Source organism: Meleagris gallopavo, chromosome 2 (genome assembly GCF_905368555.1).
Source record: "Meleagris gallopavo chromosome 2, MGAL_WU_HG_1.1, whole genome shotgun sequence".
NCBI classification, from domain to species: domain Eukaryota; kingdom Metazoa; phylum Chordata; class Aves; order Galliformes; family Phasianidae; genus Meleagris; species Meleagris gallopavo.
In genome coordinates this window covers 39,221,151-39,285,000 of record NC_139405.1, presented here as the reverse complement: position 1 = coordinate 39,285,000, position 63,850 = coordinate 39,221,151, and the positions used below count along the sequence as shown (strand labels likewise).

General features: G+C 42.6%; 3 protein-coding genes across 7 annotated transcripts in view; 2 read left to right on the top strand and 1 right to left on the bottom strand.

The window, feature by feature from the left end:
- Positions 1-171, top strand: part of ACTA1 (actin alpha 1, skeletal muscle) — a 2,407-nt gene extending 2,236 nt beyond the window's left edge. For both annotated transcript variants that reach the window (XM_085219758.1, XM_085219759.1), the window contains exon 7: positions 1-171. This exon is cut by the window's left edge and continues 247 nt beyond it. The gene's annotated coding sequence lies outside the window, so the exon portion shown is untranslated.
- Positions 172-11,024: 10,853 nt separating this feature from the next.
- Positions 11,025-22,984, top strand: CCSAP (centriole, cilia and spindle associated protein). The gene is made up of 3 exons (XM_085219756.1): positions 11,025-11,422; positions 16,328-16,635; positions 19,022-22,984. Exons 1-3 carry the CDS (start codon positions 11,143-11,145, stop codon positions 19,193-19,195), a joined length of 762 nt encoding a protein of 253 aa, XP_085075882.1. The 5' UTR covers positions 11,025-11,142; the 3' UTR covers positions 19,196-22,984.
- An 819-nt stretch (positions 22,985-23,803) lies between these two features.
- Positions 23,804-44,591, bottom strand: RAB4A (RAB4A, member RAS oncogene family). Of its 4 annotated transcripts, none has more exons than XM_010707014.4 (9): positions 44,424-44,591; positions 38,555-38,578; positions 36,011-36,091; positions 35,362-35,476; positions 34,348-34,410; positions 32,140-32,294; positions 31,097-31,192; positions 28,552-28,712; positions 23,804-27,221 (listed from the first exon to the last, which is right to left on the bottom strand). In XM_010707014.4, exons 1-8 carry the CDS (start codon positions 44,452-44,454, stop codon positions 28,597-28,599), a joined length of 681 nt encoding a protein of 226 aa, XP_010705316.1. In that variant the 5' UTR covers positions 44,455-44,591; the 3' UTR covers positions 23,804-27,221; positions 28,552-28,596. The 4 variants fall into 4 exon arrangements, with proteins under 4 accessions (XP_010705316.1, XP_019468373.1, XP_010705317.1 ...); XM_019612828.3 differs by having other exon boundaries at positions 23,804-27,142; XM_010707015.4 differs by lacking the exon at positions 38,555-38,578.
- Positions 44,592-63,850: the final 19,259 nt, after the last annotated feature.

Below are 63,850 nucleotides of genomic sequence, written 5' to 3'. Positions count from 1 at the left end.
CAATTTCTGGTTACTGTTGCTGCAAAGCTCCATGTGACACAGTGTATGTAAAGTGTACATAAATTAATTTATTTTACCTCGTTTTGTTTGTTTTTAAAACCAATGCCCTGTGGAAGGAAACATAAAACTTCAAGAAGCATTAAATCATCAGTCATTCTGTCACACCCCTAATGCAGTTGTTTCTGTCGTTATTTCCCTGGGCTCTTCCATCTTTCGCTGACCTGGGTCTGGGTGCTGGGGTTGGGAGTAAGGGTTGAGGCTCTCCAGGGAGAGATGGCATGGGGAGGGTGATGGGATTCTGGTTGGGGTGCCTAGCCCTGCTGTGGGCTGCAGGAAGCTTAATGGTGCAGAGAGTAGCCTGGGTTGCCCATGACACGAATGCCCACTGCACTGTGTTTCTCCCATGCCCAGTAGGGAAAGGGTTACGAGCGTTGCTCATTCTCAGCTTGCGAAGGATTCTGTTGGGCTCAGCCTGCCAGAGCAGTGGCCAGGCATGCCTGTGCAGCTCTGAGCTGAGATGGACAGAGGCAAGGCCAAAGCTGAGGCCAGGTGGTGGGCATAGGTTAAATTAAGAGCTTTCCACTCCACTTATGGAAAGCCCTCCTGCACTCACCCTGTGCCCGGGGCTGGGGGCAGCCAGGGCCACTTCCTCACCCCACCTGACACGCAGGGCTTTGCCTGCACAGCCAGGACCTCCTGTGGCCACAGGTTCATGTGGATTCCCTGTGCCCTGGGAGCCCAGGGGGCTTTCCCTGCCTGCCCTTCTGCCCCCAAGGACACTGTGGGAGCTGCCTTACCTATCTGCCACCTCTTAAATGGCCCTGGCAGGAAGGCTGCACTTGGTTTGGGGCTGTTGTTCCACATTATTGCTGCAGTGGGGACAACACTGCTGGAAGAAAAGATAATTTTCAGCTGAACTTCCAATCCAGGGAGGTTATTGCTCTACTGTGATGATGCTAAGAGTGTGTTCTTTCTCATTGTGATGATTTTGCCCTCATGCGTGAATACACTTTCTAATAACAGCCCAGTCTCCAAAGAAAATTTCTGCAGGAAGAGACGGTACCTGGTGTGCGAAACCCCTGTGCAGCCCTACATGTTTCAAGCTGAATGGCTGGGACTGGATGGGAGAGCAGGGTCACATCCTTTCTTAAAAAGACAGACAGAAGTTTGCTCATGGCCTTGCTGTATTTACTATTTTCGCATTGTTGTTCAGTGGTACATACCTCAACAGGGCTACATACCTCAACAGGGAGAACTACTTACCCAACCCTCTCTACTGAACCCCTGATCTGAGGTTTTCCTGTAACTTAAATGGTGCTAAGTTCTTAAGTGGTCATAGAATCAGTAAGGCTGGAAAAGACCACAGATTGTTAAGTCCAACTTACAGCCCCTCCCCACCATGCCCACTAACCATGTCAGTCAGTGCCACATCCACACATCTTTTGAACACCTCCAGGGACGGTGACTCCACCAGTCACCAACTGTGCTTCAGAGCAGGCAGGGTGACACTCTCAGTGTCAATTGCATCCTGTTGAAGAGCTTATCAGTGCAATTTAACAATGGACTGATTTGTTGATTTGGTTGCTGAATGAATACGTTGAGATGCCGCTAAACTTTTTGGAGATTAATTTCAGGACTGAACACATTCTTAACCCTGAAACCAGCCTTTGATTTGGACTTGGCATTTGCAGGAAAAAGATTGCTTGGAAACAGATGAAGAGAATTTTCAGCAAAGGGAAAATTAACACATCAGTTTGAGTCTGGTCTTCGCTGACCAATTTCTTAAGAATTTCATCATCCTTCCTGCTCTTGGGCCAGTGCTGCTGACGGGAGGGAGAGAATCATCAGGGGCAGCATCCTCAGCATCTAGGAATGTGTGCTATGAGTAACAGTGACACTTTAGAGAACTGCTTTGTTTCCCCAGGGTTTTCCCTCTTCTCCATGTAGAGCTCACTATCAGCCCCGAAAGTCCAACTTTCTGGACTTCCAGCACTGTCTGCTCCCGGTGGGTTATCCCATAGTGCCCACAGGGACTGTAGCCAGGCACAACCTTTTCCTAGTCATACTCTGAAGCCACCTCTGTTGGCTGGGAGGCAGCTCTGGCCCTGGGGTGCTGCAGTCATCCAGGAAACAAGCCTATGCTATAACCCCACCTCACAGGGCTGCTTATATATAGATTCCTGTAAGCAGCTTTCTTCCTTGGCATATCCCTCCAGCCCATTATGCCCTCTCAGCCCTAGCTGCTCTCTGCTCACCCTCTCTTAGCTTCCAGCAGATTCTCCCTGCTCCAGGGAAAACAAGATTCTGACGATCAGAGGAAAGTATGATGGCCTTATAGAAGAGCTCTCGTGTGCTCAGGGTGAGCAGATTAAAGCCAGTGGCATCATGTGCCCTTGCAGCCCAGAAAGCCAGCTGTATCCTGGGCTGCATCAAAAGAAGCATGGCCAGCAGGATAATGGAAGGGATCTTGCCCCTCTACTCTGCACTGGTGAGACCTCACATGTAGTACTGCATCCAGATGTGGAATCCTCAGTACAGGAGAGATGTGGACCTGCTGGAGAGCATCCAGAGGGGGGTTGCAAAAATGATCCAAGGGATGGAACATCTCTCCTATGAAGACAGGCTGAGAGAGCTGGGGCTGTTCAGCCTAAAGAAAAGAAGGCTCCAGGGAGACCTGAGAGTGGCCTTCCAGTATCTAAAAAGTGGCTGCAAGAGAGAAGGGGACAGACTTTTTAGCAGGGTCTGTTGTGATAAGACAAGGGGAAAAGGTTTCAAACTGAAAGAGGGGAGATTTAGATTGGATATAAGGAAGAAGTTTTTTTACAATAAGGGTAATGAAGCACTGGAACAGGTTGCCCAGAGACGTGGTGGATGCCCTGTCCCTGCAGACACTCAAGATCAGGCTGGACTAGTCTCTGAGCAACCTGATCTAGCTGTAGGTGCCCCTGTTCTCTACAGGGGAGTTGAACTAGCTGGCCTTTAAAGGTCCCTTCCAACTCAAATGATTCTATGAGACCTATGATTCTATGACACTATGTTTGTTCCTGAGCACCTAGTCCTGCTCATGGAGACATAGCCCCATCTGCCTTGATTTCAGTGCAGTGTGGCAGATCTCTCCCCTGAGGACTGAGCTGTATTTGCAGAGGTGGCTGTGCCCGCTTGGCCCTTTGAACAAGTCAGCTTTTGGTTATGTTGCCCAAAGCAGAACCCTCTGCATTCTACTCCAGGTGAATGTGTGTTAAGTGATGCACCTCTGTCTTTCCCCAGGGAAAGGAGGCTGCAGGAGTTGGTGACCTTTCATCCGACTCCTCCTGAACCACTTTTCCACTGGGAAAGAGACACCAGAATTTTGCATCTGATTCAGATGGGACTGGTGCAGTCAGTGCTTTCTCTGAAGGAGTCGGGATTCCCCTGAACTGCTGCCAGTCCATGAAGTAAGCAGGTGCCACTGGGCTGCTTGCCCACGGCACTTTTTGGGCAGGGTTTTCCAAGAGTTTGCTGTGCTGTCATGGGGTCTGGAGCAGTCACTGGGTGGAGGAAGGGCTGATGGCCACCAGTGCTGCCCCAGGTGATGCACCATGTTTCCATGACAACAGGACAGAAGTGTATTGGTTTTATCTCCTTTTTACTCTTTCCCATCCCAAGGTCATCATGGTTTTCCCCCTGACCATGAACAAGTCAACACTCCCTGCGCTCTGTTTGTTACCAGCAAAATGGCTTTTCTGTTTTCTGTCTCGAAGGAAGATAACGAGGAACAGCTAATGTTCATGGAAGATTCTGAGATGTCGTCATGAAGGTGTTTGGGGAACGGGAAATACTTGCCATCCTAAATTTAGCCCTGAAAGTCATGCAGTCCAGTTTCCTGGCACAAATACCAGGGAAAGTCTAGAAATCTGAATGTCTTCCAAGCACGGCCATGACCCAGGGGCTGCCATGGCCACCAGCTGGGCTGGGACATTCCCATACTAGCTGTGGGGTCTCCTCCTTAGAAATCTCCAAAAGCCACCTGGACATGGCCCTGGGCACCCTAATCCAGTGGCCCTGCTTGAGTAGAGGGTGAAGCAGTTGGACCCAGAGGCTCCCTCCAGCCTCAGCCATGCTGTGACCCTGTGATAACTCCTGTAAATCTTGGCCAGGGCCCAGCGACCAGGTGCAGTTTGCCCAGATTGGTGATGGTTCTTCATAGCCTACGACTTGCCTGGGCAAAGGCTGAAAATGGGCTGTGGGCAGCCCATGGGGTACACCAACTGGGTGTGCATCACTATTTAAAACTAAAAGGGGCAGGATGATGTGAAGCAGTGAGCAAAGAATAACATAGAAAACACTACATGGCCAGCACGCGGCAGGGACTGGGAGATAGAGGAAATGGGGTCTGGGGCGATCTGCAGCACATTACTGATGTTCTCCCGGGTTCATACTGATAGAGGCTCCCCAGAGGCTCTGTATTGATATTTCACTTAGTATTAATTGTTGCCATTTGTGCAGGTGAAGTTTGGCTGATCACACCTTCCAGCAGTTTCATCCCATTTATGGAGTCTCAGACAGGCAGCGCATGAGACAACCTGGGGTTCATCTCCCTGCAGATGTGCTGAGTCCTGTGAGTGGTCCTCACTGAAGCCACCAGAGGACAACAAATCTGGTTAGTGTCCAAGTGTTTGCACAGTTAGGGCCTGGATTATGAAACACAGCCAGAAATAAAAACAATATTAACATCTTAGGAGGAAAGGCCTTCTGACATAACCACAGGGGCTGCTGCCTTCTTCAGTGGCAGTGGCTGCACTGGTGGCATGCGGGTAAGCTGCAGCCTGGGAGCTCTGCCCTCTGCAATCCTAGGCTGTGTGCAACCAGCAGGACAGTAAGCGGCCTCCCAGCACTTTTGGAGAAATCACCATCGATGTGCTGACCACATATGGGCATGGTGTTTTTATACGGTAAGTGTAACCGTGAGCAGGCATTGGTATTGCTAAATGAATATTTAAAGCAAATGTCTGATAAGTTCCTCACAGGCAGTTTGACTTGTGAGTCACGTTGCAGAGTCCCCAACCTTGCCCCTCTCTATTTATAAGTTCATGCCTTGCTATATCTGACTTGCTAAATAAGCCTTCCAAACTGCAGCAGGGATTCTGAGGGTGTATTATGGGACATGGGGAGTGATTTAGAAGAGCGAGGGGAGCTGGGGAGGGCACTGCAAATCTCGGTGTGTCCGCTGCCTTCTGAAGAGCAGAACTCCCTGCCCTCGGTCTGACCCGCACAACTCCAATCTACTGGCACTGGGTGAGGGGAGCTCATGGCTGTGCTTGTAACAGGCAGGCAAGAACTGCAGTGAGGTTACTCCAGGGAATACCCATATCAGCACCCTCTGGAGGGCAATGTTCTTTCTGGTTTTACATTCTCCCTGTGGGACCTCCAGCATTACAGCGCTGCGAGCATCAGAGTGGCATTTACCCAGAAGGAAGGACGGACCTCCAGGTATTCCTTTAAGGGCTTCACCAAAGGCAGCTCACTCCCAGGTCCTGCCTAGATTTTGGAAATGCTGCACTTCTTAATGTAGCAGACACTTTCTTCCCAATTTCTCTGATTCTATCTTACACAGCACAGGGAGAGATGGTATTGGCTCTAGAAGGGAAAGTGGCCACAGCCTTAAAACATAACCAGTGTAACTGACTTAAAGATACAGAGTTGAAAGGGAAAATAGGACTGAAAGGATGAAAAAATGGTGGGGAAAAAATTGATTTTCCAGAAAGATTTTTTGATTAAAAAGACAAAATAAATTAAGTACTTGAGATGGCATGTCTATGTCTCAATAGAGATTTACTTATTTTTAGATTAGCTTTCATAGATAAAGATATAAAGGTTTTATGGTTGTCCTCCCACAGCAGATTTCCAGACCATTGCCTGTTGTTTGGCTCAGTACACAGTGTGTTTATTTAAACAGTGTCACGTTTTTCTTGGCAGGAACTCCTGATGAGAGTATAGGAGAATATATCTTCTTCAGGAGGGAGAGCTTAGCAGCATGTTGAAGGAATAAAGGCTTGTTCTCTGTGGCATTGGCCAGATGCCTATTGTAGTTTCTCCACCAGAAACCAAGAACACATTTCCAGCCCACCAGGATGCAGAAGAAGGATCCTGACCCGTCCTGCTTGCCTCCCCTCCCTAGGTAAAGGGCAGATACACTTAAGGAGCTCTTTAAGATTGTTTTGGATGACTGCATGACCACCTTTTCCCCTGTTGGCTACCTCTAAGTGTTGGCCTTCTACTCTGCAAAAGGTCTAGCAAGCAAGAGACCTTCAGAATGTCACCTGGAGCTGAGAGCTTTTTGGTGAATGTTCATTACTCAAGGTCTTCACAGGAAGGATTTTACAGCTGAGCAAGGCTGCTCCTTTTGGGAGCAGTGGGTCCTGCATGCAGAGCACAGTCTGCACAGGGTTTGGTGTGCTGGCAGCCTGGGCTGGACACAAACCAGCGAGCTCAGGAGATGAAAGTTAGCCTGAGAACACTCTGTGGAGCCAACAGGTTGCCTGTGCCGAGGAGATAATCCATTATAAACAATAAACACAGATGTCAGCACTCTCTAAGGAGGCACTTACAACTGGTGTTCATTTATTTTCAAGGATGCCCATTTGCCAGATCTGTTCTGGAAATAATCTGTGATGCTCCAATGGATGTTTTCTTAAAACATGGGCTTCTTTCATTGGGCACACGATTGTGCTTGGTCCCCTTCCTCTGAAAAACACAATCCTGGCACCAACCCAGGTGACTGCGTGTTTGAAATGTCCTTTTTGTAAGGGTGCTGTTGTGTCTGGAGATGCTGTGTGTGAGTGACTGCCCTTTTTGTGTCCATCTTTGGAAGGAGGCTACTGTGCTGGTGAATTTTAGGATGGAGAGCACTGGCAAGGACCAACAGGTGTGCAGAGAGAAACATTTAAGCTGGAGAGACTCTTTGTAACATTTGCTTTTTGGTACTGAAAACAGGCACTTTGGATTGCTGAGCAGCAGTTTCCTCCTAGAAGTCTTTAGAACCCAACTGAAAATCTCCAACCAAATGCTGCTGGTGGCTTCATCCCATCCCACTCCGCTGGCACAGCTTGGAGCTGGAGAGCTTGGCCATGCTCGGCCAAAGCTGCAAAGCTGGTGTGCGGTTGGCAGTGCTTAGCGCGTGTGTGCATTCAGGCTGCTGGCTGGGATTGCTAGGAAGCCAAAGGAAGAGGCAGCCTAAGACTTTAATCCCCCTCCTATCTGGAGGCTAAGTTAACCCCAGCTACACTGACATTTTCCAGCCTGAAGCCAAGTGGCCGATTACGTGCCTCTTGCTAGCGGCAGAAACCTGCACAGATGGAACTTACACATTTGCAAGCCCCAGGGGGTTAAAAATAAACCCCACCCCACCGGTGGCTGTTTCATGTCCATTTAGAGGTGTGCCATGCTTTTCATGCATTTCCATTCTAATAATCCTCTGTGAGACCTGAGAAAATGCCTTGGTGGCATTTTGACGTTTTGTTCAAGGCACTTTTTTTTTAACTGCTGCTATCTGGGCTAGCTCCCCTCCACAGAATTATTTCACCAGAAGTACATTTGCCATCTATGTGCCTTGTTCTAAACTGGGAGCTACAACATGTTTACTAGCACGTTTATGGCTCTCTCTGCCACTGCTGTGCAGTCAGCAGGAAATGACTGAGTGTTTCTCAGCAAGGCAGGGACTTGTTCTCTGGAATGGGTAAAACATTTTTACTTCTTTGCCTTTTTTTTTTTTCTTTCTTTTTTTTCTTTTCATGCCCCAGTGCAGGGAAGCTTTTTTCAGAAGAGCACCATCTGAGCAGACTCATTTGTGTCATCCCTGCGGAGTGGTGTCACTCCTTTTGGTGTGGGTGTCCCAGCAGGTCCCTGGCTCGGGCATTACTCTGAGCACCTGGGGTGTCCTCAGGACCGTGTCCTTTGCAGGAGGAGCCATGCATGTACCCTGGAGAGCAGCAGAGCAGAGCAGCTGGGCCCAGACCCACAGCTTCTTGGGCTGTTTGAGATGTGGGTGGGATAATGTAACATGTGGTGAAGGCATTTCATCATTTGGGTGAAAAGCAGAAAAAAGAAAGGTGAAGGCAGAAAAAGGAAAAGACAGGTATAGCCTTTGTGGGTCCTGGAATGGAGGGGAGAAGCCGTGGTTGCTGAAGGAAGGGGCTGACAAGGTTGCACTGCTCTGTGTTTTGGAGGAGGGATAGGTGAGTCACTGGGTATGGAGAGCAGAGGAGAGCAGCAAATTCAAAGAGCCCCTTCCCCACCACAGGGAAGGGGACAAAGCTCCTTACTTGAATGCTCACCTTGGAAAGACAGGGACTTTGTGAAGGGCTTCTTTTCCTCTGAGTGGAAGGAATGGAGGAAGACAGGAACTGGAACTAGAACAAAGCTGGGAGATGTAAAAGAGTGAAGTTTGAGCAAAGCAGCAGTATGAGCAGGTCATAGCTATGCAGCTGGTGCAGCTGTACTGGAGCATGCCTTGCCACTGCTGCAGCTGGAGCAGAGCAGGGAGCTCAGGACAGGGGCTGGGTGTTAGCAGGTAACCCCCAAGAGCAAAGCTGCATGAAGATGGGCTCTCTCTGCCAGTGTCCACTGCATCCCAGTCGCTGTTGGTTGTACCCAGCCACTGCATGCTGCTTGAAACCCAAGAGAGCCTGGACAGCCTCCAGGAGGCAGGCACAATTCCCATATTGAGCCAGTCTCGCTCTTTCCCTGCTAGCACCCAGCATGGTTTGCCTTCGTGGGGGCTTTTATACAGGGCTGCATTCCTGCAGCAGGAGCCCCCAGCCAGTCAGCGCAGCCGAGGCCATATTAGGGATGCTGCTCACCAAACCATGGCTGCATGCTCTCTGCACCTCCCCAGCAGGGCTCTCTGTAGGGAGGAGGAAGGTGGGCAGGTGGGAAGTCTCTCCTGCTTGCCCTGCCTCTCTCCTGGCTGGGTGTAGGCCTAGGTTGTATCAGGCTCAGTGGGCAGACTGAAGAGGTGCTGCTGGGGCTAACACTCTGGCCATCACCCTGCTTCTGGCTCTAAGGTCTATTCCTTGCAGGGACCTCCTTGAATTGGCAGCAATATAGCAGATGTATAGCGCTGTAGTGCTTGAGGAGCAGAAAAGTGGGAAAAAACAGCTGATACCAGTAAAAAGGAGAAAATACGGGCAAGTCTACTGATCCTCCTCTAGCATCCATTGCTACAGAGCATGGAGGAAGGCTGGGCTGTGGGGTCTGATGCCAGCTCTGTCCATGTGGAGCTCCTGACTCACCTGGCCTGCCACCTGCAAGAAGTCAATGATGGGGACTAGAGGCAGAACTAAGGCCCTCCAGGGAAAAGGGCTTTAAAAGCAAAAAGCATGTCTAGAATTCATGTTCAGGTTCAAATGATGTCTTCAGATTTTTAATGAAAGAAAATAACAGCAAAATACGTGAGGGAGGAAATTCTTATAAACACTGTAGTTCTTCATTCAGGCATCTGTGGAGCTGAAGCTACTTAATAACTGGCTACTCTCAGCCTGTGTATGTAGATCTCTGCCATGAGGCACTGAAGCCAAAGCTCTTTAGGATTAAAGAAGTAAATGTTTACATAGCTACACTGAGCACATCCAGAGCTGCTGTGCTGAGGAGCTGGAGCAATCTGTGCATGTGTGCATGGAGCTGTGCTAAGAGGCTCTCACAGGAGTTGCCTTTCATCTCTGTCATCTGGCTCAGTGTTATCCCCCAGAGCCAGAACAATGCCTCAGGGCTGGGTAGGGGTGATGGCTGGCCTGAGGCATGTTGGGCACTGCTGACTGGCCTTAGGGGCCCCGTTCCACAACACCTTAGGACTGATTGTGGTGGCCCGTGAGGAATGCGTGTGGGTAAGTTGTGGCTGTTGGCATAGGCACAGCTGGGCATCTCCACAGGCTTCTATGACAGGCCTTGTTACACAAATTGTCCCTAGTTAGTTCCTAAGTGCCTGCTGCCAATCTGCCCATCACCGGGGGATGTGTTGCAAGAGACCCAGGACAAACTGGAGTGTATGGACAGCTGGGCGCTTGCTTTCATGGCAGCGAGGAAAAATGGCCCTCAAAAAGACTGGCACAACGAAGGTGAGGGCTCATAACAGCAATCAGGTGCTGTTTGCAAAGTGCTGACATCCTGTGGTCTGCCCTGAGTGAAAATGATGGAGGTGGAGCTGGCAGCGCGCCAGCCTGCTGTTGTGGTTCTGGCATCCCCCTGTGAAGGCTGAAGCATGAGTTAATGGCTGTGAGGAGATCCGAGGGCATTGGGGTGTCCGTGTTCCCCGTGTATGGCCATGTCCGCCTCAGCAGAGGGTTCTTTCCCTGAGGAGAGGCCGCACACAGGAGGAGAGGAGCTGGTGCTCCAGCAGCCAGCTCACAATCCCAGCTGCCCAGCCAGTGCTTTGCAGGGTGGTTCAGAATGCCATTTAGCACACAATTACAGCTTCTGGACAGAAGGCAGATGATGCGAACCCAGACCTGTTATCTGCCATAAATGTCATCTGCCCATACATCCCTGGTTTATTGGGGAGCGATCTATACTCCTCCCTGGCCTAGGCGGCCGCGTCAGCCCCGCAGCTGGGCGAGGGCACAGCTGGGCGGTGGCGGTGGGTGGCAGAGACACAACTGGCGGCCACTAGAGCCCGGGGGGATGACGGGCACGTGTTAAATGGGAAGCCGTGCGGTTTGCTTGCGCCAGGGCGACACGGATCGACCGGCGAGAGGATTGTGTATCTCGGGTCTCTCTGCCGGCTCCAGCGGTCTAATTTACGCTGGTTCGGGCGAGCCGGTCTTCACCGTAGCAAGGCGAGAGGAGAACGACGTTTGGCCGCTGTTTAAAAGTCGGAGAGCCTCCCGCCGCGCTCCTGAAAGCCGTCAGTGCCCCCCTGTGTCGGAGCAGGGCGCTGTTCAGTCTCACCGCAAGGCTCGGCGCACACCCCGCCGCTGGGTGGCGCTGTCGCCAGGCGACGCGAGGAGGCTCCGGGGGGGTAGTCGGCGGAGTCGCGCCGCGATTGGCGCGGCGGGAGGGGCGGTGCCGGGCGCCGCTGTTTGGATTTAAACGTTGCAGCGGGAGGGGCGGGCTCGGCCTGCGGCGCAGCGCTACGCGGCGTTCCGTGGCTGTTTTGCTCCCGGCCCCGCCATGGTGGTGCCGGCGCGACGCGTGAAGACGGAGTACATGAAGCGCTTCAAGGAGCCCAAGTGGGAGTCGTGCGGCGCCTGCTACCTGGAGCTGCTGCGCTACCGCCTCAGCCGCCGCCTCCTAGAGCAGGCGCACCGGCCCTGGTTGTGGGACGGCTGGGAGCAGGACAGCGTCGGCGGCAGCGGCAGCAGCACCGCCGGGTCCCCCTCGCCGCCGGGAGCGGGCAGCCCTCCGCCCGCGCAGGAGGAGGAAGCGGCGGAGGCGGGACGGGCCGGCCCCGGTAGGAGCGGGAAGATGGCGGGGGTGGGTGGCGGGGATGGTGTGTGCCTCCCTGGGAAGGGGCGGCCGGGTCAGGTGCGTGGCCGTGGGTGGTGGGGGAGGCCCGGCCCGACCCTGGCGGTGCCGCAGTGTGGGCGAGCAGCTTGGAGACTGGCGTGCAGCGAATAGGGCGAGAGTATTGCGCGCCCTGCTCTGTGAGCTGTAGAGAAATCGGGGCCGGGAATTGCTCAGGGAGAAGCCTATCCGTTAGCTGCGGCTGTGGTACCTCAGGGACCCGCAACGCTGAGAAGCGGGGCGTCCCTTTAAAGAAGCGCGTTGTGGTAACTCATCCTGACTCACAGCCGCTTATGTAAACGGTTGCCATGGGAACAGCGCATCCCTGCAATTATATAAGCAGGTTCTCTGGCGAAAGCGGCAGCACCAAGCTAGGCTGTGTGCCAGTGACTGGCACGTAATGTTACCGCTTCCCTGGACCTGCGTGTGACATTCTTTTGTCTTGGCTGAACATTGGGTCCCTGCTGGTACCTGAGCTCTGTGGTCTTGGTTTTGCAGCGAGTCAGTAGCCCTGAGCGAGTGAGTGTAGAGCTGCAGTCCTCACAGCAGCGTGGGCCTGTGTGCCACCCAGCTGTCATATGCCTGCTAAAATGCTGTTGAGCTGAAACTCAGCTCCTCGGGGTTGGGAGAAAATGCCAAGATGACAGGAGTGGTTAGGGATGCTCTTAAGAACAAGGTCTGTTTGAGTTGAAGGAGCTGGAGGTACACACAGATGCTGGCTGCCAGGGTAAAACACTCCATCCTTCTAAAGCCATGCAGTGATGGCAGCAGCTCACTAGGATGAGACCAGGCCGGAGTTCCTTGGTAGCTTGATTCCAGTTAAGTCTGCTTTAGCAGCAGGTAAGAACTTGTTAGTTGCAGATGTGCTCATATAGGCATATTCTGTAGTCAGTAATGGTGTGTGTGGTCTGGTTCTGGTATGCGTGGTTGTCTCTTCACCATAGCTTATCTTAGCCAGCAGTACTGACCTGAGCAACTCAGAGGCTTTAGGCAGCAATAGTAAGGTTCGTGGCTTCTGTGAGAGTACCTGATCCTCTCTGAGGTTCTTCCCATTTAGCATGGGAGGGAAAAATCTGTATCTGATCTTCACGTCTTTGCAGACTGACTTTCTGGCAGGCATTTTAAAAGCTTTAGCAGAAGGTCTAAAAGCAATTCAGCTTTGGCAGCTGGATTAAATGGAAATTTATTGTATATTCATGTACAGCTTACTGTACAAGAAAGCAAGCAACTCAGTGTTAAGCAATTATGAAGGTGCTATTTTCTTTTGTTTAGTGACTTCCTAATTAAAAAGCACAGAGGATGTAACATACAAACCACCACCCCATGAATCTTTCATTATTTGACTGCATTTTTTCTGAAAGGACTTAATTACACTGAAATGCTGTGGGAGCAGTGAGTGTGCTAATGTCAGTGATGTTTTTTTGTCTTCTGAATCTGACATCCACCCACATGCTGCAGCATCCTGGTTGGGTTGTTACCTGGCTACTGATGCTTCTCTCTCTGCTGGAGGGAACCAGGTTTCTGCTAAGTTTGTGGCTGAGTATGCTTGGCCAGCAGTAATGTTGCTGAAACCACACATGCAGTGTTTTTCTTCTAAAGAAACAATCACCTTTTTTTTTTTTTTACTTAGTTCTGACCCGTGAAGGAGCACTGACAGCAGTTTTTGAAAGCTGTTATGCATGTACAAAACTGGTTTTATTATTTTGCAGCTTAACTTTGAGGCTTAGTGGTGTTGCTTTAAATTACTACCAGCATGAACCCCTGAGATGGCAAATAGATACAGCAAGGAAATGCAGTCATCCTAATGTTTAAGCTGTATCTGAAAGATATTAAGGTACACTGAATGGCAACTTTGGAGTTGTTTTTTTTTTTTTTAATTCCTTCTTGCTCTTTACAGTGTTGGGGGGACTGCTCTGTAGAATGCATTTGGGCCTGGACATGATCCAATAAAATCCTGACTAAAATGAACTGGTCTGGTTGACACATACTCAAAGCTGTCAACCCCATGGTCTGGTAAGTGAATGACAGGAGCTCTTGGCAGCAGTACTGCAAGCAAACCTGTTTCTTGTGAAATGATACTGTTGCACACGCATCCAGGATTAGGCCATCTTTCCAGCCTTATTATGACTATTTTGCCTTCATAGCACTTTTATACAGAGGTTTTAAATGACAGCAGTGACAACTTCGTGTCAAAACAGTTGCCACACAATAGACTGGATTAGTGCATCTGGGTAGAAGACCCAGTTTCAAACTTGTTCCCTGATCTGTCATGATGCTGTAGGAATGTTTGCTGACCCAGCTGCCCAGGGAGGAGTGGCTGATGGTGGAGAAAAAGACTAACAGTGTCAGTTAGTCTTTTTCTACAGTGATCCAAGGATACTTCAGTGTCTTTTGGGTTCAAACAAGCTTTGCTGTCAAGTCAAGCTAGGTACAACTTTCTTCAGCGGGTGAATCTAATGAACTCAACTGCTGTGTTGCTGGTCACTCAAATATTGTGCCAATGCCTCATGTGAGACTGATCTTGAAGCAATGCTGCTGCAGATTGTTTTAGCTGTAGTAAATAGTATTTTCTGCCCAGCTGTAGTCAGTTAATGTCCCTCTTCAGGCCTTGAAGACCTGCACAGTTGGGAGAAGCTGGTGCTTACGCTATCGTGATATGTAGGAGATCGCTTGTATGGTACCTGTTCTGGGAGCTGGTGTGTTTGAACATGGTAGCTCTCAAGATGACCTAGTGTTTCCTGCTTTATTACAAAATGCTTCTGAACCTGACGTAGCAAGGGGCAAGCACCTCTATGTAAAGATAGTAGCGCTGACCTCTCAGACTTGTGCATCTGACCAGAAGGTTGTTGGTACCTCCAGCGAGTCAGTAGAGCCTTTGATGTGGGGGTCTCATCAGCCTGGTAGAACATGCACAGCTTTAGAAGGGGGAAAAGCACTATCAGCTCCTCTTCAAGCCACTGGAGGTGAGCTGTTATGTAAATTGGGTGATGCAGGAGGACTGAAGTGACCTCTTCTGGGCAGGCGATTGCTACTGCCATGCTGGGTGGGCCTGGCAGCCTAGTTTCTGCTGCTAAGCACTTAATCTCCTCCTGTCCAGTGTGCTCTGTTTAGCATCCATGATGTGGTTTTTAAATGTTCCTAGCTTTTTCCCTGTGCTGGCTAATCCCTGTAATGCCCCAGCCAGTCAGTCGAGTTTCCTATTCTATTTGCAGCATGCATTTAGCAGTGCCTGCTTGAGCTGGCACACTGTGGGGGAAGGAGATAGTAGGTGTTACTGATAGTTGGGCTTCCTGAGTAGCTGCGTTTGGTTCCTTCCTTGCTATCAACTGCTGCTTTTCTCCTTGCTGCAAGGAGTGCCTAACAAAATAGCTTGGATATAAAATGTAAATGCTGTTTAAAGCATCCACCTTGTACCTTCTGAGTTTTATATATGTGAACTGTGGGAGTGAGCTCATTAAAATACCTGCTGTAATAGCAGGTGCACATAAGGTGCCAAAGTATACTCTGGTATACAGCATTTACTGCAAGATTGTGCAAGATTCTGCATGCCACTTAGTCATATGCTTTTATAGCTATTTTGGGACAAGTTGGCTTCATCATTTCTGCACCAGCTGGGACTGTATCTGAGCGAGCTGCATCCAGGCTTGTCTGTTGCCTTGAAGTAATAACTTAAAGCTATGCTACCAATGCAGTCGAGGAGACTTCCCACTTTTCTTTAATTTGAAGGCTTTAAATGCCATCTCTGTTCTGTGAACAACTCCAGCATTGCTCTGTTCTGCTGTAGAGATGGAAGGTGCAATTCTTCCTTGAAGGCAAGATTTGACATACCAAAATAAAAGCACTCTTATCAGATTCAACAACACTATGCCCCCCCCTTCAGTGTCTTACTTTCTGAAATATCACTGCTCAAAACAGTGCCTCCTTCTGATATGGTCTGATATGCAGAAGGAGGACCTAGCCAGTTCCCTCTTAGGAGTGGCAGTGTAGAGAAACTTGTGGGTAATATGGTTTTGCAAGGGAATACCTCTGTGCTGTAAGGATCAAAAGCGCTACTGGATTGGTAATCAGTGTGCTAGATAGGTTACATCTGTTCTGGCAAAGCTGGGTGGATGCTGTAATGAAACTAAAGCAGTGTCAGATTGCTCATGCATGAAGGTGATTTGCTAAATCAAAGCAATTAGCATGAATGATCCTTGTTGTGTCGTAGGGATGGGCAAATCCTTCTGCTTTTAATGACAGTACTTAAGTAAAATTTGTTATTGCAGCGTTGACCACAAACAACAATATATAAGCTAGCCTTAAACTAGATTATTTCATTCAACACCATTGGAGGAATCTTTCCATAACCAGTAGCATCATACTCCCCTTTCCTCTGCACGAAGAATCGACGTCTGTATGAATAATCAGGCAGTTTGAAAAGGAATCACTCTCTTCTTTCAGTCAAAGCTTATAGTATGAGGTATTTGTTCTCTGGCTGGCAGCATCTACCTGCTACTCAGCAGTCCATCTGCTTGCTGTCTGAAAGATGGAAGGATGAAACAGTGAAGACAGGAGAGCACTGGAAACAATCTTACTGCATGTACAGCACTGCTTGGAGCTATTAGGCATCTGTAGCCTCACTAGTGAAAGGTGTGTTTTAAATGTGGCAGCTGATGCATAGAGGGACAGGCTTGAAAATACTCAACACTAAAGAGTGAAAGCATTTAAGCAAGGCATGCCTCTAATGCTTAGGAATTAGTGACTTCTTAAAAAAAAAAAAAGCACAGGTTTCTTGATGCACTGAGAGAGGCAGTGTAGATCAAACAATATCATGTTGTCATTGAAACTTAAAGCAGAACTTAATTTTTTTCAGAAAAAGAAAGACAAGATCAAGAAAAGCATCAGAAAGAAGAGCAAGAGAAAACTGTAGAACATACTTCCACAAAGGAAGCAGATAAAACTTCCACGAAGGATGCAGATAAAACCAGCCGTACAGGACGACGTCCAAGCCAAAGTGCCTTGTCCAGTCGTAATGATCGAAGATCAACCAGAAGTCCTCCAAAGACAGACGGACCAAAGGAGAATAAACATCCATTTGCTCTCTACGGGTGGGGAGAAAGACAGACAGATACTGGAAGCCAGAAAACTCACAATGTCTGTGCTTCTGCTTCAGTGAATGAAGTAAGTAAAAGCTTCTGTTTAAGTGAGAGAACTGACTTAGTGCCTAGAAAAGACATTGCTAATATCTAGATAAAACTTTTCAGAGGTGCTTTTATTTGTGATCACATGGGGAATTGTAAAGACTTCAACAGCCTCTGTGTTTTGCTGTAGTGATAGTGTCTTAAAATACTAGCTTGCAGTTGTGCCAGAATGAAGTTAGGGGCATTCCACTCAGTTCCTTTTGAACTGGTGTCATTCCTACAGGTTTGGTTGTGATTGAGACTGTACATTAATTCCTTCAGACAGCCCTTCTAGGCTTGTGGTGTTTTTGTGTGTGAAAAGGCCTTCAAAGTATCAAAACCCACATCTGGATGCCTAGTTCTGGGTGCTGCAGAATCTTCCTATGTGTTGCTGAAGTGTTTTCCAGAGGCAGGCAGTTTTCCACCATATCCAGTTGGGTCTGTAACAGAGCGTTGTCTTGGAAATACCAGCAAACGAGTTGTTTTGAAGAGACAGAAGTGGCTTTTCTTTCTCCTCGTCAAAATGAAATAGTAGTTGCCACATTAAAGGCCTACAGGTACAAGAATACAGTGGAGGACTGAATGCACAGAACTTCCAGGATGCATAAAACCCTTCTACCTCTAGGAAATTGAGGTTTCATCAGGCAGGAACATGTTTGCCCACAGCTGTGATAAACAGTGCCATAAGAAAAGGATAGTATGGGATGAAAGGTGATTGATGCAACTTCTAGGTTGAGTACTGGTTATGTGCATTCATACTGGTCACAACAGGTATCAGCATTTTCTAGTAGAGCGTGCTTCAGGGGTAGAGCTGTGACCTGTGGTCCTTGCTAATGCAGCTGTCACTGAAGTTCACATCTTCGTATGGCAGTCAAGAACTTGGGTTACGTATGGAGGGAGAAGCAGAGGAAAGCAGAGAAGTATACTTCAGCTGTTGATAGATCTGGCAGTACAGTACTCTCATTAGGTTTATTGCTGTAGCTTTTCATTTAATACTAAAGATGCTTGGCATGTCCAACTTGAGTAACTTTTAATTGTTTATTTGTCTTGAACTCTCTGCATCTTACTAATACTTAAAAAATCTGATTAATGCTTGGCTATCTTGTTTCTGGCGATTTCAGTGCTGCCAGCAAAACTGCAAAACTGGCAGTTCAAAGCGTATTTCTGCATTCTGAACAAGAGAAAAGCAGCAGGCAGTTAGCACCAAGCATCCCAAAACAGGCAGGTAGCTAAACATGGGTATAGTGCTGGGCTGTGAATGAGCAACTCTTCCTGCAGCAATCTTCAGGAATAGGAGCCCCAGTGCTTTGCTGCTAAGTTGTCCAGCAGGCTGTTTCAGCATGTTGCCAGTGGGGAGCTTTGGCAGCAGAATAGGCTGTCAGTATCTGATGGACTGCAGGGTTGATGTAAATATTAGCACAACAACACACGTAAAATTAACGTGGCCATGGACAACAAAAGAATTAGGCTGTAAAATGTTGTTTCCTGACTTACAAGAAATGATAAGTTTGGAGTGCTAAAACTGATCTTTTCAATTCTAAAACTCAATAAGCTTAGGTCAGTGGTGGTAATGGCTGACTGATGCTTTGCTGAAGCCTCATATATGCTGATGTGTAACTTGAGCATCAACTGATGCTTTGAAAGACTTTTACAATTGTAGTAGAAAGAAGGTTATAGAACTCTAAAGATCAGGTCTCTGGATTGCAGTGAATGGAACGACTCCTCTGAAACACTTCCAATTATTTAAGCCATGCAGGCAGCACTGCTACTAGCAATGCTTCTGTAAAGAGGGTCTACTTACTGCCTGGTTAGGTCACTTTTCCTGAATGTTTCCAAGTTGTTACTCTTATCTGACAGGGGAGATTTTAAAATCTTGTGATGAAAATCAACAAGCATAGAAGAGACCATAGTTGAGACCATAGTTGGGGAAATCGTTATTTCTTAATACAAAAACATGTATTTCTGCGGCATGTTCTGAAGATCAAAAAGCTCTTAAGTGCCCTATAAGGAGTCTATAACAACTGATCATAGTACTGAGCTTAGATTTTAAGGGTTGCTTGGGTGTACTGAAGGATAATTAAGAACTCTAAACAGTAGAAAGATGAGAAAGGAGGTTTATTGAATGTCAGAGTAAGATTAAGACAAACATTTTGAATGTTTAGATACTTAGCAGCACAGAATTGGAAAAATGCAGAATAGAATTTGAGGCATTTCTTTAATGGAAATGCACATAACTTTTAGGTAGCGGTGCAAATTCCAGAGGTAGGTGTTTTGCTAGCAAACTGTTTCTTCACAATGGAGGTAAGGATGAAGCAAAGTGACCTTTGACTTTGCTGTGGGGTTCCTAGTCCATTTTCCTGCTTGTAATGCTAACTCTGATCTTCTAGATTCATGAATCTGCTCTACGAGCAAAGAACAGGAGACAAGTGGAGAAAAGGAAGCTGTCACAGAGGCGAGTACGATCAGCAGAAGCAGAGAAAGCTTGGCGGATAAAGCCTTCCCCACCAGATAACCCCTGGATGACAGAGTATATGAGATGCTACTCGGCAAGAGCTCGGTGAATTTGGATTCAACTTAGGCATCTTCACAAGAAGATATGCATATCAGGACACTGGTGCAAGGAACCAAACTACTTATGCAAGGTTTTTATAGGGAGTTTCCAGCTGTTGAAATATTTGTTAAAGTATTTTTATCTCGGCTACCTACCTCACAGTGGGGTGTCTAGTTGGAGCCATAACATTTGAAGAGGCTTTTAAATATAGTTACCCAAATTTTTAAACAATTCCCCTTTTGGGAATCTTTCTAATGAGTTTCAATTGACTTGTTTTGAGGGGGGGAGGGGGGCTTTGCATACTGGCAATCAAAACAAACTCTTATTTTTTTTGATCTTGGTTATGAATAATCTGTTGCCCCTTACTTTAAAAGATCAAGTCCTCCAAACCACAAGGAGGTGGTGTTGGGGTGGGGGGGAGGGGAAAGGAAGGGGGAACTTGAAAGGTGTGATGGAGGTGCCTTTGCATTTATGTTACTATTAAGTCAATACTTCTACCAAAATAAACATATTAAAACGGGCAACAGGAAGGCAAGTGGGTGTGATAAGCAGCATATTGGGTGTGGATGCTTCAGACAGACAAATGCCAAGTATTGTCTGTATACAGAAGCTTTCAAAAAAAGATTAGTAAATCTGCTGATTCTCAATTTTCATTGCTGCTTGCAAGGTTATCTGTAATAAAATACTAACTTTCAGAGCAAGAAACAGCTGCAGAATTATTGTACTGTTGCTGTGCCTGTTGCACTGAATAACTGATAAAGACAATCACCATCTGATAGCTGCTGCTCAAAAAGCAGCTGCTTGTTCTACGAGTATCAACTTGGCACCACTGTACTGAGCTTGTGGTCACACTTATTCTGTGCTTAATCATGTAAACGCTGGTTTATCAGAGCAGGCTGGCTTCTGTTTAGTGAAGTCTATTTTTTATTACTTATGAATATCTATCTATGCTCAGTGGGGTTAAACTGCAATATGTATTCCATTTGGTGGTATTGTATGAGTGTACTAAATTACAGGTTTTTAACTTAAACCATTTTTGAAAAAATTTAGATGAAGCAGAGGAGCCTTAGCCTTCTGCCTCAAGGTTGGTGCATAACTCCTCATAAGGGAGGTGAGAGCTAGGGGAGGAAGGAGAGGGTATCTTTCAGTAGAGTACATAATGGAGTTTGGATGCTTTCACTCTGTAGGTCTTTCTTTTACATACACTGTCTGTCAAATCCAGAGTTTGTTTTTTTTTTAAACTCAAGCTGCTGTGAATGATTTGTCTGAAAATTAAGCTTTAGGCAGGTGACTATGGTTATGAGCTTCAAAGTTTTGTTCAGATGTGCTGTGTTAGTTATATATGTTGTTTACCATACTTTAACAGTTTTGAAGCTTGCTTTTTACAGACTAGACAATTTCTCACAGGAAGCGCACTTACACTGCTGCAGCAGAAGCCTGTGCTAGTCTGTGCTTCGCTACACAATCTCACTGAGTAAGCAGGACTAGAACTGCTGCTGCAACAGGGACAGCTAAAATGCTTAGTGAAGTCTGATTGTAGATCTTCAAGTAATTGTGGGAAGACCAAGTATTGTTGCCTTCTAATCTTATTATATCAGTAAGATTGAAATTAAGATTAATGAAACCTTTACTAAGAAGTTTTAGAGTCTGTGAAATTATAACCTGATTTTCAAGTATATAACTTACTTTAAAAATCCAAACAGCTCACATTCAGAACTGCCTACCAGAGATCTCGCACTTCTAAATCTCAGAAAGTACGGTTGTCTTATCCATGAAGAATGACTATTCCAACTTCTCAGCAAACCACAGTTTAGAACTTCGTAAAATTTCAAAACAGCATCCCAAATTGAGGTGAAATTATCCAACAGGATATTCTTATTCTGCATGAGATCTTATTTCTTTGTATACAATTTTTCCTATTTAAATGTATTTACAGCAGCTATTTAAGCTGCTTTGATGCTATTTTAGTTCAGAAATCCATCCTAGCTTTGAACAACAGTATCAAAGCACTCAGTAGTACCTAACAGCCTTGTTGTTGTGCAGAACACCACATACATACACACCTCTGTCTTTGTGGACTTCATGTAACTGGCAGATGAACTATGTGCCCTCAGTGCATTTTGTTGCATTAAGCAGGTTCCTTGGTGGAACTTGTCTTGCCATGCTTTCCATGCCAGTTTCTACAGTTCCCACTGAGAATGGAGGGAGCCAAGAATCCTGCCTTAAATACTCATTCTTGGATAAGCTGCATTTCCTATCAGACACAAGGTTTTTACTGTTTTCTGCCTTGGATACTGGTTACCTAGGTTGAGAAGTCTCCAACTTGGTCATGGTCTGCAGAACATCAGAACTATTCAACAGCATCTGGACAGCTATGTACTGAGGGAATACTCTTGTTTGAATACTCTTGTTTTTATCTTGTCTAGACAAGAGCTGTTCCCCAGCAAAAAAAATAAATTGTTAGACAGTAGTGGCACTAATTGGGTTATGTGACTCACTTATGCTTTTTCAAATGGTCTATAGCTGAAAATAATCTTGATTGCTATGTTGGTACTATCTTTATTAAGAAACATAATGCCTAAAGTGAGGGGCAAATTATTCTGATTAGGTAGCTTTCTTACATTTGGGTATTTGACATTTTTTAAAGAAAAAAAACTAGGAGGCTTGCTTAGACTGTGTGAAACAGTATAGTCCTAATCATTCCAAGTTGTGTGTGCAGAGTATTTGATGTGCCAGGCCAAAGTCTGGAAAGCCATTTTTGTGTTTTGAGATGAAATTTGATGGAAAGTCTTTTTAAAACACAGAAGCTGTAGCTGCATTTCATAGATTGATAGAATAGGCTGTTTTGCATTAAATTTAACTTGCTCAAAAGTGGAAAACTTAGTGAATGTTTACAATAGCAATTAAGAAAGTTCCAGCTTGTCTTGCAATAGACTGTTGAATTCAGTCGAGTGACGAAAACTTCTCACGCCTGTTTTAGAAGTAAAACTTTGTAAAAACACAGTTAATACTCAGTTGTCCTGTCTTCATGAAAGTTTACTCCTTTCAGTTTCTGAAAGCACTTAGCTAAGTGAAATAAGACCTGCACAATGCGTAATGCTGCAATTTAACTGTAGTGTTGTATAGATTAGTGTTTACAATGTGAAATGTTGCAATGAAAACTGCATATGAGTGTCCCTGTGAAGTACAGTAGCATGCATGTTCAGTCACTGCTGTCACATCTTTGCAGCTATGAACTCCAGATTTCTTTACTGGAAGTCTGAAATGGTCAGGGTGATATTTAATTTAGAGCCAAACTTAACTGTTAGGAACAAACCTGAACTTCTGGTAAAGAATTCCATCAAGGTAGCCAATGCATATTAATCAAATTTTACCATGTGGGGGAAATACATCTGCCCTTCTAATTTTTTAACTTGCAACTGAATTATAGAGGTCTTTTTTTTTTTTTTAACCATGAGGACCAAAAGCTAGCAATCTGAGGAGCAGTCCAGTAAACCTGCACGTGCCAACTTACTTTCCAGCTCAGTTTCTGCACTCAGCAGCAAAGCCATATGTAGAGCCTGACTTAACACCTTGACAACAGCACCTATAAAATTAGGGATAGAAGAGAACGGGAAGCTGCCTCAGCTCCTGTTAGCACTGGATTCACTTTAAAAAATTATAGGGGAAATAGCATCTAAGCTTGAAGCAATATGTGTTTTTTAAGGTTTTTAATAGTACTTGTTTTTAATGCTTCTGTATTGTCTATATTTAATAGTGTGGTGTCAATTTGTATATGTGAATAAAATGAGTGACAGTGTTTTGGCTGCTTATACCATTATTTTTTGGCTCTCAGCTTTTCTGTTACAGGGTTCTTACAGACTCTGCAGAAACTAGGGTTTCTGTTTCTATGTCCTCCCCCTTTCAAAGAGTAAATGAGAAAAGTAACTAATGCAACCCTTTACCCAACACCATTCTTTATAAGTATGTCAATCTGAGAGCTGAATTTGTATTTGCCTTTTTGTCATGCTCAAATTCTTAATACCTTTTCCTTACAGGGGTCAACTGTGCTCTCGAGTTGCCTGTTAGTGTGGAAAAGTTCTAAGATGTTTATACAACTTGAATCCTGTATTTGCTCTTCTCATAGCTTTTAAAAAAGCAGTTCTCAATTCTGAACCAAGATATTCCAGGAGCTCTAGACACATCACTGAAGTGATCTCAAACAGGAAGACAGACAAGGAAGCTAAGTACCAGGTAACTGCATGTAGCTTCATAGCCCTGACCTCTTTCAGGATGTGCTATAGTGAAGGAGATTCCCTACTGAAAACAGACCTTGCAGTTGCTTCTCTCTAAAATGGGGTGGAAGCAGCAGGGTGCCAGGGTGGGGGCCTTCCTGTGCAGTGGGAGGCCCAGGGGAAGCTGCTGCCAGCAGGGACAGTGACGGCCTTGCTCTCTGTTGCTGTGAAATGCACTGCAGCAGTGCTCCAGTCTCCTACCTGCTCATACTTTTCCAGCCAAACACCAACTCCACTATAAATTTGTCTGAAATATTCTTTTCCTGACTATCTAACAGTTTGTCTTGGGGACTTCATTTAGCATGTAACTGCAGTACAAATAAATAGAATATTCTGTACCACCCTAGAAAAATCAAGAAAGATTCTTTATTTCTTGTTAGATACAAGCATGAAATGTAATATAAGCCAGTAGCCTCACTGAAAGGCAAAACAGATTTTAATAAGACATTTAGATCTTCTAAAGGACTGGAAGAGTTGAAGCTCTACATTCAGTAAATCCTAGGATGTGGCTGCCTGGGATTAGTTCACATAAAATTAAGCCATTTTGCTTTGGTAAGTTAATTTTGCATTAAAAGTCATCTGCAGTTTAACATATTTATCACTTAATATTTTCATGAGCTAGGTTTGTTAAAGCTTGAAATTGATTCCACAGCTGTTATGGGCATAACATTTATTTTTAGAAACAAATACTCAGGAAAACTAGTAAACACTGTTGCTTATAGTATTGCTTCCCAGAATATTGCCTTCTGGAGTTGCCATTTTAGAAGGTATCTTTTTAAAATGTCAGTGAGATGCAGCATGGGGATGCAAGACTACAAAAACATAAATCTGGTTAAGTTGCACTAAGATAGTAGGAACATATATTTATAGAAATAGTAAAAACATGTTAACTCTGATTATAAGGCAAGTATTTTTTCCTTCCTCCTGGGAAGGAGACAGCATAAGACAAGTTGTTACCAAACAATGAAACTGCTTACTGCTGCTTAACCAGAGAACTTGTGCACATGTGAACCAGTATAAAACAGAGGTCCAATTTGTATATAAAGGAAAAAAGAAATAGAAAATGTATTTTTAAAAAAGTCAGGAAAAACCAACCACACTTCAAAGTCCCTACATTTCTTTCATTAGTGGCCTATTTGGAAGCAACAGAACTAAATAACTCCTCTTATTCTTCAAACTGCTAGCATAATAATAAAAGTAAGTTTTAATCAAGTGCCAACCCCCCCTCAACCATTTTAAGTGGCAGAGGGGGAGACCTTCAGCTTTGTGCTATGTCACAACTGGTCAGTGCTCAGCTTTCACTTTATCAGTGTACCAAGAAATCTGATTAGATGAAGGGGAAATGGATTCCTCTGTTATTTTTTCCAGCATTTCAGTAGTGGTTTGGTGTTTCAGAACTGACACATTCCCCTTCACTCTGCCATCATCCAGAACTCTGGCAAAAATGCAAAACAGTTGAACAACAGGCCATTTGCACTGGTAGAGGAGCTAACTGCATCCAACCTCTACTTCAAGGGACTGCTTTTGGTACCTCCATCTGGTTTTGGATTAGTGGAAGCCAAATTAAGTTGTTATGGCTGACAGGTAAGGTCTATTTGGAGTTCTTTCTTTTATGTTCCTGTAAATGCAGAATTAAGATGCCTCAAAAAAAAAAATTGAATTTTATCAGTGAGAGAGTATGCCTTAGGAAGAATTATTATTAGTTATGCAACAAATCTAAATCCTAAGTAACACAGGACACAGCCAAGAGCTGTAACAAGACTTTGGACTCTACAGTCTTTTAAAAACTTACTGTGTACTGGAAGAGTCTAGGGTTAATTTAATTATTTTGTATTTTTATTTCAGAGATGGCCAATGTATATAGTTTTAAGACAAACAGCCATTTGAAACAAAAATGTCAGGACAATTATTTTTTCCACACAATTCTAATTCTATGAAAGATGGAATACTGCCGTCTCTGTAGCATCCTTGGTTTGCTTGTGTGCTTTAACTGCCCTCTGAATCACAGCAGCAGTTCAGTTTTCTGATTTAGTTTTTAAATATGCACCTGACAAGTATTCCTTAAATAAAAAATATTCATATATAGAAAATAAAGCATGTTTTTCCTTGGAATTTTCATACTGTGTTCTGATGAGATAAACTATTTTCTGTGTTCACTTGCATTTCCAAAAAGACTTCCAATTTCTAATTACATAAGGAACTAAGTAAAAACATCACTAGCAATTTATATCCATACAAGTGAACTATCATTTCCCTTGTGGCAACAGTTTTAGTTCAGATACCTCCAGCAACACTTCCCACAGCTCCTTATCTGACAACATGAAAGCCGTCTCTCTTACCTGATCAGTTGTCATGATGTTGTAAAAGTGATACATACTGCTTCTGTCCTCACACTTAAGCCCTCTGCCAGTCTATTCTGTCTCCAGCTGAGCAATGACAACAGAGCTCCTACCCCCTCACCCCATACCTCCTTCTTGCCATATAAGAAGGCAGAAGGGAAGTATTAATTGCTTGAATGAGAAATGAAGTCAGCACTAAGGCTGATGTTTCCCCGATGAGTTTCATAGGAAGAATGAACTACATCAGCAGCATTTATTTCTTTCTTCCCTTATATGAGTCTCCTGGAAGCAATGTTGACAGTGTTACATACCATATTTTCCCCAGAAGTTCAAAAGGTAGGGCTCCAGCAAGACAGACTCTTCAGTTCCTGATTTTGAAGTCTAACTTCACCATCCAAGTTCTTAATTGTATTTTATAAATGATTAAGATACCAGTATTCTAAATCATACATTCGGGTTACTTTAGAAGAATCAACCTGGGTTCGGTTTGTACCTCACAAGGTATGCTTCAGCAGAAATCATTTTTTCTACGGTGATTGCTTAGTTAGCATTCAGAGGTTAATAAAACTCCTACTGTGACAGGTTTCCAGAAGCCCATGCCCAACACTAGAATTACGAAACACACAGAAGATGCACAATTCTGTTCACATATAAATACTATCTTCATGACACCAGTGCTATACAAAACATCAGAACCAAGAAAACAAAAATTCTGAAATCCACATCAGTTAACAGCCATTTGAGAGATTAAAATGTTTTCCTGAACTTTTAAAGTTTGATAAAAGAGCTTCAAAAGATGATATATAAGAATTGTAATAAAACAGGTGAACTTCAATAAAAACGTCTTTTCCAACTTCATGTATTACCCAAACCAAGCAACCAAAACTAACCCCATATTGAGAACCAGTCAGAACGTGGCAAAAGAAATGGGGGAAGTAGGGGGGGGAGAAAAACCACCATCCCTCACTGACACCGCCAGTGGTTTTATAATTCATGGCATAAACTATTATGTAACAAACATAACAAAGCCTACTTCAGTTAACTTTTAGTTTCTACAATAAAAAAATAAAATATTAAACAGTTGTAGTGCAATGTTCTATCATCATATATATATATATATATATATATCATGCTTTGTAAATTTACTGTTACATTATTTACAGTATATAGTAACGCTTTCAACTAAAGGTGAAATAAAAATAGGAAATGGAAAACGTTTACATACAGGTATCACTGTAACACTTCCCACTGAGTTAGCAGGTTCGCTTTACAGGCTTGTGCCACATGAACATTCCTGCTCCACACCACACGATGCACCTCCCTGTCAGCAGTGGTCTGCTCTGGCTGTACACAGAGGAAAGATGGTTTTCAAAACTGCACAGCTTTCAAGCTTTATTTCTTCAAACACCATTTGTATGGACAGCTGAAAAATACACAAGAACTCCATTGTTTATTTACATCTGATCAATCTTGGAAACTCAACTGCTGAAATAAAAATCAGTAGACAGCTGTAGAGCCATATATAATTGGACTAAATGAACGCCCTTTTATAGCAGTTTCTCAGTTGAAGAAAGCTGCTGTATGGGGAGAAAAAAAAAAAGGGAGGAAAGCAGTTCAAGGATTCTTATGCATTATTTAAAATTCTGAGATTTAATTGGGAGCTAAGCTCTTGGAACAGAGAACAAAATATGAGAACATATAATTTAATGCTGCTTTATTTAACATTCTGTAAAGCTTCTGCTGGCAGTTTGAATAATGCTGGTGGACACCGTCCAAACTGATAAAAATGAAACAGGAAAGAAATATGTAGTAACTATACTTCCAGTAATAGTTTCATTTGATACTGCAGCCCTCAAGTTAGGAAAGTAAGACTGAATGATGTTAGAATAACTTAATTACACAACAATTTCTTAATTACCTTCCTTAGTGACTGAGGGGGGCAGGGCTGTCCTAACAGCCCTTAATAATATCCCCGAATATTGAAACATATCTAAGACAACTCTTTATAAGAAAGGCTAACCATCAAGCTCTTTCTGGGATCAGGCTTTACAACTTTCAGCCCTCTTCCCCTATTATGCTGAAGTGAGGAATGGATTATTTCTTTCCTTTGTTCAGCATCTTTAGGACACTACACCTAGTCCATAAGCTGCAGTAGCCCAAGAAGAGATGCTGTAGATACTAACACTGCCTAAGCAGCAAATATTGCTGTTCTGCAGTTGATATTTCTGCTTGAGGTACACAGGAATCAGAATCATTCTGGGCTGGTTTTAGGCCCAGATGTCAGTGGAAGTCTGAAATCCAGTATTTCATTTTCCAGTCTCAATGTTTAAACATTAAAAAAAAAAAAAAAGTGCTATATAAGAGTTTTGGACAAGATAGTGCCCCCTACACTTTATAAATTCTTGTTTCTAGTAACACTTGTTCATTATACTATGGAAATGATCCATTTTTCCCTATAGTGCATTAGGTAACTATTTAAACTCTAATGCATTTCAGAGATACAGAATTCCAAAGTGTTATCCACAGTATTACCCAGCAAAAATTCATCAGTGCTTCAGCAGAAGCACTGTTTGTGCTTTGATGGACAGACAGTAGAAGTACAAAAACAAACAACAAAGAAATTAATTCTACTGTGCATTATTTCACTAGATTCCACAGTGCTTTGCAGGTTGTGAAAAAGCCAAGCACTTGATATGGCATATTTCTCAAGTATGGTTAACTTAGGAAACACTCAAAGATTTCTGTAATCTTACTTTCTGTATCTAAAGTGAGTATTTTGGATTTTGTGTTTTGCTTCTTTAACATCCACATTCCTGAGCACTTTGTGCCTGTGCTCTTCGTGGTGATCTCAGCTGTCTCAAGGCAGCATCTCCATACTGAATACCCGAGCCCATTCTTTCTGGATCTAATTCTCCTGAAAAGAAACAAAATGGTCACAGGAGATAGATTACTTACAAATAATACATTCCAATTTAAATGACAATATCAGAAACAAATATGTAATGACACTCTGCTCTGATTATGGAGAGATCTATTGCAATTCTGTTTATTTTTAGGCAACTCCAAAACTGTACCATTTTATCCTGTAATTTCAGCTGTGGGTCCTTCATGATAATGATGAAGCGGCTCATTGCTGAGCTAGGCTGCAACAGTAAGTGCTTTTCCACTAACTACTTCTTAAAAAGGAAATGACTAAAACGTGTTCTGCAAATACTGTTTCATGTTAAGAGACATACGCTTTCAGATTCTACTATGTAAGGAAAGAAGCACTGTAAATACACCAAGCCAAAGAAAAATGGATCAATCTCAGAGTCCACAAAGCACTGCCCAAGAAGAAATGGCTTCAGCCTTCCCTGCTTTTGCTGTCTACTGCTGTAACTGGTTTACTCCACACCCTGTGCCTTCAGAAATTTCCTTACAGATCCATGGAGAGCTGGCCAAAATTAGAAACAACTAGTTAAAATAAAAAATACCCCTGAATAATTCAGATCAGTTCTTCAGGTTCACTGCATATATCTACTCCCCCTGTGAGTGAGGAGATGACACCATGGTGAGCGTGACACCAGCTTGAGGGTAGGGCTACTATTCAGAAAATACCATGAATGAGCTGGAGGAGCAGGACAGCAGGAATCTTGTGGAATTCAACAACTACACACACAGAGCCTTTTATCTGTGACAAAACAAGACCAAGCACAGGTACAGGCTGGAGACCAACTACTTAGGTAGCAATTCTGCAAAAAAAGAAGCAGGGATCTTAACAGACAAAGTGACCATGAGACACTGTACACGCTTGTGACAAAGAGTAAATAACGCACAGGGCTGTAACAGCATGACTGTGGCCAGAAGGCTGATGGAAGTGATTATTTTGCTCTACCTGGCACGTTCAAATCCACACAGAATCATCCAGAACATCTAAAACCCTGTGTTCAGTTTTGCATTCCCCAGTAACAAAGGATGAACTGGAGAGAGTCCAGGAAAAGACTGCTGTGGCAATTGCAGGCTGAAGCTCAGTATGTTCAAAAAGAAGCTAAGGGAGCTGTGTTTGCTTAGCCTGGAAGAGAGAAGGCTAAGAGGGAATGTATATCTATGACTGCATGGTCTTACGGATGTAAAGACTAGAACCAGACTGCATACAGAAATAATAAAAGGAGGAGAGCTAAGGAACACAGCCTGCACGAGTGGAATTTCTGAACACACAAGGGAGATGAAAATGTCACTGTACACTTCAGTCAGCATTGAGACACATTGTCCAAAGGGGCTGTGGAACCTCCACTCTCAGAGCATCTCACAGTGTGCCTCAATATGCTGTGGGCAACCTGCTTTCACGCTGAAGCTGAATCTAAAACAGGGGGCTGGATCAGAGACCTTCAGTAGTTCTTTCCAGACTCAATTTTTTTCATGACTCAGTGCATGACTGCTGATAGAAGGGACAGGCCAAGCAGATAACAGAAAGCAGGACTTACTTCTGTTATGGTAATGCCTCTTTAGATCAGTTATGGGAATACTAACTAGCCAAATGCTGCTTTTTGTTGTTGTCTTTGGTTTTGCTTTTCTTTTTTTATTTTGTTGGTTTTTTTTATTGTTTGTTTTGCTTAAAATGAAGGAGGCTGTTTGGCACTGATTTTGATGCAGTAATGAGGAAATTTCTATGAAAATATTATACTACTATTTTTTTTTGTTGTTTGGCATTCAAAATGAGTAAGATATCAAACAAATTTAAAAAAAAAATGAAAAATCAGAATAACACATTAGCTCTAGTGACACATAACACATCGGAGCCTATTTCTGACAAAAGCTTGCCCACTTGCATTGAGAAATTTCTGGCATATTTCTAGATCTGCAGGAAGAAAAATGACTTCTACTGAGGCCAGGAAGGTCACATCAGAGAAACACAGTTGCTAGGAAACATCCCTGGTATTTTGTGTTAAGTGTTCAAATTCTCTTGGTCATATTGCCTGCAGTATATGAGAAGCAGAATTAAAAGTTACGCCCTTATACCATGTTCTTCTTTTGCTTTGCTAAAGCTGTCTAATGTCAGGCTTCACGGTTGTATGCACATAATCCACAGAACATGCAACCTACATGCTGAGCTCACTATTAAGGTAAATGCTGTACATCCACAATCTACCTCTCCCCCCTTATTAGACCTTACCTTACTGTTCATTCCTGTTAAAACATACAGCTATAAAACAAATGGATTATATTACCACAACTAAATAACTTTAGATGTTGATACTTAAACACATACTTTAAGTTTTTAGGAAAAAAAAGATGAAAGTAATATTAATTTCTGTTTACCTGATTCAATTTTATTGAGTATTTTTCTTGCACACTGTACAAAGGCCTCCTCAACATTTTCCCCCGTTAGTGCACTTGTTTCCAAGAACATCAGCTCTGCATTGGACACCAGAAAAAACAATCTCAAAGCAAGCCTGGAATATCTGATACAGCAATTCAAGCATGAAAATTAATAGAAACGTTTTTTCTTAGACTTGTTGAGAGCTATCCTCCAATAGCATGGTCCTGAAACAGTTATTTTATGAAGGAAAAACTTCTAGACACACAAAAACTTCCTCTAAAACTTCAGAAATGTAAAAACGAAGACTCTAAACACAATTACCTGGGCTGCACATGCAAAATGCACATGCACATGAAAACAAAGTACTTCATATTGGTTCCTGTTAACAGAAAGCTATATGCAAGACGAAAGCCAGCAATAGCAGTAAAATACATGGTAGAAAAGACCCAATAATCAATTTATAAAACTAAAAAGAGACTTTACTGATACTAGGACTGCAGTACAAAGGTTAGACTGGCTTCAGCTGCTACAGAAACATGCTTCCACAGACTGAAAATTTTGGACGCTACAGATCAGTCTTCTGGATCCACACCATATATTGAACTTTGTTTACCACAAGTCAAATGTACTGCTTTCAACTGCAGCCAACCCCATTCCATCTTGTCTATAATCTAGAAAGCCTGCAAGATGCTAAAAACCAGGAAACCTTACTCTGAATTTTTCTCTCCAGCTCCTCAGTTGCAAGGTAAAAAGAAAAGTCATATTACATGCTCTAAAGAATATGACACCACATAGAAGATATTCTTTAAGTAGCAGCTCTGGGAGAATCATCAATAGCAGGACAAATAGTACATGCAGTTCTTATTACAGGCACTGTCCTCATGTCTCTCTCAGAAAAGAGAACAGATACAGTGGACCATCAAAGTATTCCCTAGTAGCAAAAAAAACAACCCCCCAAACAAAAAAAGACTGTTCTAAGTACTAAACATCTTTCAACATTACATGAAGATTTTTTTATTTGTTTATTTTTTTTACTACTTACCATTTTCTTGTGCAAACCGGGATGCTTCTAGAAAGGTTACTTCACGATCTGCATCAAGATCTTTTTTGTTTCCACACAGTATTATCACAATATTTTGACTCGCTAACATTCTTGCGTCCGTCAGCCAATTAGTGAGAGCATTGTAGGTTTCTCGGCTGCGATGAAAAAAAACATGTTAGAAAACACTCATTTCTAGCAAGCAGATCACTGAACTAAAACTTCTGAAGGCACATTTACATATCGCCGAGCCACAAGACTGTACTAGTCAGGCAAGTCATCTACACACCTCAATTACACCAGCAACGAACTGGGGAGAGTATCAAGTTCCTTCAAGAAACAAGAAGTGTAAAGTTCTTAAAAAGCAAAATCAAATCAATCACAACCAAACCCAGACAATTTCTTTTCAGCAGCTTCTCTCTCTGAAGTCAAGAAACACTGTGTAGTCTGCTGCTAGAGCCTATAGAAAGCAGTACCTCTCAGTTCACTTCTCATAGCGTTTATGAATGTTCTGCTCCACCACTGCCTTAATACCTTTCATTAGATAGTCATTCTGATTAATAAATTATCATCTAGACAGCAGGACTCATGAGCTGAAACACATGAAATCCTGGTTGCAGCTCCAAAGAACTTTGAGATCTCTTCTGAAGTGTCACTAAGATGTTTTGGAGTGGCAGTCCCAGACAAAAGGGGAACGGATGATTAAACACACATATAGCTCATGATACGTCAGCATTTGGCTACACGTAGCCTTTGAGAAGTAGTAGCTCACTCCTTATTAATGCAAAAAGCCCACAGATTGGAAGTCATGAAAATAAACAAGAAGATACTTTGTTAATGTGAAAAGCTAAAATTTGAAGCGCTAATCTAGTTTCAGCCTTCTGTGCATGAAATTTAGGAATAGCGATGAGTTATTAATATGCAATTCAATAAATAAGTTCCAGACGGTATTATAAGAATTAACTACGCTAATGGAGAACTGTGGGCCTGAAGTATCACATTTGTATTAAAACCAAAACCAAAGGCATTTATCCTGCTCACATCAGTAGTCATTATAGTGGCGGGCAAAGCTAAAACCATCAAGAAGACTGACTGACAAATGAGTCCAGCTGACCTTAAGCACAGAACACTGATTTTGAAGAGTGCTCAAGGGAAAACAGTACAACAGTACACTCAGGAAAAAAAAGCAATACATACAGCAAGTCATCATTAACCAACACAAAGCTTATCTGACAAGCACTAGTCTACCATGGCCAGAAAAAAAAAAAAATGCAGAAGTGTGCAATGGTATTCTACAGGCTGCCTACAACATTAAAACAAACAAAAAACCCACAACAAACAAATGAGATTAAAATATTTTTGAGCTATAGTTAAAGAACACATGGGTAAAGCTAGCTTCTCCAGATGATAACCTGTTACACCAGCAGTTTCCACAGAAGCATACTACCTTACAAGTGGCTACATTACAAGTGGATTAAGTCTGCTCTAAATTTCTGTTGCATACCACCAGTGTCAGATTGTTTTTTCACGAAACTGAGAAATACAGACCAGTTCAGAGGTTTATTAATCTCTTTGGAAAACCATGAATGCAAAATATATATCAAAAACACAATAACAAGACACGCACAGTGATCTTTTCTCAGTTTATTCAGTTCCTAACAGCTGCTGCTTACAGACTTCCTGAGCCACTGGCTGCACATAGTCCAGCATGATTACTTTTATTGGTGGGCCAATTCCTACATATTTCTAACCCCCTGAGCCTTTGTACATTTATGGCTTTCATAATCATAGAATCACAGAACGGCCTGGGTTGAAAAGGACCACAAAGATCATCCAGTTTCAACCCCCCTACTATATGTGGGGTCATCAGCCACCAGACCAGGCTGTCCAGAGCCACATCCAACCTGGCTTTAAAGGCCTCCAGGGATGGGGCATCCACAGCCTCCCTGGGCAACCTGTTCCAGTGAGTTACCACCCTCTGTGTGAAAAACTTCCTCTTAATATCTAACCTAAACCTCCTGTCTCAGTTTAAAATAATATTTCATGTAAGCAAGTTCCAAGGTTTAGATATGCACTAAAACAGCAATACTTTTTGTATTTCTTTTCTTTTTGTCTATTCTCTCTCAGAGGATTAGATACACGGAAGGGAATCCAGTTATTCATTAATTGCTTCTGACAGCCAATAAACCAAAGAGGGGCTAGTTTTCTTACCTGGTTATATCATAGACAAGTAAAGCACCTGCAGCACCTCTATAGTAACTTCTTGTTACAGACCTGAAATATAATTGACAGATAGATATACATTTTTGCTGTATATGTTGTTTAAAGTCTAGGTTTTATGTATCTACTGTATTATATAAGCAATTATATATATTTTTTAAATAAGAAGAAAAAAGTGATTTTAATCGTAATGCAGCAGCAAAAACTTGTAACTAGGCTTTTGACAGATGACAAGTTTTCAAGGAATGCAGTCATACAATGATTTCTGAAAGTCTATTCTGATCCACGTCCTGCTGAAGATACATTTAAAATATGGCCTAACACAGAACTGGAGATGGTGGTGGTAATTGCTCAGCTTTCATGCCACAGTTAACTTATGTTTCATCTTTCAGCAGTAAAGGGTGAGTGAAGTAAATGCCATTGAACAACTTAAGACCCCTTAAAAAGGAGGCAAAGAATGCAAAGCATTCTTCAAAAGGTAGAGGATGAATTAAAAACAGATTACTAAGTATGCTAAGTTTGATCAGTCTTAAAAAGAAAAGGCTCACATAGATTATAAAAAGCACCTGGAGAAAAGAGTCTGCACATCTGTAAATGCATTCAACTTAAAGGAACATCGTTTTCATGAGCCTCCAGAACAAGCTCCTCACAATCTCAGGGTATATAGCCAACAGACTGGAGACACCTTACTGCGTATCACTGCTTGGCTTTGCCTGTTAGAGGACAAGTATTTGGATTGCAGTCCATTCCCCAGACTTTTACCACTGCACTCACCTTTGTTAACCACTGGTAGCTCTCTACACTCTGTAAATAAGCAAAACAGACCCTCCCAAACCAATAAAAATACCTCTGAGAGATCATATTTGGTAGCAAATATACTCAAACACATAACTTCTTTGCCAAATTTGATACATGCCCGCATTTAAGCAGGAATAGATAATACCCAACATCCAAAGTAATGATTTAACAAGAAACAACATTTAATAAAATAGCTGAAAAGGGTACCTGAATCTCTCTTGTCCTGCTGTATCCCATATCTGCAATTTCACATATTTGCCACCAACATTTATGATCTTTGAACCAAATTCCACTCCTATGGTATGATTCGAATCATCTTTAACTAAACAAAGAAAAAAAAAGAAAAGAAAAAACATTTATTATTTGGAAAAATATTTGGGGTGAATAAGTAGTTTGCATTAAATCCAACTTAGGTGTGATAAAAATTTCCCGGTGTTCAAATTACAAACTACCTGAACAAACAAAATCAGCGCAGCTATTGCCATCATGCAGAAAAAAAGATTTCTTACAAGTTTTGAACATCCCATTGAATTAAAAATTATTACTAGAATGGCCTGCCTTAATCAAGTTATATGGCTCCCACTAACGAATGGAAAGACAACATTTTCTGCAATTTTGTTTTCTAATACTGCATGGCAATTAAAATAGAAAGAAAAGCAGAGCACAAAATGCCAGTCTTTTCCATGAATATGCAAAATATGTTTCTTTTTTAATGTTAAGACACTACTGCACATATTCTCAGCAATAAGTTTCTTGATTATACACCATAATCTCAGAGCTGTTTCTCAAGAGAATTACAGTTTGGCTGAGGAAGATAACTCTTTAGGGAACCCTTGCTGCGCTCACATATACTTACATTTCTTTTCAATAAATTGGTGTAGTAAACAGGATTTTCCAGTCCCAGCATTTCCTATCACCAAGAACTTAAACAGGAAATCTGAAGATTAAAAAAAAAAAATTGCTAACTTTTAGTGATGTTAGAAAGTGAGAGCAAAGAGTGTTACTTGTTTATGGGGATACAAGAATGACAACAGGAGATGAAAATGATGGAATCAGAAGGCATCTGGCTGACTTTTCTACCAGCAACCCACTTTATGGGTAAATAAGCTATTAGCTACAGTCAGTACAAATGCCCTCTATAACAACATCAATTCAAACAAACAAAACCCAACAGACCTTTTAATACTTGTATAATCTGAAAAAAGTGGAATGTGTTTTCTACAAATTTACCGGCAAGGTTTTTTTTATTCTGGAATCTCTGCTTTTGTGTTTCTTCCTTATGGCAAATTAAGGAAGTTACTTCTGGCACTTCACCTACTTAGGTGCCATTTACATCAGCATTCATTTAGTGATGCCAATACTCAAAATCTCTTTTGTCTTGTTGCAGACACTGCTTTGATACTACCTTTCCAGTTTTGCTAAAGACCGAAGAAAGCTTCCTCGTCTTATCAAAGATTTGCACTGATAAACTATAATAATGTTTACAATTACTTTTCCAACTATTTATTTTACTACCAACAGCATTCTTTTACAGTCATCTTTACAACATTACTGCATCATTTCTATTATAAACACAGTAGGTCTCCAGAAGACAACAGATAAGCATGCAATGACAAGGATTAAGCTTTCAATACAAACAAAAATAGAAACCTAGCATTAATTTCATTAACACTGTTCAAAGCTCTCAAATGCGTTACAGTAAATACTAGTTCATGGGATGGCAGAATAAAAAGAGGAATACACACCAACTCAGTCAAAGCACTGATTCATTATTTCACCAGAATTTTGTTTGAACCTCTGGCTTTGTAAGTTGAATTTAACATGCACAAAGAAGTCTGCCCAGTTATTTTCTTTTATGAAGGAATTATAGCATCACAGAATCTCAGAATGTCAGGGATTGGAAGGGACTTCAAAAGATCATCTAGTCCAATCAGCCTGCTGTAGCAGGAACACCAATTACAGAATGGTTTGGGTTGGAAGGGACATTTAAGATCACGTGGTCCACAACCCCCTGATACAGGCAGGGACACCTCCCTCTAGACCAGGTTGCTCAAGATTCTACGATTCTATAAAAATTTAAATAAATAAAAATAAGAGTATCTTATATGCTTATTCACGGTAAGCAGTTTCCCCACTGTTGAAAATTCAATAGCAAAAATGAGGGCTATGAATCTAGGAATGTCCAACATCCTTTGTTTTCAGTTGTCCTTCAGATGTTATCTTTAAGATGAAGTATTATTTTTACATATCATCTTTACATGATTTTTTGTTTCAAACATTGTAACAGACTTTGGAATGGACTCTATTCTGAAAGAAGAGATTGCCTTTTTTCACTCACAAATATAATCATTTACAGTCTCTAGACATTCTGTTCCAAACTCCTATCGTTCTTCCCACCTCCATTCAGCCATTTGTGCTTTCGAGACCAAGAAAAGAGATTTTGGTTCAGGCTGTGAAATACTGCCTATTATCTCCTGTACAGAAGGACCCTTTACGTCATTTCAATTGCAAAACACACTGAGGCTCAGAATATTTCATCCTTCAGACTATCAAATCTCAACTGCTAGCATGAAATGTATGTAAGTCATAAATAACCCTTAAGTGTTTGGTTAAGAAGTTTCTCTTTTATGGACCAAATAACACTAGTGAGCTACTTTGTGCACCTTCTTATATATTTAACCAATGTGGGTGTGTGTAATCTCACTGGTTTTATCACTTCCAAAGAGTTCCTCAAAAAGCAAAATGTTCTGAGACATCTGCAACTAGAATAGTGTTGTCTTGTCTCTGCAGCTTTTCCAAAAATAAATTTGAAACCCAGTTAAAACTGGTTCTCCTACATGTTTGGTAAATGCTGTTGCCAGAATTTCCTGTCAAAAACGACTAAAAAAAGTAAATCAAATATACCTTTCTTTCTCCCCCCCCCCATGGACTACTCATACAATTTAACAGCTACCATCAAACTACAACAGGAGACACATCATATCAACACTCTATTCCTACTCTAATTTCTCGGTCATTTTAGGCCCTGGTTGTTAAATGTGGTTGAGTAAAGGGCATATTTTACAATCCACATTATGCAGCACATTTAACAAGATGCTCCATTCTGTGCAGCCAGGCTGCTGGCCAGCAAGAAATTCTGAGACAATGGTGTCACTGTCAGGGACTGACAGGGAACAGACTGAGAACAGCAGTCTATTTTTCCTGAAGTGCTTCATATTTTGCTCTGAGGGCAAGAGTGATATTGGAGATTTCATATGAATTCCTTTAAATTGATATCATCACAGCACTTTACAGGTAGACTCCTAATTCATATTAAGATTCTACTGCGCCAGGCAACTTTAAGTGGGAATCTTTTCTACGGATAAATATTTGGATAGATGATTATTCATTATCTGCTTACCTGGTAGACAAAAAATGCTTCCATCTGCCAAAAAAAACAAACAAGTGTTCTAAGGTGAAACTTGAAACTGCAGTTTCATACAGTAACCACGTGAATTGTAAGGAAGTCTGTTTTAATCACTGATAGAATGGAAACAGCCAAAGCTTCTATAAAAATGAAAATCTTTTTGCGCTGAGGAAAGCAGCAACCTTTCAGAGCATGCAAACTTGTGGAGCAAGGAAATTAACACTCTGCAGTCACGTTCACAACGTACTTCTATCACTTGAAATGACTTTACACAAATTGCTTAAAAGAGCACAAGGCTCTCAGTTCAGCTTACGTTAATAGTTTATCCAGAAGCATCAGACAACATGTTTCAGGAAACGTGGAATACCGTGTACATTTAATCACCACGAAACAAGGACAGGAAAAGGCATGTGCCAATACCGAAAGTCACAAACACCCGTATTTATTGAGTTGATGTGCTGGGTTATGAATCTAGAAATGCTCTCAATGAAGAAACGTAGCAGGTAAGAAGAGAGAGAATAGTTTTTCAGTTTACTATTCCAGAATGTATTTCTTATGGTGTCATTTTGCACGGTAACGACAAGCATTATTGGTAACGTTTTCTATAACTTCCTCATTGTTTGATTCAGAAGACATATCTTCTCTTTCAACTGTAAGGACACCTAAAAAAATTTAGCACAGCTCATAAACTGAATGAGACAGACTGAAAGAAGCTGCGTGCCCAAACTGAAACATTATTTTGTACTCAAAAAAAGCTTCCATGTATTAATTCTTTCCAATTTTACTGAATGCAACTCATATGCTAGTGTTTGTACTACTGCTTAGTTGTCCTTGTTTTTCTTTTTGAACTCCTCTCCCAGAGGAGTTAACTCATTTCATAGTTTTGTGTTTTTTTTCCTCTCCCTCCAATTGACAAAGAAGCTCTGAGCTCCAACATTCCAGTTAGCCACTAAGGCTGTCACCCTAGAGAAGTTTTTCTTATGAACTCTGTTCCTCCTTCATTGAGAAGCTGAAAAGGAACATCATTCCAATGTTAAAAATGCTTGCTATCATTCTGGCTACTAAGAAGATCTGGAAAAGTTAAAGTACTTTGCCTGTAAATAATGTCTTTATACAGAAAAAGGACTTAAAATGAAAATTAAACATTATGCCAAAAAGAAAAAGGGCTGCAAGACATGCACTAGAGAAAGCATAAAGAGATTAAAGATAGCATATCTTGGCTGTTTAAGAAAATAAGACATCATAATGAATCAACTTACTGCCTTCAGTAAGCTACACGCATCACCTGGTCCCACACTGGGTAGGGGTTACATGAAGCAAAGCAATGGGACTGATCCCTGTTCCCCAGCACAGGTGAAAAGCAATCAGTAACACCATGGCTCCACCCCAAAGAGGCACCAGCAGCTGAACTGCCGTGTGGAGGGGGAGGAAAGGGCTGAGGCGGGAGGAAAGAGGAGACAATTGTGGGCTTTGGCTCAACTACCATGGTAGATCAAAACCAGATGGTTGGTGTGGAAACCACCCCAGGACATCCAACCTCCTCCTTTGACTGAAATCGATTCCAGCAGAGGGAAAAAACCGAACAGCTTCTGAACGACTGCAGCTCAGTCTTTAAAATGTAGCATGAATTAAATTGTTTCCTGTATTCTTCTTAATACGCAAGGGAAAAAAAAAGAAAAAAAAAAATCGACCAAGTTATATCCTCTTTCATAAATCAGTCTTCTACCAAATCCTCGATAAAGAGTAGAACATACATTCATTAGTTTCCAAAGGATCAGCAGTATTTCATTCATGTCATAAAAAACAAAAACAACTTTCCTGGTAGTCAGATATCTTTTATTTTGTAGAAGTCTGCATAAGGGACGAGTGCTCTGAAGCAATCCTAATGGCAATATGCTGCCTCTAAATGAGAGAACAGCTCTCTCTTTACTCCTTTCTCTAGCAATAGCAATTAAGATCAACAGGTAGAACAGATAAACTTGGCTCAACTTGGCTCTTTATCTGCATAAAGACTGCTTAGAAGGAGGAAGCTCTCTTCCTGATGAACAAAAAAGCCATGCCCTCTAGGCAATAAAAGAAACTAGGAAATAAACTGAAGACCAAAGTGATAAATGAAAACACATTTGCTAAGTACATATGGGGAGCAGGGAAGGCAGGACTGGGAGAAAATCATGAGTCAAATTATCTAGACAGAAAAGAAATACATTTCAGTGGACGGGCAGCTTACGCATTCCAACCACAGACTGACAGACTCAGACTGGCAGTAGCAGATATTCAAGGAGAAAAGAGAGGAAATAGGAACTGAAGAGATTTGAGTGAAATGTACCATCTTCCCAAAGATGGTATAAGGCTAAAAGATTGCACTATTTAAAACTAAAAGGCGGTTTTGCATTTCTCAGTTAAGGGTAAGCCACTTTAAAAATCAATCCATATTTACCATAATGTGAAATTGCACTGGGAAGCAGGACAAACTCTGCACATGTCCCATAGTAACTATCTATATACACTACAGACACTGTATCCCAGCAAGCATGAGTTACTCACTGGAAAATTAAGAGATTAGATTTGTTTCCACTGTTACAAGCATGTTTTAGATTTTTTTTTATTTTTTTTAAGATTGTATTGGATCATTCTATTGTAGTTGTACTACAGTAGAAATCCCAGCTTGTTCCAGTTTGTATCTCAACTGAGTACTGTCAGACTCATGTTACCACTCCAAACCGAGCTGAAAACATGGAGAGAATGGAAAACTACACACTGAAGGACAACATCCCAAACACTATTTCTATTAATTATTCAATCTATCATAATACTGCTTCCCAGAGCAAACTGAGTCATCACTCCCATGCTAACAACACTACAGAGAAGAGAGAGTACAATTCTGGTAATACATTTGCAGTGAACTATCATTGGATGTTTGCATGGTGAAACTTGGACTTAGAAGACTTTTTTTTTTTTCCAGTGAAATCAAGTAAATTTATAACAGTTGTGTGATGCAGCCATGACAATTTGAACAAAAACTGCATTTCGTATCAGTCCATTTCACTATCTGCTGTAGAAACTGGCACTCAAGTTCCAGAGGTCTCCAGCTCTTGATGCTCCACCAGTAGCAACGTCAAGCAAGCAAAAAGTTGCAGATAAAATTAAATTCATACTCATATCTAATCCAGTTACAACTTTTCATTCCCTATTTCTACAACTATTACAATTGGTGGGCAACAGGTTCAAGGCTTGAAAACGTGGCAGTGTTTCTAACCACCTCCCACCTTGCTCTAGAACAAGATCAATGCTCAAAGATCATTCATATACATGAAGATACTCCAAGGAGCCTGGAAAACATCGAGCCCAAAGCCTCAAAAATATTAATCAAATACACAGTGAAATTCAACCCATTAGGAAAACTTTCTTTTTTTTTTTTTCTTAAGGGTAACTGGCAACAGTAAGAGAAAGGAGAAGCACCCTTAATTGTTGGATTATAACTTCTACTGCAGGTAATTTACAATATTGCTATTAAACAGGAAGCCTTGTAAGGATCTTCCAGAAAGAAAGGAATTGAGCAAAGTTAGTACAGTTTTCAAATCCTGAGAGTAAAGCAAAATCATTGGTTATGGTAAAGCAGTTTCATTAAGCAGAAAAATATTTCTTAGAAAAAAAAGAAATAGCCCCCATCCCTAGCATCAGGAATTCCCAAGAAATTCTAAGAAAGCTCAAAGGCTTGCCAAATATTTCTAATACCCAAATGCATTCTGAAAAGGAAGAGGTCGCCTAAGTAAGTTTCTTCTAAATAGCTTTTGGAAAAATACAGTTTACAGTCTGAAAAATACAGGGCCAAAACATCATCATAATTAGAAGAATCTAAGTAAAAGTGCTATGTATAGTTATTCATCAGTTACAAGAAGAAAAAAAAAAGAGAAATACAACATTTACACGTAGCTAGCACTGACAGCTAGCAAACAGACTGCAATGTCTCAAAATTTCAAATAGACAAGTAATGCATAGTCCTCAAAATCACAGCAACTCAGTCAAAACCATCAAAAGTGATACCAACCCCTAGCTGAGCCATGGCAGCTAACATTAAAAAGACTAAAAACTTTTAATGGCAAGAATGAAGGCAAGTTAACTTGTATTGTTTTATGCAAATGCATTTTATCTTTCCATCAATAAGGTCTATGCAACCATGAGTGAAATCACAAAGAGGGGAGATGGAGATAAATATCACACTGTTCCAGCAGAAGAGCTAAGGTCATTAAGTAAAACTGGCCATCAAGTAGAACTCAAACAACAATAAGAAGGCTCTTCACAGAACAGATCATTTACATAGGGAGCTCCCTGCCAAAGGGTGCCATGAACACAAATTTGCATTCGAGAAAAGACTGGGCGAGTTCACTGAAGAAAAACCTGCTGAGGATTTCTCACAAGAAACTACAGTTGGCTCTGGGAACTATTAAAATAGTTGGAGACTGAAGAATGTTATGGAAAGCATCTCATATGCTTGCCCTGCTCTCATCCTCTTTCCAAGATACCAATAGGACATTGCAAATTAGATACTGGTTACTCCTGTGGTCAGAGATAGCATAACATTGTTAACATCTACATCATGCCATAACTTGATTTATATTTTTCCATCTACTTTAAATCTTGATAGTCACGTACTTCAGCTCATAATTTCTATAGCTTGTGTACAAAAAGAATAAACATTGGAACTCGGAAGAAAAATACACCAAACAGAAAACCCACAACAACTGCAAAACATCAGTGTTAAGGCCATAGTTTCTAGGACACCAAACCAATTAGAAAGTATCAATAGTTACACTGGGCTTACAATTACTATTCTGCATCACTGAACCAATGCAAAAAATGTCTGAAGTGTACTTGTTTAAAGATGCAATCATCTATATGATGCTGCTACGACAGCAAGCAGGCTAAAGAGCACAGCTAGAGTACTTTCCACCTTCTCCGGTTGCTGATCCATTTGATTGCTTGGAAAGCACCAATTCCAATGCAACCATAGCAGAAATGATGACAGCTCTTGATCACATGAATTTAGACTACAAGAAGTTGGTCCAAACTCTCATCTAGATCTACAAGGCACGCCCCTCGTCCAGCTTCTGCCTACCTGTTTCAAGCATGGAAAAAAGAAGCAGGGTCTCAATGCTTACGCTTCAAGGGCTGCCTCATGCTCTTGCCTCATTTTGCCCAACAGTTCTTCAAACTTGCTGTACACTAAAGCATTGACCACTGTGAAAAAACAGCCACTGGTGGAAACTGAAAGCAAACAGGCTTGCGCAGCAGAAGCCAGCAGTTAACATACTGATAAGAACTCCTGCTGGCAACACCAGGCTGTCTCACAGCCAGCAGAGGTATTGCACCTCACTGCACTGCACCTACGGAAGCTATTTATTTCCAGGACCGTGCTCTCCCAGCAGTGAGACACACGTCCAAGTCAGAACTGCTGCTGAGGACGGAGGAGACGAAGCAACACACCCACCACACCACACCGCGTTCGAGGCTGCTCTCACCCACCCTAGCGCCCCGGCACAGAGGCTTTGCAGCCTTTACGTGTGAGAGCGCTGCCGTTCTGCAAGATGTCACCGGCCGTGCTACGCAAAGGGGCGGAAAGCCGAGGTGATCCAAGCACGCTCAGCCGGCTCGAGCAAAGTTAGGGCAAAGAGGCACGCAGGCTACCGCTGCGGGCCAACGCCAGCCCTGCCCACGTACAGAGCCCTCGCTTTACCCCCAACCTCCTCCTCGGGGCCTCCGTTCCCCCGACGGGGGGCCGTGCTCCCGCTCTGAGCAGGGCCGCACCCGCTGCCCCCCGCTTCCCGTCACGGTCCGTTCGCATGGCTCCACCCCCGGCTCCTACCGTAGGTCTCGGACATGGCAGCCTGCGACATTTCGCGAGTAGCAAACCTCCCTCGCTCGCTCCGCTCCCGCGCCGTGCCCGAGAAGCGAGCCGCCGGGCGGAGACTCCCAACCCCACAGCACCGAGCGCACACCCCTCACCGCCGCCCCACCTCGCCTCGCCCCGCCCCGCCCCTGGCCCCGGCAGTCACGGCCGCTGCTGCGCATGCGCGCCCCGCTCCCACTCCCTCGGCACGGCGCAGGCGCGCGGAGTTCGTTGCGTTCCGCCGAGAGGAGGCGCGCCTTTGCGGTGCGCTCTGTAGAGCTGCTGGCGGAGGAGCGTGTTCTCGTCGGGGCAGAGCGGGCTGGTGGAGAGGGCAATTCCCTACCTTTCAAGTGTCTCGCAGCTCTCCTTGACAAGGCCGCGCTCTCTTGTGTCCCTCCGTCTGCAGCCTTCCCTCCCATCCCCTTACATCTTGTCCTTGGCATTCTAACTTCCCAGTCCTGCTCATCTGTTGTGTCCTGGGCCATAGGAAAATAGAACTGAGCCTTGAAGCTTGACCTAGCAGTACGGAATTCCTGACAGTTGATTACATACACAACATGTATTCAAAGATAAGTGGCAACAGCAACAGAAAAAAAAGACAGAACCAAACCGAAGCTTGGTTAACACAGAAGTAGACAGATTTTGCCTGATTCCTGAAACATATTGTGCTGTATCAGTAAGAGAACACGCAGATGTAGCCATCTTGCACTTGTACGTACAGTACACTAGGCTAAATGACAAATTAGTCTTGTGATATCAAAACAAGCTTACCTATAAAGCTATATTCGATAAATATCACACTCCTCTGCCTCCAGCCACTCCCAGTTAGCTAACATGCACATACTGATAAATACATCAGAAGTATATAGCCTTCTGTAAGTTATATTCTGTTAGTAATATTGAAGAAAAAGATGGGTGTTGGAAGAAAGGTAAAGGAAAGACAGAGCTGCTAATGGAGTCACCATTCCTGGAGTTGTCCAAGAAATGTGTAGATGTGGCACTGAGGGACATGGTTAGTGGGCATGGTGGGAATGGGTCGGCAGTTTGACTAGATAATCTTAGTGGCCTCTTCCAACCTTAATGATTCTGTGACTTTGAAAAGGAGAGGTGAAAAGGATTGGGCATTTCTACTTTGAAGAGGAAATTGAAAACAAAGTAAAATTCACAAAAATTCACAAATGAGTGCTTGCACTAGGTTGGATAATATATTGCTGGTATTTGAGGGATTTGAGAATATAGGCTACTGTATTTTAATAGAAATGTTAGTTCTGAGTAACCGAAAAATAAATAGCTACAACTGACCTCACTGGTGTCCATCTGTATTCTGAGAACGAAGAAAGCTGAAAGCCAAACATTTCATTTGTCTTCTGGCTCATGTAAAGACAGAGACATCATGTCAAATTGTGTCTGCAGATCAGACATTTAAACACTGTCATTTGTTCCCCAAATTAGTTTCACCACAGTTATTGTTCCTGTAATTGGCTGTGGTTGTAAAATTGCTGCCCAAAAGGCCATGTTGATATTTCTTTTGAAATGATAATCTGATTTTTTTAGAGTTTTTACTAACCAGAGTACCAGAATATTAGTGTTTGATACCCTAGAAGTAGAAGAACTGCAAGATCTCCTGAGATGCAGACTCAGGATGGTGGATTCTGCAAAAGCTTGTTCCTCCAAATGGAAACAACCTGACCTCTGGGACTCGGCAGATATGGAATTGGCTTTTAATGCCTTTCCCTATTGCAGGGAAACAAAATTCAGCCTGAAACGGAGCCATATTTTGGATTCACTTTCACAGAGTGCTCAGTCATCCAACGTTCATCCTGTGAAGTGGGCCTGCAGGACCCTTTTGCCATGGCTCCAAAGATATGCTCATATGTGGCATTTAAGGACATGGTTTAGAGCACGATGGAGACAGATTAACAGTAGGACCTGATAATCTTAGATGTCTTTTCTTAACGGTTATAGGATTCTGTTAGATGTGGGAGTGATAGGACATGTCTTGGTTTAGTCTGAAGGTGGCACTACAAGGCCATTTGTGAAAGGCACTGCGGTAATGCAATACTTCATATCTGTTTTCTGGATCAGTTATGGTTGCATGGCAGTCGCACCTGAGAGGTTCAGTTAAAATCAGGAATCAGGTGTTCCCCTTGCTTTCCTGCCATTTATATGGTAGATATGGAAAGCAACCCAGTGTATGTAGAAGCTGCAGGCTTCAAATAGATTTGAAGTGGTCATGAATTTGGCTCCAACAAACCAAGTGAAATATGGAGACAGGTGATTGATTCTCCGAGACACCTCAGAGATTTACATGTACTCGGTGTCACTGGCCAGCTGACTTCATCTGAAAACAACTTACATCATCTGAATACTGTCATCTTCAACTTCCACTGAAGCTGCCCTCAACCTATGAATGTGGTTGTCAATTAATGTCATTGCAGTTATTCATGGAAATGTATGGGCTAAATGTTTCTAAAGTCTTGGGCTAGTTCCTCAGATGTTAGCCTGGAGTGGGTGGAGGTGGTGAAGAAGGTGATGCTTCAGGTGCTGTGATTGATCTCTTTTTTTGCGGCCCAGGGTAAACTTTCCCGAGACCAAATATGATTCCCTCAAGCTATATTGCTGAATTGACAACTGGTGAAGGCCGGAGTCCAGCATGCTGTCTGCTAGTGACCTTCTATTCCTCTTCAACATGCTGTCTTCACCAGTGGTAGGGAGAAGGCAGCCACACTGTGCAGTTTAGGGACTCAGGATTCCTGAACAATTGCCAGAAGCTGGGATAAGCTCATTTTCAGATAAATCCATAGTATAATGCAGAAGTACAAATTTGCTCTAATGTGGGATAGGGTACTGTTCCTTTTTGTCTTGCAGAAGCTTATATAACATTTTTCAGAAGAACATGAATGGATTTTAAAGTAGATCAATATACAGGTCACAGATTTTGAAAACACTGATTTAAGTTTTCAAGATCTGTGTAAATAGAATGATGAGGCCTAAATATTTATTTCAGGAGAAAATGAAGAGAACAGTAGTTTGGGTCTTTATAGAATTATATTACACGTTTATGTTGTCTGGATCACAGTTTGTATGAAACTCGCTGTATTTTATGTATTTAGCCTCATGGTGTCACTGGTTAACTGCTCTGCTGGCAAACTACACTGGCAATGGGACGTAGTAGGCTTTGTTCACTTTTACTGTCATTATACTTAAAATAGACAGTTTGTTAACAGGTTATTCTGAAAGACTTGAAGCCACACAGATATTCCTCCTCGTGAGCCCAAAGTGGTTCTCTGCTCTGGAGAATTCACATGCAGTGGAAACATTGCTCATTTGGGTCCTGCTTCTAGAGTGAATATCCTCAAACATGCAAAATACTGGTTTTGATTCAGTTCTACCACTTCAGATGCTTGAATGCATCATGGCACTGAGGCACGTTTTGCACATGGATATCATCTGCCATCTGCATGGTTCACTTGGATGGCTCATCAGGTCTAGGTCAGTGTGAGTTGCACATTTGAGAAAGAATTTGCCATCATGCCACATGTTTCAGACAACCAAGCAGTGGACCTCATGATCCCAAGGCCCTGGTTCCCATACTGCTGAATCAAGGTCCTGTCCAAAATGTACCACGATGCCCATGCCTGCTGCAGCTGTGCAGCTGATCCATAGCCCATGGAGGTGCTCCTATGTCCCCCCTTCATATGTAGTGTAAGCACACGCCAGTTACCTGGGCACCATCCGTCATCAGTGCAGAATTAGAGGCACTATAGAGAATGCTTCAGCACAGGTATCTTCATGAGCCATCTGAGGACTTAGATCTCCTTCTCTCCATTTGTTCTGCCACAGAAGGAGTGCAATTCATGCTTGGAAAAACTAAATTTTGAGTACCTAAAGGCACATTTTATTGTGCTAAACTTCCTCTGTGAGCTGCTACATGCCTTTAAACATGCAGTCTGCAGTGACTATCTTGTCTCTGAAAGTAGCTTTCTTTCAATAATCCAAAAAATCTGTGAAGCTCCTGATTTATGTTTGTTCTGTTGTGTACACAGATGTGGCTGAGGGGACACAAACTGGTAGCGCTGAGCTGTGCTCAATGAAAAATGTCCCTGACTGGCAAGAGTCCTCTGGTCATCAGGTGCTGCAGTTTTCAGCTGCAGTGTTGCTGCAATCAGTTGCAATTGCATTTCAACTTTTTCCTAATATTGCTGTCCCTCTGAATGTGGTGGTATCACGTAGTCACAAGGCTGGGTAAGTGAAGGGGCCAAAGAAGGATACGCTGCATGTCTGCCATAGCAGTAAAAACATCGCAGCAGTTAGAGGAGAAGAGAGCTGTGCATGAGGGAATGTCTTTAGGGCTAACATCTTGCTATGATTTTCCATGAGCCTGTAGATGTGATCTGTGCCAAGATGTTTTAAGAAGTCTGCAGTGCAGTGTTAAGTCTTTAGCCACTAATGATGTGCTACATTTTCCTGAAGCCACAGAATATTTATGTCTTAAAAGCCTTAAGACTAGCATTTTTCAACTTGCGAAACATTTCGTGACAGAAAATCTCTTGTAACTTATTACCTCTTTGGAATAGTTGTTTTTTTTCAAACCCTCAAAAAATCCAGAACATCTGAGGTCTAAGATAGGTTTTTATAGACTATATATATATATATATATTTTTTTTTTTTAACCTTTTTTTTTAACATGCATTCACCTTGTAGTTTTCTGAGATGGAGGTGTCTGAACTGCCTCACATGGATGCTCTACAAAGAAGGCTGGATGTTCTGGTAAGCTGCTTGCAAGGACCTATCCTGATGATGCATGGATTTAAGGTCATATGCTTTTTGCTAAGCAATGAAACTGTGTGTGCAGATTTTTGAAAACAAATATATAAAAAAAAATGTCTACAGTAATAAACTTGAGAATAAAGTCAATCATGTCTTTTTATTTTTACCTACAAACACAAATACAAATGTAGTCTTTTCACCTGACAGGCAATTGTTGAAGAGTGTCTGAAGGAAAAATCTGAGTCTAAATATAACAATATCTATGCAGCGAGTGAATGAATCTCAGTTCCCAAAATGCAATTCTATCTCTGGCCATGCACATCATTTTTCATGGCTGTCTTCTTGTCTGTTTCACCTTCATGTGTAAATAACCTTGGAGCTAATTTCACCTTGGAGCTATTCTCTTCCATAACATTTTTTTTTTTTTTAAATAAAAAGTATGAAAATACTTGTGGTCTATGAAGAAGCTTCCTTCCTTTCTTATTTTTTAAATTACAGCCAAATAAGAAAGCTTTACACCATCAAACTGACATGCTGATTGAAATGAACAGGCATGGCTCTTGAGTCTAGCTTTGGTTATTAGTGACAGCACTGTTATTGATGGTTTATATAAAATATGCTTGATGATCTTATCTAGTTTCGTGGCCATTGCTATCATACAAAACACACACCAGTTGGAAGAGATGTTGAAGGCAAATGAAGCAGACATGCTTTTCAGGAGACATTACTGGATTCTTAAATTGGATCCTACAGGTAAAGCAAGGCCCTCACCCAGCCACCTCCAATATCCCCTGCCTCACAACCAGATTTTCTCACAGATCTGTAGGCTCTTCTCCCATGCAGGGACCCAAAGCATTCATGGTGGAAACCACAAACCTATCCATCCTCTGTTGTCTCTTTGTGCTGTCTATGGGACACAGGGCAGTGACAGGCTGGTGTAGAGTACAGTGGTGAGGAGGCATCAGCACTATGATCTTTATGCACAGGAAACATTTTTGGAGCACTCTGGTATTTTAACTGTCTCCAAAGCAGGCATAAATGAGGGAGTAGATAATTAAATTCATAAATTTTCTGCAGCTGCATGCCAAACAAGGTACTCTGCCTTCATCTGCTTGGATGCATGTACACGTGCCCATCTGTTAGGGTGGTACCATGCCCAGGCTGGCCTGATTCCCCTCATGGATGCCGTTGCTGTGCCAGGTGTGATGTTTGGTGCCTGACCTCCATGACCTGGCAAGTGGCCTCCTAACAGCATGGTAGGCTTCTCACACAGCTGGCATATGTATATTTACATCATCTCTCTACTGACCACGCGTCAGCTGAAACAAGAAGGAACAAGGGCTCAGGGGCATTTGCCATTTGCACAAGTCGCCCTATACAGACAGCTCTCACACCTCTTCTCCTTTTAAGGAGCGTGGAGTGTATGCCAGCGAAGCTCTTTGGCTGTTATGTCTAAGGGCATGCCAATGTCAGTCCTTTGCAATAAGAAGAAAATGAGCTTTTTAACAAGAGAAAAAAAGCCTGCTGAACTCAAAGCACAAATGGAGAACTTCTGCTGCTGAGTGGATGAGGTGTTGCCTCAGAATGTAGAATGTTCTTCTATACAAACAAAAGAGCAGACAAGGTTTCCTATGCTGGACAGTAAAGCAAGAAAAAAAACAAAACAACAAAACAACAACAACAACCAAAAACCCAAACAAACAAAATCACAAGAAAAGTGAAAAAAGAGATGGAACTGATTCTCTAGAGGGGCAACTCGTAATTGTACATATTTGCAGGCTTTTGCTAATTAAGCCATGAAAGTCTTGTGTTTCCTCCCACATTGTCTAGATGGGCACAATTAATTAAAGCATTAGTGCAGTAGAAGCAGCTTAGACTGGCTTCTTTCGGGAGAAGGGGTGAGAGCAATTCTCTGACACCACTTAGCTAATGCGGTGAAGCCCATACTCTGCTGAATCCAACAGTGCTCAAAGTTTTGGCTCAGGATTAAATTTTACACAACTGAGACATGCAATCCCTCTCTAAATTCCAGAAATCAGATTTAGATCTACATAAAGTCCTTAAGTACGAAGCCAATGAAAACAGCACAGGACTTAATGGGAATCCTATAAAAGTATAAATCCAGTGGATTTACTTCTTGAAGCAGTAGCAAAAGTTAGTTGTGCAGAAACTACCATTAGTACAGCTTGCCGAACTCTGTTAGAAGTGTAACACACCTTTTGCAACTGTTTAAGTGTCTTATACATTAATAGAATTCAAACTGAGACAAAAAAAACAAAAACAAAAACAAACAAACAAAAAAAAAACCAAAAAACAAAAAAAAAAAAACAACAAAAAAAAACAACCTGCTTCCACTCCCTCCTTCAGGGGTTCATGCAAGGTTGCTTTGGAAGATCTAGGTGGTTTCTGCTTCAAGTGTTCAAAGCCATAGTATGCATCATGCTCTGAAGGTACACATTACAAGACCACTCTTGTTTTTCATGGGAGAAAACTCCACAGGATCCTGTATTCCATATTCTTCTTTCAGCTTCTACACCTTGTGCTTGTTTGCATGTGCTTCCTTTGCACGATGGCTCTGAACATTTTTGCTAATAGTAACAAAAAAGTCACTAGGGTGCAGGCATACGATACCATGTACTTCCTCCTGAGATTGTAAAAGGAGATTTCTGGAGATATTCCTGCAGGCTGTTAATACTACACACTAAAATGATGTTAGAAGACTTTTAATAAGATTGAAGCTCTTGGGCCAGGGCTTCCAGTTGCAGTCTTCTAGTGGGACAAGTGTCCCAACTGCATCCTCATGCTCCATACTGATGGGAGAAAGCCCTGGTCTCTATAAACAAAATAAGAGTATAGTATCACATTTGGGAGAAACTCTTCTTGCTGTGCTGGCAGCAATATTACACACTGATAAGCAGCCTTTCTTTGGAAAGAAATTTTAATACAGCATCAGTGATCAGTTCTGTGTGTCCTGTAATGGTAATCAGATTTTGCTAACGTCAAAACACTGTTAAGTTCTGTTATTAACATCATCTCTATTCAATCAGTTGTTAATGTTGCAGATCAAATCATAGCCCATACACCTAAAACATACTTAAATCTTACTGAATGAAAGCTTAAAGTAGTTGCCGAACTTTTCTCAGGGTCTTTGTTGTATTTTAAACAATAAATAACCATATAACTGGTTATACCTCTACTTATGTGTGAGTATAATTATTTTATAATTATTTTAATAAGTAGTGAAATTAGGAATTGATCTTTTATTTTTAAGTTGTAAAAATTTAGCTTACTGTCTTAGCTATTATCAACTAAGTAAATGATTTATTTTCCTCTTCATTTATGTTTTGTTGAATCAGTATTCTAATACTCTTCCATTCATCAGCATTTTACATACAGAACCCAATACAAGTCTGTCTTTTGTGACTGATGCATTTCACATGCAGCTTTGCCTAACAGTTTTCATCTGCATATTCAAGAAAGGTTCTTCTTGATCATAAATATATACAACAGGCTCTGTTATGTAGAAATATTTAGAAATAAGCAAATCTTATAGCTCAAAGCTATAACTGTGAATAAAGATCTCATTGTTTAACAGAACACCCCCTAGGTAGCTGGTAACTTTCCCTCAAAAGAAAAAGGCACTGGGTTAGAAAGAAATCTATCCCTCATCCCTCCATCCTACAATAAGCATTCTTTCCTGATCCAGGCTTTTTCATGTATTTCCCAATTTGTGGACTCTTAATGCACATTCTTGGTATTTGGCAAAGCACGGGACCCCCCCCCACTTGATGCTGAAAAAACTGCACATTTGCTAGTTTTGTGGGTTTTTTTTGTTTGTTTGTTTGTTTGTTTTCTCTCCCAGTAACCATTGAAATTAGTAAGCTGAGAGAGGCTACCCACTGCTTGCTTCGAGTAACCATCACAGACATCCTTTGGGCTTTGACTTGAAAATCCTTGCATCAGTCTAAAATAACATTGTTATTTAAATAGAGATATTTTTGTTACTTCATTCCTAACAAATTTCATAGAATTCTAGCCTAATTTCATTGCTAAAGAATAAGCTTGCAGCAGCAGTTCATAGCAGTTTATAGCAGGCTGCTATAAATCATAGCTAGTAGGGATTGGTCCAGACAGCTTCTGGGGAAACATTCTCCAATTGATACTATGTCAATCAATTAACATTGGAAATAGTATCTGAAACATTCTTGTTTTTAATAGCCCTAATTGGATACACGTAAGTCTCATGTATTAACAGCTCAGTGAAATTCAATCCATTTGTGGACAATTCAGATTTAAAACTGCATCAACTAGTAATGTTAAAATATCCTCTGTTTTCCAAGCATTCTCCCACAAAAATGTGTCAAAGCAAACATTGCTTTGGCTTCCCCACTTCAGCAGGTGTGCCCAAGTCATTTTATAGCCACTGCCATTAATTATCTAATTCTCCCCGAACCAATGCCCTGTGCTTGCAGTCATCAGTTCCCTCACTATTGTTTTAATAATATGACTGATTTTATCAATTATTCTGAAAACGTAAGGCATATAGAAAGAGGTAATTTAAATTGGGCTTCCAGCAGTTTCAGACATCTGGCCACCATGGTTAGAGTTGGGAATCATTATCATTGCCACTAAAAGAAGGTTCCTAAAATGCCCCTAGAAATGTTCCCAAACTTTGGTTCTATCTGTATCTGGGCAAGCGCCAGATGCTTTTAAGGGGGAGGTTGGCATCATCTGTGTATAACACATAAAAATCTGCCTGCACATAGTTGTACATCTTTTCTGACAATTCAAAACTGATTGTCAAATATATAAATTGTAACTATATAATCATTGAAAAAAACCCTTGCTATTATCCTAGTAAACTGAAAGATTTCTAATAACACTAGCTATTAAAAACAAAAGCGCTGCTACATGTCTCTCTTATTAAACAGAAATGCCTTACACAGGCTGTCCTTCACAGATCTTTCTCTTGTTCTCTGAAAGTTTTATAAAAACATACTGGCTTTGAAATACTTTTGGTTATTCCTAGTAAATTATACCTTCACGCTCAAATAGAGAACAAGCCTGAAATGAAACTTCACTCTTATTTCATGTAACTAATTAAGAGAAAAAATAATGGGAGCCAACTCTGTGAAAGCCTGTGCTCAACCTGCCTGTCAAATTCATGGTGCATTTGTAGGGAATCACTGTTGATATTTCCCCAAAAATTAAACTGTGGGAAAATGCCTTTAACATGTTCTTCTGCTTCCAGCTAGTTGGGTGCTAAACAGTGCCAGAAAACAAGCATGGAAAAAGTAAAGAAGTAACGGCTACCACAGTGAAGGAAGAAGAAAGACCCCACAGATAACTCAGGAATTGTAATGGGGCAGCTAAATCTGAAAATATTCATTGGTAAAAGCAAAAGCTGTGCTTTTCTAGAGGATTCTTTCTTCCTCTCCTGCATGAGGGACCTGGTTCTGGCAGAGCCTAAGGAGAGAATGCGTCCTGCTTTGGGACTGAGTAATACCATGCTCTCATGAGGGCCGACAAGATGTGCTACCAGGAGACTATGAGGCCAGCTTTGGGATGCTGGTTGCATAGTCACCACTGGACACAGTTGTTTGAAAATCCAAGTAGATACCTGGGGCAGAGGGTGGCTCACTCACGCTCAGGCTGAGGAAGAAACCCTGGCTTTTGACAGATCGCTGTTTCAAGCCAGAATTTGAGATGGAAAGCAGAGCTTCCTGTTTTGAAAAGCTGTTCTCTGGTGGGAATATTCTTCACTACAGCGTTCTCAGAGCATCCTACCTGCTAGAAGGACACAGCAGCTCTTTGCATCCATTGAACAAGCATCACTCTGACACCTCAGATCTTGCTGGCGTCAGCCCATGAGTACCCCTCTGAAATCCCACTCTGAAAGCAGTAGTGGGAGCTTTTAAAAAAGAATTAGCCAGTGATGTCTCATTTACATCTCAGTGAATATGTTTTAGTAAGAGTTCTGGCAAATTTTTGTTCTTTGAACAATAGCATCTGCTCAGGGCTTTCAAATTTTGGGCCTAGTTTGTCTCACCTTCTCTGGCAGCCTTCTGTCAGCTGTGGGAGGAAATGGGATAGAGCCCCATAGGCAGGGTGAGACAGTGACACTACAGAGCTGCTCAGACAGAGGGAAGCTGAGAAAGTTGAATTATGGGAACACTACTAATTCCATAAAAAGCATGCAGAGAGACATGGAAAATATAATCTTCAACTGCCGTGCTTAGCTTTTGTGCTCAAATTACCTGAGAGCAGATTGCTCTGTTTTTCACCCTAGCTGAAGTTTGTGGTAACTTGCTGCTGTGAATAATTAGTTTTAATCAAGCTTTTTTTAGCTCCCACTCCATCCCATGTGACTCTTCTGTTTCAGTAAGTACTATTATTTCTTACACAAAGAATCAGGAATCATCAGAATAGCTTGCAGAAAGTCTTTATCTGAGTACAATCTATCTCTCATATAAATGCCAGATGCACACTGAAGAAGGAAATGGACATAGACCGTCTATTTCTTTTGTCTTAAGCTCACATGCCCTGGAAGATTTCAGTTAGGTCAGAGCACACATTCTTGAGGGGCTTGAGCCACATATTCCAGCTTCCTCTCATTCATGGTAACCAGAGTCAAGGTCCTTTCTTGCACTGTTTTTGACTCACTGCACCAGTCTGGTCCCTGAATTACATGCCTACGCACCTGGCTTTCTGAGGCTTGCAGTTTCCACCACCCGAAGATGAGTGAAGACAGAAACATTACTGTCCCAAATGTCTTGATAACATTTTGAGCAGATAGACCCAACTTTATGTTATCCCATCTGCTAGTGGTGTGACATAGCAGAGGGCACAGAAACAGCTGCAGGAAGAATTTCACTTTGTGAAGTCATCGATACATAAAGCAGCTACATTTCTTTTCTGTTGAGAATCTGAGAAGTCACAGATTGTAAGCCATGCACTGCAGGAGTGCAGGAGGGCTCTCAGAGAAGTATGAGGGATGCACTGGTGCTGGTGCTCAGTTGCGTCCATCCCAGTTATCGCAGAGCCCCCAGGCCCCATCTGCACTTCAGTTCACCAGTGCACACCCTGTGTTTGGATCCGTGTCCAAGGAAACAGAGCCTGACCTCCTGCTGCTCCAGAGGGATTTCCTCACATTCTCCCATGGCTCTTGCTCATGTTTCTCATATTTAGTATGGCCTCACACTGGAAAAAGCTCTTCCAGTCACATAAAATTCCTCTCTCCCCCTAGGCCATATTTGGATAAACTATATGGAGGGGTTTTCTGTGTTTGCTTTCTGACATTCCCTGATGACGAAGCCATAGTTTCACACCACATACTTTCTGGATGTTTGCACGCCCTGTTGGCACAGCTGTTGGTTGGCAGGCAGCCCTTGTCCTATGACAGCTCCTGGAAGCCACCTCTGGATGCCCTGATGCTCCTGAACTCTGCTTCACACCCTTCCACATGTCAAAGGAAGGAATGCTTGCTTCTGGGATACAGGACTGAGCACTCCTAAAGCACAGAGCAGGATGGCTGTATCAAGTCCTAGGGTAGGACAAAAACTGCATTGACCTTTACTCTGATACCTGCTTATTTATCTGCACTGAAAGAACAGCCAGTGGGTATATCCCCAGTCTCAGGAAGTTCTGTCAGCACTGCAAATAGCATTTACTGGTTATTTGTTGGGAAGGGAGGAAGATTAGCTTTTTATTATTGCTCTCAGGGATGCCTCACTGCAAGGCCTGCCTTTTTTGCCCTGGCTGTCTGGAGCTTTTATACTCTTAGCCAAATTTTGGCCTTTTGCTGCTTTTTGCTCTGGACAAGTTCTCAAGCATGCTGCATGTTTGATGAGACAGCAGCCAGCCCTAAGCTTATGGACAGCAATAGCAGACCCTTATCTGAACTTTTCTGAACTGAGCTTGGGGGGAAAGCATTTTCATCCAGGTCATATATGGAGGTTCAGACAAGTTTCAGCTCAGTTCCTAAAAGGCTGCCATGGTCTTGGTGTGGGGAGGAGGAAAGAGACACCCTTAGTCTAGGGCTTTGCAAATTGTACCTACATTATCACCTAAAATACCAATTTAGCTTTGTTTTATTATTTACACAGATTATGAAGCACGCTTGCCTTACACAAGTAGCTTTTCATCCTATCAGCACCAGCCTGGCATAAGAAGGGTGCCTGTCTTCCTTTTATCTGCCTGGTTCAGTTAATGAGGTTTATTTCACACTTGGAAGAGCTGGATCTTAGTGGGGTGAAATTTAATTTCAAGCTTGAGCACAAAGTTTGGGATCTGGTTCAGATTTCCAATTTGGTTCAGTTTGTGCTCAGCACTAAGTGCCTGGATTACAAAAAGAGCCCCTTCTCTCACTGCACCTCTTATTTATATTTAGGATACACAGAACCTCAAACTCAAATTTCTCCTGAATTTTGAGGTGATTTAGACCTGGCTCCCTCATTTTCAGAGTATTTTTCTCTTGGGATAGGAAACTTCCCCCCAGTTTGCATTTTGGAGAAGCTCACCAGTGAGCTGAATCTCTAAGACTAACCTTTCAATCTGCCCTGGTATGATTTCTTTTCACCACTGAGTACTGCACAGTCCTTTTCCTGGTAACGCCTTATGTGCATTTTCTGTCTGAGACAAAGACCACGAAAACTTACAAATGTTTTGTAATAGGAAAGGGGAAAATCTTCTCCAGAACATGGAGGATATACTGTACAAAATGAACAGTTCTAGGCAGTACTAAGGTCCACAAGTCCATGGGACCTGATGGGGTGCATCCACGTGTGCTGAGGGAGCTGGCGGAGGTCATTGCCAAACCGCTCTCCATCATTTTTGAGAGGTCTTGGATAACAGGGGAGGTCCCTGCAGACTGGAGGATAGCCAATGTCACTCCGGTCTTCAAAAAGGGCAAGAAGGAAGACCCGGGTAATTATAAGCCTGTCAGCCTCACCTCCGTCCCTGGAAAGGTGATGGAACAGCTTGTGCTGGATACCATCTCCAGACAACTGGGAGAAAAGGAGGTTATCAGGAGTAGTCAGCATGGGTTCATCAAGGGGAGGTCGTGCTCGACCAACTTGGTGGCCTTCTATGATGCTGTCACATGCTGGGTGGATGGGGGAAGAGCGGTAGATGTAGTCTACCTTGATTTTAGAAAGGCATTTGATACTGTCTCCCATGACATCCATATAACAAAGCTGAGGAAGTGTGGAATAGACGAGTGGACAGTGAGGTGGGTTGAGAACTGGCTGACTGGCAGAGCGCAGAGGGTCGTCGTTGGTGGTGCAGAGTCTGGCTGGAGACCTGTGACCAGTGGTGTCCCCCAGGGGGCTGTGCTGGGTCTGGTCTTGTTCAACATCTTCATCAGTGACCTTGATGAGGGGATAGTGGCCACCCCCAGCAAGTTTGCTGATGATACGAAGTTGGGAGGATTGGCTGACATGTCTGAAGGCTGTGCTGCCATTCAGCGAGACCTGGACAGGCTGGAGAGCTGGGCAGTAAGAAACCGGATGAGGTTCAACAAAAGCAAGTGTAGGGTCTTACACCTAGGGAGGAATAATTGCATGCACCAATACAGGCTGGGGGATGAGCTGCTGGAGAGGAGCTCTGCAGAGAGGGACCTGGGCGTCTGGTGGACGACAGGTTGGCCATGAGCCAGCAGTGTGCCCTCGTGGCCAAAAGGCCAATGGCATTCTGGGGTGCATTAAGAAGAGCGTGTCCAGCAGGTCAAGGGAGGTGATCCTCCCCCTCTACTCTGCCCTGGTAAGGCCTCACCTGGAGTACTGTGTCCAGTTCTGGGCTCCCCAGTACAAAAAAGACAGGGATCTCTTGGAAAGAGTCCAGCGGAGGGCCACAAAGATGGTGAAGGGCCTGGAGCATCTCCCCTATGAAGAAAGGCTAAATGAACTGGGTCTGTTTAGCCTTGAGAAAAGACGACTGAGAGGGGACTTGATCCAGGTTTATAAATATCTGAGGTGTGGCGGCCATAGCGGTGAGGCCAGTCTCTTTTCAGTGGTACGTGGAGACAGGACGAGGAGAAACGGACATAAGCTGCAGCATAGGAAGTTCCGCACGAATGTGCGTAAGAACTTCTTCACGGTGAGGGTGACGGAGCACTGGAACAGGCTGCCCAGGGAGGTTGTGGAGTCTCCTTCTCTGGAGATATTCAAGTCTCGCCTGGACGCCTACCTGTGCGACCTGGTGTAGGGAACCTGCTTTGGCAGGGGGGTTGGTCTCGATGATCTCTAGAGGTCCCTTCCAACCCCTTCAATTCTGTGATTCTGTGATTCTGTGATGCAAAAGTGGAGATGCTGTCTGAAGTAGTAAATACACAGCAAGGGTGAATTATTCATAGAGAAAAGAAATTGGCTGCTCACTTTTGGGAATGGAGATCTGAAGAAACTTAAGGTTTTAAAACAAAATAATCTGGATGGATTCAGCCCTATCCCTGGGCTGTGATAATGTCAGCATCATGCTTCTATCTCATTTGGAAGTGCCCATTATTTCTCTCCTTTGCCTACTGCCATAGTGTATTGCTGCAGTATTGTTACCATCAGCTTGTCATTCGGGTGGTGTTTGCTGCTTCTTCTCAACTCAAGGTGAGCAGAATTGCAAATTGAACTAGCAGATAGAATATTCTGCTTGGTATTCAGCAGCCAGGGCAGGTGGCTACCAAGCAGCTGTGGGTATAGATTTTTGATACCAGTGCAGTCTGTGCAGATTTATTTTCATGGTCCATTATGCAAACCATACTTTTTCTGAGAAGCTAAATGCAATTCTGAACATTTTCCTGACACTCTGTGCACATGTGCATGTGTGCACACATTATTGTTTGCTTGTGCATGTATGTGTGCATGTGAGTATGTGTCTGTGCTTGTGCTGGGAAGCCTCTAGGGTGCCAGGACTAAATATGCCTTGAAGTGGGACCATCACTCTTCTTCTGTCTTTAGAAGAAAGGATGAGTTGATAGAGGACCTAGTCAGCTACAAGCATTTTCAGTTTCAAAACTGATATTTCAATTCAAAGAGTACTTGAACCAATCTAAGCTTATTGTCCTTCCCCTTCTTCCATGGTTTCTATTTTCTGTTCTTCTTGACAACCCAAACAAATGCTTCTCCTTGCACACCCCTCCCACTTCAGCTTCCACAGAAGCAGCTCTCTGCACCTAATTGTTAGCTTTGCTTTCTTCCTATTCTTTTCTTCTTTCTCTCCTCCCACTTCAATCTCTGGTTTATTTAATCCACCTACTAGCAGATGTTTCCACTGTCCAAAGTCACTTTTATATATCTGCATGGGATGCTCATCTTGTTGCAGAGGAGGGCCTCCTCATTTAGGCCAAGTTTTTAACCACACATATGTATGTAGTACACAATTTCAGATGGATATATGATTAATGAAGTTAGGCTTTTTTGTTGTTTTGTTCTGCTTTCTCCATTACTACTCCACCCTACTGTCAAAAAGAAAGCAGGGAATGACCACATCATACATGTTTGTTTCTAGCAGAAATCCCAGCAGGCTGTACAGAGGGCAAAAGCAAGGCTAGTGTAAAGTAATGGGAAGGGCAGTTGCATTTACACCACCTGGCAATTCCACATCTTCCAGGATAATTCTGATTTCTGGTTGCTGAAGATGAACGGAATGGCCCAAAGCAGCTGGAATGTGCCAGGATCTGTCCCACAGTAGGGCCTAGATATCAAGAAGGATTAACTGTTTTGACAGATAATGAAAATTGTTACATTCGATAGAGTCATGGGACATATATCACTGTGCTATGTGGCAGGTAGTTATAGATTAGAGTTTGGAAAAGACTTTCCAGTGGGCAGACCACTCTTGTTCTCAGAACTGAAACATTTGCTGCGGGAAGATGTATGCCCCTGACAGATTATGCCGGTCTGGGAATGGACTGCAATAGACTCCCACTTTCATACTTTCCTACTTTTCGAAGCAGGATTCCCTGTCAAATGGAGGATGAAGGAATTTTGACTGCTGGAACCCTTGAAAAGGTATCTGGACAACAGTCTAGCCTCAGTCCTGTTCTTTTTTCTGTAATGTAAACACTGTAGGACAAGTAAATAACCAAAGTGTAGAGTGCAGAAGCATTAACTACAAAACCACTTTAGATACATCTAACTCAACATAGATATCAATGTGAAATAGCAAATATCAATATCTCACTTTACAGCTCACTTTTTCTGGATGTTTAACCTGCAAAGCAAGAGTATTCCCTGACTCTGTGCTTGCAAAGCAGTATGGATATGATTAACGATTTCCAATTAAAAAATAACAACTATAATGTGGACAACAACACCTCTGGGAGCAAGGCTGCTGAGCCATATGCTGCAAGGCAAATACCAGAGGAATTGCCACAGAATGCTCTGAGGAGGATGGGGTAGATTGAGCCCTTTTGCTAAGTTGACCTGTGTTGGTGGTGTTTTAAACAGCAGCCGCAGGTCTTAACTGCTGAAGGCTGTGACATCAGTAACTCTGCCCTGCAAAGTGTCACCTGCTGCCTGTTTGGTCTTGGGGCTTCTTTAATAAAACCTCACACAAGAACAGCCTCTACAGTTTGGAGCTCTAAGTGCTGCAAAATTGTCCTCCAACTGCAACACCAGCCTAGACCAGGCTCTGAGCAACATGATCTAGCTGTGCATGTTCAACTCCCTGTTCATTGCAGGGGAGTTGAACTAGATGACATTTAAAAGTCCCTTCCAACTCTAAGGATTCTATGATTCATGTGATCCCTCATTTTAAATATCCCACAGGTTTTTTCTCAAATAATTTTTGAGAAAATTAAAGTTGCCAGGTGGGGGGGTCGGAAGATGAGCTGTGTGCAGAGAAATTATTTGCCTGGTAACTCTAAAGGGCAGGTTACAATAGAGTCACGGTACTTCAGGTTCTCTTCTACAGAGGTCTGAGATCACAAGTTTGAGCAAATCTTGCTGGCTGAGAGGGGTGTGTGGCTTGTAAATCAGACTGTGCTTAGAATGGCCAGTGACAGGTCCCACATTACTAAATGTGATGCCTATTCCTAGTGAAATATCTGTTTTTCCTGTGGCATAAGTGGATCCGCCATCCCAGATCAGACTCCTGGTTCATCACCTCTCATTTTCTGCCTCCAGGGATGGGCAGTGGATGGTGCTGTACAAAACCAGAAGTTCTTTTTATTCATTTACACTCCCGTACACTGTGTATACAGTGAAACAATGCAGCCTGTGTGTCTCATCACCTCCACATGACCAATTAATGTCCTAATGCATTAGATTCGATCCATTTTAAGTATCTGGCATCCTGTCAGACCTTACTGACAATAAAATCACGCTGGATTTGCATTTATTCTCCCAGAACTATGTTGCTGACAATTTAAGTGCTTGGTTCCCTACTGTACTTCAGTGCAAATGCAGGGCCTCCCAGAACATTGCAGTTAGATGCTGGTATTATAACCTTTATAAAATTAAATTCCAGCTTGATCAGCAAGCATGTCCTTGTAGCCACTGTAAGGTTTCTTTCCACTGCTGGATTGGTATAAAGAGGTTCCAGTGTAAACGAGAATTTGGCCCTTGGGAGTTCGCCTTGGTAAAAGCATTTGTATTTGGCTATGCATTAATACAAATCTACACTTACTATTGTCCCCCTGTATTGAAAACTGATGTTGTAGCTAGCTGCTACCCACGTTGCAAAGGGATCTGCACCTAGTGCTGTGCATTAGAGACATATGGTATAACTAAGGTATCTTTGAAAGGAATCCCTTTGAGCTTGGGGTTGTAATTTACAGCAGAAAAAAAAAAAAAAAAACAGACCACAGCAAATTGGAAGATAGTGTGTAAATAAGAGAATAAACAGATTGTAAAGAAATGGAACTGATAATATAAAGCAAAATTCTTTCAGTGGGTTCTTGAAATGAGTGCCTGGTGCCTTGTGTAAGTAGCAAGCTGATAAAAATATTCACTGCTGAGAAATGTCATCGTTCTGGAAAAGAAATGAAGATTAATACTCAGAAATGAGGAAAAGGCAGGAAGCCTCTGGTGACTGAGGAATGAAGAACAGCATCATTTAGGCTTTGCTCATTGTTGTTGCTGACTCTCCAGGGAGATCAGGGCTATACACTTTGCAAGCTTTATTGGAACTCTGTTGGTATTAATCACACGCCTGAAGGCGACTTGGCATGCTGCTTGGCAAACGATGCTTTGTGATATAATAGGAAGGAAGCACTTGGGTTTTTCCTTTAATAACGGTCACTACATGTAGACTTGATTCCGATCTTGCACAGATTTTGTATAGTGATTTCACTGATGTACACTTGAAAAAGCACGTGAAAAAGCAAGGCCGAGATATTAGGGTGTACGTGTCCTACCAGTGATTCATCTGACAATGTTCTGTGAATTGTCTGGATAACACTAACAATTTTACCAACTGAAACACTGTAAAAGGGAAAAGAAAACAAAATGAATAAAACCTTTCTCCCAGACATCTAGAAAAGAAAATCTTCCTTGTGCCACATTCAAACAGGGCTTTATTGACCATTTCTCACAGTCGTGCTTTCTGATATTGGTTTATACCAGGCACGTCCAACCTGTGACCTGGCATAGCTCACACTGCAACCCAGTCTCTGCCCTGTGCTGTCGTGGCAGCAGCTCTTC

Coding starts and splice junctions, on each gene's coding strand:
- CCSAP (XM_085219756.1), top strand. CDS start 11,143: ATGGTGGTGCCGGCGCGACGCGTGAAGACGGAGTACATGAAGCGCTTC. Junction 11,423..16,327: donor GGCGGGACGGGCCGGCCCCG/GTAGGAGCGGGA, acceptor AATTTTTTTCAG/AAAAAGAAAGACAAGATCAA. Junction 16,636..19,021: donor CTTCTGCTTCAGTGAATGAA/GTAAGTAAAAGC, acceptor CTGATCTTCTAG/ATTCATGAATCTGCTCTACG.
- RAB4A (XM_010707014.4), bottom strand. CDS start 44,454: ATGTCGCAGGCTGCCATGTCCGAGACCTACG. Junction 34,411..35,361: donor GCAGGACAAGAGAGATTCAG/GTACCCTTTTCA, acceptor ATTATATTTCAG/GTCTGTAACAAGAAGTTACT. Junction 28,713..31,096: donor ACTCAATAAAATTGAATCAG/GTAAACAGAAAT, acceptor GTTTCTTTTCAG/GAGAATTAGATCCAGAAAGA.